This window comes from Macrotis lagotis, chromosome 2 (genome assembly GCF_037893015.1).
Source record: "Macrotis lagotis isolate mMagLag1 chromosome 2, bilby.v1.9.chrom.fasta, whole genome shotgun sequence".
Lineage (NCBI taxonomy): Eukaryota > Metazoa > Chordata > Mammalia > Peramelemorphia > Peramelidae > Macrotis > Macrotis lagotis.
Genome location: NC_133659.1, coordinates 31,126,824 through 31,198,912, shown reverse-complemented (window position 1 = coordinate 31,198,912; position 72,089 = coordinate 31,126,824). Strand labels below are relative to the sequence as shown.

Sequence of the window (72,089 nt, the reverse complement as noted above, 5' to 3'; positions counted from 1 at the left end):
AAAAAGATGCTATTTGCCTAAGTGGGTGAAAAGAACTTTCAGGCATGGAACATTAACTCAATTCACCCTACCTCTTCTCTAAATTACTTAAATTCCCTTTAAATATCACTTCCCTATTTATCTCTTGGTTACTCCATCTTTGTTTTTTTTTCCCTTTTATCAAATAGATCTCATTTTGGAAACAATAAGCAATAATTTTGACAGAATCAACTTCACTAATTAATCTTTGCTTCATAATTTCATTCATCTTTTTTTGCCTTTCTTTTGTTTTGGATGTTTGCTAGTTAAATGTAACAGGGGTCTGGTGCATTCACAGACTATCATTGTTTTGGATGGTGTCTCTACATGTTGGATGATGAAATATAAGAAAATTATCATGGAGAGATGTAGATCAACTCTATAACTGATACTGTAGACTAATCCCATGGTTTTATTGCCTGCTTTTATTGGCTGCATAGCTAGAACTGTGGGCATCTTGAAAAATTTCTATGAGCAAGATGGTGGAGAGAAGCCAGGCCTTGGTTCTCAGGTCTCCTGATTTTCCCTCATAAACAATACGAAACAAACCTCTTAATGGAAGTCCTATGGACAAAACCTAGAAAGAGAAGCTAGGAGAAGAACATCTACCTCAAGGTCTGTCTTTGTGGTTTGGGGGTGTGGTGAGTGCAGAGCACTGAACACCAGTGGGGGTCGGGGGAGAGCCGGACTAATCTAAGATCAGCCCCCAGGTCTTTTGCTGTGGGAACCAACCAGAGAATGGAAGTGTGGCCTTGGGACTGACAGTCTGGGACTTAGAGGAAGGGCTGGAGGGTAGGTCCCAGCCTTTAAAACCCCCTACTGCATGAGAGGAGACATTCGGTGAGGAAAGCCTCCAACACCCCCTACTAGCTACTCAATGAGCAAAGCCTCCAGCACCCCATAATGGCTAGCTGGAGATAGTACACTCAGTGAGTAAAGCCTCTAAGGATCTCAATATCAAACCTTTGTGAACCTGCCCCTCCCCAACACAAGATCTTAGGAAAATGGAGAAAGGCCAGCAGAAGGGGAGGACCATAGAAAAATTCCTAGAAGGAAAAGACCCTAATTCAGAGAGATGTAGAACCCCTGAAGATAATATGATTTGGTCTCCAGTACAGAAAGATTTCCTTGAAGAAATCAGAAAGGAGTTTAAAAATCAATTGGGGCCAATCCCCTCTCGCCTCCCTTCCCGGCAGGTGGCGCATGGGAGCCGCGTGGGCCACCGTATCCGCCGCCTCCGCTTCCGCTTCCGCTTCCTCCTCAGAGTGAGCCACGTGCCATGGAGCCCGGATTCAGGGGGGGGGGGGGGGTTGGAGGCCGCGGAAGAGGTGGTGACCGAGGGGGCCGAGGAGGCTTTGGGGGACGGGCTGTGGCAGCTTCGGAGATCGAGGAGGCTGAGGGGGTGGCTGAGGAGGATTCCATTCACCCGGTGGTCGCTGGCCTGGTAGAGGAGGTTTCCAAGGAGGAAAGAAGGTTACTGTGGAACCTCACCGGCGTGAGGGAGTTTTTATTTGTAGAGGAAAGGAAGATGCTCTGGTCACAAAGAACATGGTACCTGGGGAGTCTGTTTATGGTGAGAAGAGAATCACTGTGGAGGATGGTGAAGTGAAGTTGGAGTACCGTGCTTGGAACCCTTTCCGATCAAAGCTGGCCGCTGCCATCCTGGGTGGAGTGGATCAGATCCGCATCCGACCTGGGGCCAAAGTGCTCTACTTGGGAGCAGCATCAGGAACTACTGCCTCTCGTGTCTCTGACATGGTGGGCCCTGAAGGTCTGGTCTATGCTGTTGACTTCTCGCATCGATCCTGGCCGAGACCTCATCAATGTGGCTAAGAAGAGAACGAATATCATTCCTGTCATTGAGGATGCACGGCACCCCCACAAATACCAGATGCTCATCGGGATGGTAGATGTGATTTTTGCTGATGTGGCCCAGCCAGACCAGTCCCGAATTGTGGCTCTCAATGCCCACAACTTCTTGCGCAATGGTAGACACTGTGTGATCTCCATTAAGGCCAACAGCATAGATTCCACAGCCTCCCCTGAAGCCGTGTTCGCCTCAGAAGTCAAGAAAATGCAGCAGGAAAACATGAAGCCACAGGAACAGCTCACCTTGGAGCCCTATGGGCGAGATCACGCAGTGGTGGTAGGGGTGTACAGCCCGCCCCCCAAGCAGAAAGAAGTAGCTGCCAAATAGCTGTCTGCCTCTCCCGGCCTCGCCCCTTCCCCTTCTTTTTCTACTCTTAGCTGTTTTCTGTCAGATCTTTGTGTTTTCTATTAAAAGGTGTGACCTCAAAAAAAATCAATTGGCCAAGTCTTTACATTGTTTCCATGGTATACATTGATCCAAATTGAATGTGATGACAGAGAAATCATAATCTTAAGGAAGAAGCATAAAGTAAAAGAGATAACAAGGTCAGACAATAAGATATTAGTTTTTTTCCTAAATTAAAAGTAATAGTCCTTGGTCTTTGTTCAAACTCCACAGTTCTTTCTCTAGATACAGATGGTATTCTCCATTGCAGAAAGCCTCAGATCATCCCTGATAGTTGCACTGATGGAATGAGCAAGTCCATCAAGGTTGATCATTACTCCCATGTTGCTGTTAGGGTATACAGTGTTTTTCTGGTTTTGCTCTTACTCAGCATCAGTTCATGCAAATCCCTCCAGGCTTCCCTGAATTCCCACCCCTCCTGGTTTCTAATAGAACAATAGTGTTCCATGACATACATATACCACAGTTTGCTAAGCCATTCCCCAATTGAAGGACATTTACTTGATTTCCAATTCTTTCTCACCACAAACAGGGCTGCTATGAATATTTTTGTACAAGTGATGTTTTTACCTCAAAGGGAAAACTCTTACAAAAATAGAATTGACCAGTTGGAAAAGGAGTTTCAAAGGGTAAATGAAGAAAATTTTTGCCTAAAAAAAGGAGTCTGTGGAAACCAATGACTTCATGAGACAACAAGAATTTGTTAAACAAAACCAAAAATTCAAAAATAATAGAAGAAAATGTTAAATATCTTGTCAGCAAAACCACTGACCTTAAGAACAGATAGAGAAAAGATAACCTGAAATTATTAGTTTTCCTGAAAACACTGAAGGAAAAAAACTGGACTTTATATTACAGAATTTAGTGATGGAAAAATGTCCTGATATCATGGAACCAGAAGGCAAAATAGTTATTGAAAAAATACATCAATCCCTCCAGAAAGGGATCCCAAAATGAAAACACCAAGGAATATTGTAGCCAAATTCCAGAAAAATTCCAGATAAAAGAGAAAATCCTACAAGCATCCAGAAAGAAACAATTTAAATACCAAGGAACCACAGTAAGGATTACACAGGACCTGGCAGCATCAACATTAAGGGATCAAAGGGCCTGGAATGCAATATTCCAAAAAAGTAAGGGAGCTTGGAATGCAGCCAAGAATACAATATCCAGCAAAACTGAGCCTTCTCTTCCAGGGCAGAAGTGGACATTTAATGAAATAGGAGACTTCCAACTTTTCGTGATGAAAAGACCAGAGCTTAAATAGAAAAATTTGGACTTCAAACAGGAGACTCAAGAGACACATGAAAAGGTAAAATTTAAAAAAAGGGAGAAGGGAAAAAACTTATCAAATAAGATGAAACCAGCAATATCCCTACCTGGAAGAAAGACTTTAACAACTCTCTAGAATTGTAACTCTGTTAGAGAGAATTTGATTAGCCAGAAGAGATGGCTATGCATGATATTTCTGTGACTCAGAATAATTTAAATCTCATTACATTAAGAGGAACAAAGGACTTATTGCAATAGAGGGGAAGAAGGGAGGAGGTGAGAACCACCTGAATCTTTCTCTTATCAGATTGTCTTAAAATTAACATACACACACTCAGTTAAGTTAAGAAACTTATCTTACCTTTAAAGAAAAATTTCTATCAGCTTCAGTGAATTTTTCTTTGCCACTCTACCTTTGTCTTCAGCTCGGCTCTGGTGGTGTGTTGGCATTTGGAAAGAGAATATACTGTAAGAATCTAACCATATTTACCTCTCTACAAGACATAGACACCTAATAAATATCGTCTTTTTGAACTTTTCATTGAGCCTGTTCCATTCTAGACCCAGGGAGTAGAGTCTCTGACTTTGGTATATTCTTACTTGGGAGAGTGAGTCATGGGAACCAGGGGTCTTCTCCACATCCTGATCTATATCTTGCCACTGGAGTCAGTTGGTTCTGAAGGAGAGTGTGAGACTGATGACTCTGCACAGCTCTGCCTCACTTAAATCCAATTTACTTATAAGTCAAGTTATCATCTTCCCAGTGTCATTGATATTTTTCAAGAATGAAGAACAAACAGCAATCTGTGAGTAGTAGTAGCTACTCCACTGGGACGTCAACTTGTCATTTCTGATTTGGCAATGCTGCTCCTCACTCCCTTATTTTTTCCCTCTCTCCATTCTTCTTCCCTTTCTCTGTTCACATGGAGGTGGGAATTCTGCCCAAGAGAAGTGGTTTTCTTTTAATAGAGTTCTGGAAAAACCTGATTTTAGTAAGCCCATGGATTCAAATGCAACTATGTTCTTCCTTATGTCATTGGTCCTTTATGAGAACAAAGAACAAGCCACAAGAACAACAACATGGGAAACAAATGTTTGGAATCCAGGCTGGATTTCCATGACAGTATGGAATCAATTGATTGATTGACAAGCAAGGAGCAAGACACAGTGTTTGAGAATGACCTTCAGAACCCCAATCCTACAGAAGGATTTATCTGATGGTGATGTTATCTTTGGACAAAACCTTGGTGAAAAAAAAAGGAAAGGGAAGGGAGGGGAAAGGAAGAAGAGTGAGGGAAGGAAAGGGAAGAAAAGGGAGGGGAAAGGAAGGGAAAATGGAAAAATGAGGGTAAGGAAGTGGAAAAGGAAAGGGAAAGGAAAGTGAAAGGAGGGAAAAAAGAAGGGAAGGGAAAGGAGAAAAGGGAATGACAGGGAAAAGAGAAGGGAAAGGAAGGGAAAAAAGAGGGAGAAGAAAGGGAAAAGAGAAGAGAAGAAAGAAAAATATGACAAAAGACTAAAATAACTTTCAAAATTATTTTTTAAAAATAATATAATTCCAGAGTGAGAATCCTTAATTATGACCCCTTTGTTATTGAATCTGATTCAATCGAAAAGAAAAATAATTCAGTAAAATAAAAGAGATAAGGGAAAAAAGAAATATATATTGTCTAACCACTAACCATGTAAGAACAAACTGGTAGCTGGGGTGTGAGTGTATCTTCCCAGTTATCTGCAATATGTTATACTGGTCACCAGATGGCACTCTGTCTATACTCCTGGATAGAATGTGTTTCTAGGTATATGGCATTGAATAGCCCAACATTACCAAAAAATTGAAAAATCACTCCTTTCTGATCCCAAGGTCCTGTATCTTTCTGTTTTTTTTAAACTTTGTGGAAGGGATAGTGAAGAAAGGTCCCCTCCTCATTCATGACAACTTCCTGGCTAAGGAACACAACACCACACCATCACTGGTGGATTGGTTGGTTAGTAGTTGCTGTCCTTTGTTCCCCAAGAGAACCAAAATGATGCCACTATGTTAGAATCAAGATATAGTGCCTAGAACTGTAGCTTATCAGACTAATACAGGCTTGGAATGCTCTACCACAGGTTGGGCACAAATTGTCCACGTGAACATTTGGGGTGGATTCTCTAAATTTGCACATCTCATGTTTCTTTTGCATAACTTCATTTCAGTTTTGCTCCTAGAAAACAACACCTTATTTGATGAGGGTATGCCATGTTGTGTGGTTCTGGGTCATGGTTCCTATGTCACACAATCAATTCCAAAGTTCTTCAGAGAGACCTTGAGCATATCCGTTCATCTCTTCTTACTACCAGATAAACCCTTGCCTTGTATGAGTTCTTTGCAAAATATTCTTTTAAGCAAGCATATATATGACATTTGAACAATGTGGCCAATTCATAGGAGTTATGCTCTATAGGGATCACCAGTCAGACTTTCAGCAAAAAGCCTCTTTATACTTAGACTAGTTTCTCAGAACTTGGTAGAACTTTTGCTCTGTGGACATAGTCTTTGAGCATCCAGGGTCTCCTTAAAGCCAGAAAAAAATTTTGGAGCTTGTGAAAGCCAACTGCCATCTCCTGTTGAAAACCCCAGTGCTCAGAAGGATGATGATACCCTAAGGTCTCAGACTGTGCATCTTTAAAAATCAATGAAGTGAGTTTCTGCTCCATTGTAGAATTCTCTTTTCTCTGATCTTCTTTTAGACTTGGGTCAGCTGTGAGAAGTAGCCCCAAAGTAAACAGTGAAGTGTACATAGAAGAGATGGCAGCATCTTTTCTGTTCTGCCTTGGGTCTTATAAATAGAAACATGTTATGAGCTTTCTGCTGAGCTGGCTCCTTCACCAAGGGTACTCAGTTGGACCTGACTTAGATAACAGAGAAGGTTGCTCTGAGATTGCCAGTTTCCTTTTGTATCTGCCTATAAGGGCTCTTCCAGAATGTAGGGAGGGCCTACCTATAGGGGCATCAAGAAGAGGAAGTAGGCTGTGGTGAAGGTGAAATGACTGGGATTGTTTGTGTGAATTAAAGTCTCCCCTGGTTATAGGAACTATAATAAATTGATGTCATATCAATATTGGTGAAGGCAGGCACCAGACTCCCTTTCCTTGCTTATTTTCTTTCCTCTCTATTCACTTCAGAAAAGATATCAGCTAAATTTCCAGAAAGGACAGTGGTTATTAGAATGTAGCAAGTGTTGTGTGAATTAGTTCTGTGGGTGGCCAACAAGGAACTGGATGCAGAATACACTGCGAGCCCACCCAGTTGGAGCCTTCTGTGGCTCAGTGGGCTGCTACAAGTGAGATGACATGAAAGAACAATGCAGCATCTCTAGGACTGTCCTCCTGATTGTATCTATGTTTCTCTCTCTGTCCCTATGGTTTTACGAACACCTCCCATCTCCATAACTCTTTTTCAAGTATATAAAGTCATATAAACAAATGTACATATCATCCTTCACCCCTGGTTCCAATAACAGACTCTGCTAACACAAGAAACTCAACTGGGAAATGTAAAGGTGATTAAAAGTTTCCCAGAAGAACAAGACACCATCCTATGTTGTTCCAAGACCATGGCCTAGAAGATATTGTTCTGCCCTACTCCATAGCATAGGTGGGTCCTCTGAAGCCTTGCCTGTTGACCTATTTGTTAGTTCTTTATCTGTTTCTCTGTGTCTCCCTCTCTGGCCTTGCCTCTGTTTCTCTGTCTGTCTCTCTCTCTCTGTGTCTCTCTGGTTCTATGTCTGCCTTTGTCTCTGGTCTGTCTCTGATTCTCTCTCTCTGCAATTGTCTCTTTCTCTCCTCTATTTGCAGATTACCTGTCTCCTGGTGTGATTCCTTCCCCTTCCCCTACACTTTCATTCCCACCTCAGCCACAAAGTCCTTATTTAGAAGATTTAAAAATTAATTGTTAAATGTCTTTTGAAGTGCTATCTGTATTAGAAATGGAAATCATCATAAAAGGCAGTGCAAAGCAGACTGCAATAATGATGGTTTTTCTTTCTTCTTCATCCCAGCCAATAGAAAGGAAAGGAAATGGTATCTAAATATTAGTAGGGATTTCTTCGGTGCCAAGTTCCTAAGAAGCCAGGAAAAAGGATTTGGGGCTGAGACTCCACTTTGTTTCACAAAATGCAGCTGCTACTTTTGCCCTGATCTGGTTTTGTCTGCTTTCCCAGGCTTGGACACCCTCTAACCTCCTCCTGCTGGCTCCAGTCTGTTCCCAGCATGCAATCTCCCTTGGAAAGAGACTTCTTTCCAAACTTGGCATTCCTTCCTTGCAATAGAGAGAAAAGTGTCCCTACCTGATTTGTCCACACTTCGGAGCCCTAAGCTGGCTGCAAAACTCAGGAACTTCTCTGACTTCGCTACAATGCCACAGAAACCTCATTATTGGGACAATTTCAGTCAGTAAGATCTCATTAATCTTGGTACTCCACTTTATCTCTGCCCTCAGCCTCTTAGATTGGAGAATGGGGTCAAAAACTCCAAACCTCCATTTAAGGATGGAGCTCATTTCAGATGTCTTTCAATTCCTCAACTGGTTGCACTAATTTGAGACTTCTCTGATTGACTTTTCTCTAATGTCTCCACATTGTGTAGCTTCTTCCACCTTCCTCCATTCCAATTTCCAGTTTTCTTTTGCCTATTGTCTTTCCCCATTAGATTGTAAGTTTCCTGAGAACAGGGACTGTTTTGTTTTGCTTATTACCAGTGCTTAGACCAGTATCTGTCACATACTAACTTAATAAATATTGATTAATTGATTGACAAGTGTGTAAACATCTCTTTGTTGGCTTTTGCTTTCTAATCAGGCTATTAACCTCCTCTGTTTTATTGGTGGGTTCAACCTATTCATATTAATAGTTATGGGGGCAGCTAGGTGGCGCAGTGGATAGAGCACCGGCCCTGGAGTCAGGAGTACCTGAGTTCAAATCCAGCCTCAGACACTTAATAATTACCTACCTGTGTGGCCTTGGGCAAGCCACTTAACCCCATTTGCCTTGTAAAAACCTAAAAAATAAAATAAAAATAAATAAATAGTTATGTTAGTTGTTTGCTTCCATTCATTCTGTTCTCTTAAACTTTTCCATCTCTATATTCCTCTTTCCCTGCTTATTTCAGGGTTATTATCCTTTCTTTTTTCCTTTTAAGATTTTCTTTACTGTCTTTGATTTTCACTAATACCTCTCTGAATCCAACTTTCCTCTTATATTTCCCTTTACTCTCTTTCTGTGCTATATGTACCCTGATGGAATTGATTGTAATTTGTACATCAAAGTCTGTATATGTGTTCTGCCTTCTTTTGACCGGTTTAAATGAAAGTGAAGTTCAAGTGACACCCATTTCACCACTCCTGCCATCTTTGAAAGTATTTCTAGTTGCACAACCTAACTTGGTGCCTTAACAAGTTCTCTCTCCTACCCCATCCCCATTTTTTCTTAATGTAGTTTCTCCCTCTCACTTTTCTTTTTTTCTTGCAAACATAACAAAACAATTTCTAGGTCTTCTGCCTCAGTTGACTATCTCTATTATCCTTTGTGATATTAAGAGTTAAAGAAGCATCTTTATCATCTTCCCTACTACATTAGTATGCAAACAACTAATCCTCAGAAGATTTTACTAAATGCTCACCTGCTACTTTTATTTATTTTGCTTTTGACTTCCAGATTTGTCTTTCAAAATTCATTCTTAACTCCAGTTTTTTAAAAACAGGAATATTTGGAAAATACCTATTTCATTGAAAGGCCATTTATTATTTTGTTTGTTAGCCACAACCAGAGTTTGTGAAGATTCTACTAAACTAAAGAAATGAGGTTGGAAGGAGTTCAGAATGTGGAAGAGAATGGGGGGGGGGGGGAGGACATGAATAGCCACAGGTGAGCAGGAAGTCCCTGGAAAATGTTCTTTTCAAGTGCTTGTGCAAACTGCCTGAAGGCCTCCAGTGAGGTAAAACTTATCTTCCTTGTTCTCACTGCCCTCTTGGTTTGGGGGGATTTAATTATTTTTTCACCTAGACATATATTTCTCCCCCCCTTTTCACCTCTCCTTCCATTGAGAATTTTTTAAAAAAGCAAATAAAATGAATTTTGCATAATTTTATTGAATATGCATAGTCATGCAACAAATTCTTTCATTGGTCTTTCATGTTCAAAACATGCATATCTCATTTCTCTCTCTGTCTCTCTTTGTCTCTTTGTCTCTCTCTCTCTCTCTCTCTCTCCCTCTCTCTCTTTCTTTTTCTCTCTCAGTAGGTAGCATGCTTCATCATCAGCTGCCTCTCCACTTCGGGAAAGTTTCAAATGTTGGAAAATTTTCCTTCCATTAAATGACTTTATGAACCTCATCACCCCCAGAAAGGGCAAACTACAGTCTTGCTTAAGTCACAAAGAATGTAAGTGAATTTTTAAAAATATGTGGCGCTTTGATATGACTTTAAGGAAAATCAAAGAAGTCTGGATTTGGTCCTGACCTGAGGGAGAGATGGACAGAGGAACAATTACCTTACTTTTTTCCAGGATGGCTTAGGCTTAAAGCATTCTAGATAGGTCACAGGGATAAGCAGGTACATGTGGAAGCTTTGCCTGACTACCCTACCAAGTTAAAGTCCCTAAGAATTTAAAAGGGTTCTGTATATCTTTTCCCTGCTTAACAACTTCCTAGTCAAGACTACCAACTCTCTCTTCCTCTAGAGATAAAAAATGTTTGGGAAAATTCAGGAGTTATTCAGGAAAAGGCTGGTAACACTGGCTTAATTAATAAAGGAGAATTTGTTAATTAACTATGCAAGGATAGTTTTTCAGGATCAAGTTATATACTGAAATGGCTTTTGTTTTTGTTTTTAACCTTGGTCAGAACAGCCAAGTTCCTCTTGGCTTCGGGTCCATTGACAATAAATGAAAGAGTTAGACGAACTGACTTCTGCAGCCTTTACCAGCTCTACAGAACAGAGTCCTGCAGACCCATTGACCTATTAGATTCTCATGTCTTTTCCTGAGAGTACTCCACAAACTTCTTAGCATCAAGATCCATAAAGAGTCAAATATAGCCACTGGAAGACTGCTGGGTGTGCAGAGATGGATTTCTATCATCTGAGTTAGAGGGAGTAATTATTGTATTAACCAGATATGCATAAATGTTTCTCAGAGCATAGGTGTGTGTGTGTGTGTGTGTGTGTGTGTGTGTGTGTGTGTTGGGTGGAGGTGAGTCAGACAAGCTGCCTCCTTTGGCCCTTCCACCTTTGAGGCTTCATGGTCCTTGGCCCTATTGGTAGATTGCTTTGCTTACCTCCACCTGGTGAATACATACCTGGTGTTTCTTTTCAGACACCTCTTCCCTAAATCAGATATGTTATCTGCATGGATTGGTACTTATAATGTACACACTCCCACACACTTTCAGAAATGGTATTACTCTCCAGGCTTGTGGGTTTGTTTTTCAATGATTTCCTGATTACATCATGCATATGGAGGGCATATTGGACTACTAAATCACCAAGGAGGAAGGATCACTTCTGAAAAATTTTTGCCAGGGCATCCTGTAGAGTCCCAGTCTTCCCCAGGTGAGCCTTGGAGGGGAGGGAGATAAGGATTACAAAGGAGACAAGTACTCCATCAAGATCTCCAAGTGCTCCATTTATTTACCAGAATAAAAGTGCTAAAATACCTTTCCAGTCTCTGATCCACTTCCATTCCCATGGTACTTAGTAAAACAACCTTCTGATGCTCAAAGGCATCAGGTGATAATAATTTACAATATTCCCATTGTAAAACAGTTCCCAACAGCATCCAACCCTGTGGATGACCCAGAAACTCTTTGTCACATGGCCTGAAGAGAGGAACCTTCCTGATATCGTTCCTGGGGTTACTTGACTCTCCAGTGCTTTATTTGTCCAGGCTGTATTTGGTCCCATACCATTTTTTCCCTTGATCCTGAAAGGAGCGACTCCTTCTGGAGCATTCCCAACTTCCTACCCTAGTCAGTGCAGGTCTTGTTCTCCATGACTACCTTCATTTTCTCTCCTTTAGAGTTCCCCTCTCTTTCTCAGACTTTTTGAATGATCCACTCTTTATCCCCTTTATCATTAGTTAATCCATAATTTAAATTATATATTATTGTATATTAGTTATTTATTAATATAGTGATGTTGCTTTTTAATTCATATATTAATATTAAATGTATTTAAATATTAACAACTAATTCATTTTTCACTGAGAAGCAGTTGGGTATGGTGTATAGGGAGCCATCCATAAAGTTAGGAAGACCTGAGTTCAAGACCTGCCTCAAACATACTTAGCTAAGTGATCCTAGGCAAATTCCAACTTCTAGGTACCACAGTTGGCTTCTTAAGACTTCATAATACAGAGTGCAGCCAATTTGAGGCAAAGAGGGAAATTTCCTATGTTGGGAGTTTTCCAAACAGATGAAATGAGCAGTCAGTACCTCACCACCAATCCCCTACTCCCAGCAAAAAGAAAACAACCCCAATCTTTACTCCCTCAATTCTGCTAGGACAAAGATCCCAGATCATCCTGGCTTTCTAAATAAATGTCTCTAAAAAACATAAGCTAAGTAAAGTAAAGACATTTGAAGGTATCACATTAAGTTTGAACCTTTCTTGGAATAACTAACTTCTCTTTAAAAGCTTAACAAATTTGGTATTTATTCTTTATATGTCTATGAATTCCTCCTCAGAATGTTGACTTGTGTCCCCACTTCCTAGAACAGTGTCCTTTGAACGGTGACTTCTTTTTTTTTAAATTTTTATTAAAGATATTATTTGAGTTTTACAGTTTTCCCCCAATCTTGCTTCCCTCCCCCCACCTTCACCCCACAGATAGCACTCCGTCAGTCTTTACTTTGTTTCCATGTTGCACCTCAATCCTAATTGGGTGTGATGAGAGAGAAATCATATCCTTAAAGAGAACAGAATTCTCAGAGGTAACCAGATAAAACCATAAGACATCTGGGTTTTTTTTTACGAATTAAAGGGAATAGTCCTTGTACTTTGTTCAAACTCCACAGCTCCTTATCTGGATACAGATGGTACTCTCCTTTGCAGACAGCCAAAAATTGTTCCCAATTCTTGTGCTGATGGAATGAGCAAGTCCTTCAAGGTTGAACATCACTCCCATGTTGCTGTTAGGGTATACATTGTTTTTCTGGTTCTGCTCATCTCACTCATCATCAATTCATGCAAATCCCTCCAGGTTTCCCTGAAATCCCATCCCTCCTGATTTCTAATAGAACAATAGTATTCCATGACATACATATACCACAGTTTGCTAAACCATTCCCCAATTGAAGGACATTTACTGGATTTCCAATTCTTTGCCACCACAAACAGGGCTGCAATAAATATTTTTGTACAAGTAATGTTTTTACCCTTTTTCCTCATCTCTTCAGGGTATAGACCCAGTAGTGGTATTGCTGGGTCAAAGGGTATGTACATTTTTGTTGCCCTTTTGGCATAGTTCCAAATAGCTCTCCAGAAGGGTTGGATGAGTTCACAGCTCCACCAACAGTATAATAGTGTCCCAGATTTCTCACAACCCTTCCAACAATGATCATTATCCTTCCTGGTCATACTGGCCAATCTGAGAGGTGTGAGGTGGTACTTGAATGAAGCTTTACTTTGCATTTCTCTAATAATTAATGATTTAGAGCATTTTTTCATATGGCTATGGATTGCTTTGATCTCCTCATCTGTAAATTGCCTTTGCATATTGTTTGACCATTTGTCAATTGGGGAATGGCTTTTTTTTAAAAATATGACTCAGTTCTCTGTATATTTTAGAAATGAGTCCTTTGTCAGAATCATTAGTTGTAAAGATTGTTTCCCAATTTACTACTTTTCTTTTGATTTTGATTACATTGGTTTTACCTGTGCAAAACCTTTTTAATTTAATGTAATTGAAATGATCTAATTGGTTTTTAGTGATGTTCTCCAACTCTTCCTTAGTCATAAACTGTTCCCCTTTCCATAGATCTGACAGGTAGACTAGTCCTTGATCTTCTAATTTGCTTATAGTATTGTTTTTTATGTCTAAGTCCTGTAACCATTTGGATCTTATCTTGGTAAAGGGTGTGAGGTGTTGGTCTAATCTAAGTTTCTTCCATACTAACTTCCAATTATCCCAGCAGTTTTTATCAAAGAGGGAGTTTTTATCCCGGTGGCCTGACTCTTTGGGTTTATCAAACAACAGATTACTATAATCCTCTCCTGCTTTTACACCTAGGCTATTCCACTGGTCCACCACTCTATTTCTTAGCCAATACCAAACAGTTTTGATGACTGATGCTTTATAATATAATTTTAGATCTGGTAGTGCTAAGCCACCTTCATTTGCATTTTTTTTTCATTAAGCTCCTGGCAATTCTTGACTTTTCATTTCTCCATATGAATTTACTTACAATTTTTTCTAGCTCATTAAAGTAATTTTTTGGAATTTTGATTGGTAGGGCACTAAACAGTTTAGTTTTGGTAGAATTGTCATTTTTATTATATTAGCTCTACCTATCCATGAGCAGTTGGTATTTGCCCAGTTATTTAAATCTGATTTAATTTGTGTGAGAAGTGTTTTATAATTGTTCTCAAAAAGATTCTGAGTCTGTCTTGGCAAATAGACTCCCAAGTATTTTACACCGTCTGAGGTTACTTTGAATGGAATTTCTCTTTCTAGCTCTTCCTGCTGTTTCTTGCTAGTCATATATAGGAAAGTTGAGGATTTATGGGAGTTTATTTTATAACCTGCAACTTTGCTAAAATTGCTAATTGTTTCCAGTAGTTTTTTAGATGATTTCTTGGGATTCTCTAGGTAGACCATCATGTCATCTGCGAAGAGTGAGAGTTTTGTCTCTTCCTTCCCAATTCTAATTCCTTTAATTTCTTTTTCTTCTCTAATTGCTGATGCTAACATTTCTAATACAATATTGAATAGTAGTGGTGATAATGGGTACCCTTGTTTAACCCCTGATCTTATTGGAAATGCCTCTAGCCTCTCCCCATTGAGTATAGTGCTTGTTGATGGTTTCAGATAGATACTGCTCATTATTTTAAGAAACAGTCCAGACAGAAGATGAGAGAGATACAAGAAGTATCTTGGCCATAAAATGACATTTAATTAGGTAGTCATTCGGCCAATGAACATTAAACATTTATTATGTGACAGGCATTGTGCTAACCCCTAGAGATACAAAGAAAACCAAAAACCAATCCCTGCTCTCCAGTTGCTCATGATTTAATGGAGCAATAACTAGTTATAAAGAAGATACCTTCAGGATAAATGGGGAACTAAGATGAAGTAAAACAGGGAAAGACTTCCTGAAGAAGGTGGGACTTCATCTGAGACTTAGAAGAAGCCAGGGAAACCAGGAAGCAGACATGAGGAAGGAGGGCATGCCAGGCAGGGGACACAGTCAGAGAGAATGCCTAGAGGCAGGAGAAGGAATGCCATGCGTAAGAAATAGCAAGGAAGCCAGTATCGCAGATTGTCGAGTACATGGAGGGAATAAAGGTACAAGAAGACTGGGAGTTAGGAAGGGATTGGGTTAGGAAGGTTTTTGAATGCCAGCAGGATTTTCTGTTGATTCTGAATGTGATAGGGAGTCACTGGAATTTACTAAATAAAATTACAGTGCTTTCCTCCTATTAATTAATTCCTATTTATCCTATAAGTAGCTTGCTTTGTATGTATTTATGTGTATATCATATCCTCCTCCCCATTAGATTGTAAGCTCCTTGAGGGCAAGGACTGTCTTTTATCTCTTTTTGTATCTCCAGCAAATGGTTCAGTGTCTGATATAGCCAAACATTACATAGTCCATATGTAAAGAATGCTCATTGAAATTCCAGGAAATTCTAAAAGACTTATGAAGAAAAAATGTTAATCATTTCCAGAGAAAGAACAGATTGTCTGAAAGCATTTTCCAGAAGCATACTTTTTCTTTACTTTGTTTTTCTTGGGTTTTTTTGTATATTCTTTCACAGAGTTAACATAAAAATACATTTTTGCATGACTGCCTATATCAAATTTTTCACCTTTGGCAACGGGGGAGAGGGGAAAAAAACTGGGACACCTTGTAGGTCTCCCTTAATAACTTTGGAATTGATTATGCAGCATGAGAAATACTAGCACAGAACTATCCAGAATGCCCCCATCAGTAAGGGTGCTGCACTCCACGAGAAAGGCAGAATTGAAGCAACTCAAAGGAAACATGACTTAAGTAAGTTTAGAGGACCCACCTCAGGTGTTAACATGGACTATTGTGCCTGACCTGTGGTAGCTCTTATTGGTCTGATCAGTCACAGTTGGACAGTGTAATTTGTCTCCAACATAGTGATGTCATTTGGATCTTCTTCAGTAATGAAGGACAGGAACCAACCAACCATCTAAGTATTTCCCCAGAGAAGTCCTCTTTGAAGGTATGTGAGTTTATACAGATTTTTAAATTTTCTTATAGTTTGACTTCATCCTATGCTTTGACTATTTTATGGCCATCTCTATTTCCAACAGAAGCCCAACCATGATAAATTCAAATCCATGAAAGTTTGCTGGGGGATGCCCAGCTGCTGGGAGTCCCTTTCACTACCTAACAACAGCAGAAATCATCCCTCTTCATTCTATCACTGGGAGACAAGCTGGGTGGAGAATCTGAGAGAGTAACAGTTGAGCTCAAGGAAATGATTCCCCTGGGACAGCTGGGAGTGGGAAGAGATTTCTATGAGTGTTAGGCCAGTGGGTAACAGGTAAGCATTTAGGGCATGAGACTCATGGCCAGCTGGGTACCCCACTAGAACTCTGTTCACTCCAATGTGACCAATATAGCTCCGAAGTGAATATTATTTTAGAATATATTGGGGGGAAATATGGGGTTTAGGATGAAGGAGATGAAAGTTCTGCTGTTTTCTGTCCCCCCAAATTCAGACCACAGTATCAGTACTGGAGTCAGTTCTAAGTGCTGTCATTTTAAGAAGGCTATTTATCACTGGATACCTATATTCCAAGTGAATGGATGTTCTTCAGACTTTTTCCCCCATTTTTTAATACAATATATACTCAACACATGATATTTTTCCTGGTACACAATAGATGTCAAATGCTTGTTGAATTGTTCAGTTGAAGAAGTTCAGAGAAGGGCACCCAAGATAGGAAGGCATTCTGGAGTGTTAGAGTCAGAAAGAACTGAGTTAAAGTTCTGTCTCGTGTGCTTTCTCCCTATGTCTTCCTGAGTAAGTCCCTTAACTTCTCAATCTTCTTTTCCACATTTACAAAAATAGTAGCTGATAAGTGTGCATACATCCTAGAATGGTTCTGGAGATCAAATGAGATGATACAATTAAAGTGATTTGAAAATCTTAAATTGCTATGTAAAGTTGAGATATTATTATGATTGGTTATAATAACTTAGGGATGTTTAGCCTTAAAAAAAGATTTAGGGTAGCCATGATAACTACTTTAAATTTTTTGCCTCATTATTACTTGGTAGAGGAATAAATTTCTTCTCTTTGGCCCCAGGCACAAAAAATAATTGGGAGTTACAAATAGATTGATGTCAGGAAGAATAATCTAATTAGGGTGTGAGCTCCTCATACAGCAAGCAAGTGGTGGAGCCTGGACTCAAAACTATGCTTTCTGAAGTCATGTTCAGTACTCCTTCCATGAACCTAACTATGGCTCTATGTGAAGAAATAAGAATGGTGGGGACAGTTAGGTAGGGCAGTGGACAGAACACCAGCCCTGGAGTCAGGTGGACCCGGGTTTAAATCTGGTTTCAGACATTTAATACTCACTTAGCTATGTGATCTTGGTCATGTCACAACCCTATTGGCTTGCAAAAAAAACTAAAAAAGAAATAATAATAGCTAACATTTATGAGCAGCCAAACTGTGCACATCCCCTGATTCAGCAATTATACTATTAGGTCTGTATCCCAAATTGATCCAAAAAAAGGATATAAAACTCATATACATCAAAATATTTTAATAGCTCTTTTTGTAGTAGCAAAGACTTGGAAATTGAGGGGATTCCCATCAACTGGGGAATGACTAAACAAATTGTGGTATATGAATGTGATTGAACACTATTGTTCTGTAAGAAACCATGAAGGATGGGATTTCCTAAAAGGCCTACAATAATTTGCATGAAATGACGCAAAGTAAAATGAGCAGAACCAGAAGAATCTTATACATTGAGTGATGATCAACTTTGATGGACTTGTTCATTTTAGTAGTGCAATAATCAAATTCTAAAATACTTGTCTAATTGTGAAAAGAGAATTCTAAGACTTGTGATGAAAAATACCATCCATATCCAGAGAACAAATGTGGAGTTTAAATGCAAACCAGAGTTTACTGTCTTCAATTTTTAAAAGTTGTCTTAAGTATTTTTCTCTCTAACTTTTTTATGGTTTTGATTTGATTCTTCTTCCACAACATAAATATAGATTTATGTTTAACAGTTATATTTGTATAATCTATATTAGATTGCTTTCTGTCAGGGAGAAAAACATGAAACTCAAAACCTTGCAAGAAAATGATTGTTAAAACATTTATGTAGGTGATGCAGTGAATGGAGTGCCAGGACTGAAGTCAGGAAGACGTCTTCAAAGTACAAATACTGCCTCAGGCACTTACCTACTGTGTGACCCTGGGCAAATCACTTAAATCCTGATTGCTTCAGTTCCCTCCTCAGTAAAATGAGCTGGAGAAGGAAATGGCAAACTATCCTCGTACCCTTGCCAAGAAAATGCCAAATGAGGTAAGGGAGAGTCCAATATGACTGAACATTTGTGGAGAGCTTTGATATTTGAAAAGCAATGTCTATGCTGGCTCATTGTATCCTCACAAAAATTCTGTACTATTATCATTAACATTTTGCAAAGAGGAAACAGACTGAGAACATATATGACTTATATAAGGTGTCAGAACTGCAACTTGATGGAGATGACATTTAAATTTAGGTCTTTATGACTTCATTACTGCTCTCTAACCATTATGCCAAGTAAGTTCTCTAACACTGGGGTGAAGAAGGAACTTGTGAACCAGTGATTTTATTTATGAGCAATTATGGACCCTGCCAGGAAGAAACTTGGGATCAGAAAATAAGAGATAACAAATTTATATATTGTGTTGGGAGATATGATTGTATGGTGTTCATATCAAAGGAGAAACTTTTGTTGAGTGATGATCAAAAGAGATTTTGGAAGTGTCAGTAGAGATCAAGGAGTATTATGACTATCCCAACAAGATCAGTGGGTCTGGAAGTAAGAAAGTGCATCCTGGAAAAGATGGCCAGGGATCATCCAAATGGAATCAGATCTGAGTGAATACCCAAAGAAGAAAAAAGTTAGAACTGAAGAGTGAAAATTACAAGAGTTTTGTTCATCATGTGACAGGAGTTTCAGAGGGCACACCTGAAGAGGAAATCATAAAACACCACAAAATAATCATTTTCTAAAAAACAACTCTCACTTTTATAGCATTGATCAGAGCATTTTCCTCTCACCAACCTGTCTGAAACATGTATAAATCCTATCATTCCCCTTTAAATATTGTTAAAAAACAGAAGAGATTCAGCATGATTAATCAATCATGTCAAAGCCAGGAATTAAGAGCAAGAGAACTCTTTCCTACTCCCCATCTCACCTCAAAAAAAGATATTGATAAATATTCTTAAAACACATGATAAACAGATTTTTTAAAAAAAAATCTACAAAAATAATTTTGCAGAAAAAAAATCAATGGTATTTGAATTAGAAAAGAAAATGGTTTATTGTGAAAAAATCTTTCCAACAGATTTTATTCATAAAAGTCTGATGTACAAAATATATATAGAATTGATCCAAATATATGAGAACAATTCCTCAAAAGAGAAAATGCTAAAGTATAAACACCTCTATTTTTGATAGGAAAAAATGGAAAGATATTAACATTTTAAAATATTTTGTAAAAGTTATGAGGGGCGGCTAGGTGGTGTAGTGGGGGGCAACTAGGTGGCGTAGTGGATAAAGCACCGGCCTTGGAGTCAGAAGTACCTGGGTTCAAATCCGGTCTCAGACACTTAATAATTACCTAGCTGTGTGGCCTTGGGCAAGCCACTTAACCCCATTTGCCTTGCAAAAACCTAAAAAAAAAGTTATGAATAATTAATAAGCAACTCTGAGGTCCCACCTCCTTCCCATTAAATGGGCAAAGGTGCCAAAAAATAAAAGTTCTTTAAGGGCCTCTGGTTAGAGGTAAGAACTTTTGTGCTGGTGATGGAGCTGTGAATGGGTCTAAACATTCTGGAAAATAATTTGTAACTGTACTCATAAAAATTTATAACTCTGGATTAAAAGATACTAATACTAACATCTCCACTAAAAAGGTTGAAAAAGAAAAAAGAACCTCTATGTACAAAATTTATCCAGCAGCCCTTTGAAAAAGTTGTACTAAAGATCAGAAAATGAAGTAGGTCATTGCCTATCTGGTGGGGAGGCAACAACCCTTTAATGAGAGTTTACCTTGTGCCATACACTGTGCTAAAGTCTGGGGAGACAAATATAAACAAAAAGAGGATAATTCTAACCCTCAAGAAGCCTTATATGCACTGAGGCTGAATCACATTTCTTGGAATTCTTGGTTTCCCTTTCTGGATGCATTAGTAAGCTTATTAATGAAACATTATTTACATTATAATAAGAGTAATAAAATGGAGAATCATTTTTTTTAAAAAAAAACTACTGAATTTCCAATGTGTTCTTTTATTTGTTCTTAATAATAACTCCCAAATACCATGGTACTTTAGAATTTTAGCTTGTTAACAATCTTTTGCAAAAGTCTCTTGTCACTCAGTGCTCATAAATAGAATGCAAGAACTTCGATTCTAAATTGAATTATTTCCAGCTCAGTCACAGGGTATCTTCAACATTCTGAAAACTGAGAAACATGGATACCAAATAAGAAGATCCTATAGTAAAGATATAGCAGGAGTTAGGAAACTAATCAATTTTCCCATGTAGCCCTCTCTCCCTCTTTCCTAATTAAGAATGTGGTTTTTCTGAGCTGCTTCTCATCGACTTGTCTAATTGAGTCTATGAGGAAGAAGCTGAGTACTCAGTCTTCTCAATTTTCCCCATCTCTCCTGGGGAGAGATTATTCAAAGTGAGTAAATAAGGAAATGACATGTGTGCCTTGCAGAGGGAATTCTGTAGCCAAGTGTCTGCTAATAGGAGGAAAGAGAAAGTTAGATTTTCCATAGCCCAACATATATTCTTTTTCAGCTGAAGAGCTGTCTAGATATACTTTTTTTTGCAAGGCAGTGGGGTTAAGTGGCTTGCCCAAGACCACACAACTAGGTAATTATTAAGTGTCTGAGGCTGGATTTGAACTCAGGTCCTCCTGACTCCACTGCACTGCCTAGCTGCCCCTAGATACACTCTTAATCCCTTGTAATGCTGAGACTCTAGAAGTCTGTGTGTGGCATTCTAACATTCTAGCAGACCTTATTGACAAAGAACACTGGTCAGTTCCATTTCTTTCCTCCTTTTTTCCTATTTGTGCTTTCTCACTGGGATCACTCAGGCTAAATGTCTTACAGGATCATGTGCTGGCACAGTACTAAGTCTACCTTAGGTACTAGATAAAACATTCATTTTATAAAGACATGATATCAATTTATAAAAAAGAAAAAGGGGTGAAGGGATATGCTTTCTGCCCTCAAGTATTTTCAAGGCTTGTCTTGTAGAAGAGAAATTATGTAATTCATGAAATTACCCATTGTCAGATTTTTAAGAGATTAGAGTTGTCATCAAGTACAATCTGGATTTGAACAAGATTTGTTTCTAGAACATTTCTAGTAATTGGTCATTGAGCATTCACTTGAAATTGTTCAACAAGGAGGAATCAGCTACCTCCTGAAAAAAGCTCATTCCATTTTTAAGAAGTTTTTATTTTATTTTGTTCCTTCTTTGGAATTTCCACTCATTCTGCCCTATGAGACCAAAGAGAACAATGTTGATCCCACCCCCCCCCATGATGACCCTCAAATATTTGACAGTTCTGTCTTTCTCGATATCTCTCTCTACCTCTGTCTCTGTTTTTCTTTTATTTATTATGTGAAAGCAATTCTATTATAATCAAAGGCAAGAAATTAAGTCAGCAAGCCAGTTATAACCCAACATTCAAATCCGGTACTTCGGGGGTAGAACAGTTCCTGTGACAGGATTAGTTGGCAGGAAAGAGAAAGAAGAATCTCATCTCCTCATAGGTCAGAGAATGACCCTGTAGATTTAGAAAATTTCAAATCTCATTGACATCCTGGCATTGTCTCAAGAATATTAGTATTGGTGTCAATGTCTGCAATTAGAGCCAAGAACAAATTAGACTCATTGAAGAAAGGCAGATTGTAGACCCAGTAAGTAATCCAGGAAAATGTCATTTCAACTGAAGAAAAACTTCACGAGGGCTCCAGAAATGGGAGAAAAAAGATTTCCTATAAAAGGATTTTTCAGAGAAAGAGCAAAGACGCAAAGTAAAGACAAGGACTCACCTGAGCTCTCTTCAATTCCTCCAAATATTTTTAAAATAATGATTCTAAACAAATTCTAGAGTGGTAGACTCCACAACAAGAGGAAATGAAACAATATTTTAGTCTAAGATAATTTTGGAAATCAGCAGGAAAAGTCTATTGCACCAGGGTGAGAGAGAGGAGCAAAGTTCAGCATAGGCCATAGCAACACAGATACAGCCCAAGCAAACCAGAAACAGGCCTAGGAAGTCACTGAGTCAACAAGCTGTTGCTTCCAGGCTTCTCAGTCCATAGATAGTGAGGGGGTTGAGAAACAGGGTCTCACTGCTAACACTGAGGAAGTACTCTGTTTCTTTGTCCAACTTTTTTTCTGAGTTGCACTCTTGAGTGGTAGTTTAAGGTCTAGGAGGAATGGTAGGACACTAGATCTGGAGGCTGTTGCAGACTGTGGAAACTTCCTCCTAATTTCCTGGCAGAAAAGAGTGATTGTGATCATGTACAGACCAGGGAACAGACCAATTTTTCCAAGGTTTTAATGATCTAAGAAGTTTAGATCATACAACCTTGGAAGAACTGAAAACTTACAGGTCCCTAGAAATATCTCTGAAAAAAATTTGCACAATGAAGTTTGGGACAATGCACCTTCCACCCTGAAAGCAGAATCCTACTTTAGCAAGGAGTTAAAAGTCAAGGAATAGGTTCAGAAAATGAGTAAACAAGAGAAAAATCTGACCCTAGATTGTTACTATGGTGAGAAAGGAAGATCAAAACACACTCAGAAGATAGAATCAGTTCCTACCTACAAAGCTTCAAAGAAAAATACAAATTGTTCTCAGGTCATGGTTGGGCTCGAAAAGGATTTTGAAAGTCAAGTAAGAGAGGTAGGAGGACAAATTGTCCTCTCCTTCCCATTTCTCCCAGTACATTCCATTAACTCTATCTTTTAATATATTATGCCTTTATATTCAGCTCCCTCCTATGCCTTGCCTGTATATTCTCCTTCTTACTCCTCAGTATCATCTCCCCATGCAGGAACATAAATCCCTCATAATTTAACCTTCCTGTCCACCATCTCTATGCTTCACCTGGGTCTTGTATTTGAAGATCAAACTTTCTGTTCAGCTCTGGTCACTTCAACAGGAAAGAATGAAAATCCCCTGTTTCATTGAAAGTTCATCTTTTCCTCTGAAAGAATATGTTCAGTGTTTCTAAATAGTTCATTCTTGGTTGTAATTCAAGCTCTTTTGGCTTCTGGAATTTCATATTCTGAGCCCTATGAGCCCCTATAGGAAAGAAATGTAAATAATTAGATATAAATCAAGGAAATAGATGGCAATCTCAGAAGGAAAACACCGAGGAGGAAGGGAATGGTATTTAGGGAACCAGAAAAAACTTCCTAGGATAAAAACCTGTATTTTGGAGGCTGTCTTGAAAAAGGCCAGGAAAACTAAGAGGCAGATTGGGGAGGGCAAGTATTTCAGGTTTGGATATCATTAATGACAAAGGTAAGGAGTGAGGTGTGTCTCCTGTGTTAAAGAACATAGAAAACAGGGACAGCTAGTTGGCACAGTGGAGTTAGGAAGACCTGAGTTCAAATTCGACCTGAGACACTTTAAATAATTACCTAGCTGTGTGATCTTGGGCAAAACACTGAACCCCAATGCCTTGCCAAAAAGAATATAGAAATCATGAGTGCTGGGACATAAGAAGTGGGAGGGGGAATCATCTTAGAACAGACAGAACAGGAAATCGAAAAGTAAGGAAAAATCTGGGAACTGTGTGTATGGTGAAAGTGGGTGTGGGAGGAAGGCAGTGGACTCAATCTTGTCCCTGTCTTTCATCTGACAGAGAAAGAAACTAGATCCTATACCAAAGATTACATTGCACCCAGAGGCGATTTTGTTGCAATTGAATAAACTTCTTAATTTGTTGTTCTTTTTAGGTCCCCTGCAGCTTGCCAAGATTCTGAACCGAATCAAGGTGATGAGCTCAGAGAAATCCGGTAGTGTTGCAAGCTTCTTGCCCCTCTTGCTTCGGGGCTTGGCTTACTGTTAGGTCTGCTCTGGAGGGGAAAGGGGAAGTCACGTGAAGCCTGAGGCTGCCTCAGCTTCTCCATGAGAAGTTAGTTCCAGCTTCCCCATAAGAAGCGACTGCCACCACTACCTGGACTTCGAAGTCCAAGCCGCGCAACATGGGCTCCTACTACGTGGTTCCCAGGCTGGATCTGTCCTTGGTCCTGACGCTCCTTCTCGCACCACTCTTGTTCCTGGTCATCAAACTCTACCTCCAGCGCAAGAAACTGCTGCGAGTCCTGCGCCCCTTCCCGGGACCCCCGGCGCACTGGCTCTACGGGAACCATAAGGAGGTAAAGGGCTGGGTGTTGGGGGAGGCTCTGGCGGGATTCGGGGCGGGCAGCCAGGATAGAGAGAGGGAGAGGCTGCTGCCCATGATCTGACTCCCCGAGAGTCCTGAGGGAGAGGTCAGGGGCTCGACCAGAGGAGGGGTAGGCGGGAGAGTAGAGAAGGGCCTTAGGAGCGACGCAGATTCATTCTGTGGAAATTCATTAGGTGTGCCTCCCAGCCATCTTCTGATCTTCTCCCTCCTGCTCTACGAACATTTGGACAACTTTTTCCTCCTCCCCTCATTGTCTCCTCTCAGCTTCTCGATGCATCCGGGAGGGGACCTGAGAGCTAAGCAGGGGTCCTGGTTTCAGGGGAACCTTGAGTCCCTCGTGTCACCCCCAGGTGAAGCTGTGGCATTATCTCGGATTTACACTTCTTCCTTCTTGCTGCTCATAGTTGTTTGCATGAGATCTTTCCCATAATATTGTCACTTCCTTGAAGGCCGGATATGTATGTCTTTCTCCGTATACCCAGAACAATGTTTGCCTCTTAGTAAGGATGCTGAACAGGTAGCCAGCAAGTCCTGAGTCTGAAGCCTCACTCACAAGTTTACTAGCTGCAGGACCTGGCCAGTTACTTGAGGACTCTTGGCCTCTGTAAAATGAGAATAAGAAGAGTGTCTATGACAAAAGATTGTTGTTAGAACAAAAATGAGATAATGTCTAAAGTGCTACATAACGGCTATTATGGTTTATGCTATTAACTGCTATATAAGAGCTATTATCAATGATCATAATATTAATAATGCTTCTTGACTTTGGCTAAGACATTGAACTACATTTTCAGACTCAAGTACAAGGCTTGTTCTTTTTTGATTCAGTTCTGTCAGCTTGAAGCAACTACTCTGGACCAGGCATTGTGGGAAACTCAACATCTAGCTCCTATCCAGGCCCTACCCTCATGAGGGTTATCTTAGAAATGGAATATCTTCATCAGCTTCTGTGTCTTTGTCTTTTTCTGTATTTGTCCCTGTTTTTTCTCTCTCTCTTTGTCTCTCTCTCATACACATACAGACAATACATACAGATCCTTTCACATATACTCACACATTCTCACACACATATAGACAGACAATACACACTCTCTCCTATCCACTCATCCATGTACACACACAGGCTTTCTCTCATGCAAATTCATATATGTGGATAATACAGACACATGTACGCTCTCATGCACATACTCATACACCAAGGCTCTCACTCTCACATACATTCATATATGCAGACAACAGATACCAATTCTCTCTCTTTCTCTCTCATTTCTCTGTTTCTCTCTCTCCATACACACACACACACACACACACACACACAGACTCTTGCTCTCTCTCACACATACTGACATACCCACAGATTCTTTCACAAACACTCATACATACATACTTACACACACAGGCTCCCTCACACACATGCATACATATAGACAATACACACAGATGGTTTCTCACATACATACAAACTTAGACGTATTCACATACATATATGGACTCTTTCTCACATACACAGAGAGATACAAAGACATACAATGCATACAGGGTTAATTCTCTCTCTCACACACACACACTTATACATTCATACAATACATACAAAGGTGCTCTCTCTCATACACAGGAACTGTAATGTCTGATAGAACACAACCAATACATGCTATAAGAACAAACACAAGCTCTGCAGGACCCCATGAGGGCATCAGAGAAAGTTTCAGCAAGGAGGTGCTGATGTTCTGGGATTGAGTTTGAAATTTGTGAAGAAAATGCAAGCTGTCACAGGAGGGTAGACTGATGAAGCTGTGCATGTATAGCTGCACTAGAGAAGATTTCCTGCTTAAATAATCAATTCATGTATCTGAGTGTCTGTCATATACAAGATTGATTTCATTCAACTTGTTCTGTTAGACTGCAGGGGGCAGAACCAGGAGCGAGATTGCAAAATGGGTATGGGACCAAGCTGTCAAGAGGTGGATTTCAAGGAGCAGTTAGGTGGCACAATGAATAGAGCACCAGCCTTGGAGTCAGGAGGACCTGAGTTCAAATCCAGCCTCAGACACTTAATAATTGCCTAGTGACCTTGGGGAAGTCACTTCACCCCATTGCCTTAAATTAATAAAATTTTGAAAGAAGAGGTGGATTTCAGCTGGATCTGGGAGAACTTCCAGTGACCCCAGAATGAGAGGGGTTGCCATGAGAGGCAGGAGGTTCTACCTTTTTTGAGGATGATCAAGAAATCTGGAGCTCTCTTATTGAGTTGGTTATTGTTGGGAATCCTTTGGTTTATGGTTTGAATGAAATGCTCATTGTGGTCCTTTCTAATGCTCAGAATACAACAATTCTCTAATTGTGCATAAATGGGAGTGGGAAGAGAATTACCATTTATTAAATACCTACTATGTATCAAACATCATGCTAAGTGCTTTACTAATGTCATATCTGATCCTTAAAACAACCATCCAGAACAACATATGATAATATTATTATTCTCATTTTACAGTTGAGTCAAAGAAAGGTTAAATAAATTGCCCAGGGTCACACAACTAGTGTTTGAGATCAAATGTTATTCCAGTCTTTCAAACTCCAGGTCAATTATTCTATCAGCTAGAACACCGCCTAGTTACCTCATCATGAAGAAAAATCATTTTATAATCTTGGGACAACAGGAGGAACCATAATGTAGTTATCCTTCAATACCAGGGAGCAGAGTTTTTATTTTATCCTTGAAGCATTAGGGAACAAATTAAATTTTTTGAGCTGGATCAGGAACAAGGATCAGAAAGATTGTTTAGACAGCTGATGAGAAGACAGATTGAAGATAGAAAATATTCTCCCATTAATGAAGGCCAATTGGGAAGTCTCTTCTAAGAAACAAGTACCTTACCAAGAACTCATAACCGTCATTACTGAAGCAAAGAGGTTCCTTTATTGAAACATTCTTAAGAATGGATATCCCAAACAGAAATGGCACACCTGGAGCACAAAATCATAGCCTCTAATCTTCTATTTAGAAACACAAGTCCCTCCCATGTCCCCAATTGACTGGGTATTGCAGAGATTGAAGGCCTATCCAAAGTACCCAAATTACTTCCCTGTGGGTCCCAATTCCTTATCAAACCTCTCCTTCCCCACAATTTGGTAATCAGATCCTTGAAATGTACAACATAGATATGTGAATCTGACACTTAATCTGGCACTAGTTTATTCACTAATTAACCCAACATTTTACTCTATGGTCTCTTGCTTTCCTGTTCCAAGTCTATCTACTTCTTCTCTATAGAGAGGGATTCCTTTTGTTCACAGTGAGATATAAGTTAACTTGATTTACTTCTTATAAAACTACCTTCCTTACCAATCCATTTTGAAGGCTTTTCCTCACCCTCCCCAATTGTTTCCCCATAAGACATAAACTTCTTTCCTTGTTTTCCCATAACCAGTGTAGAAATGAAAACTAATTACTTATGACATTCAGTAGTGTATGTAAAACATGATGAGAGAGAAGCTAGACTGATTCCTGTGTGTGTATACATATATGTATGTGTGTGTGTATACATGCACATATTCTGTGTCAGACACTTGACACTTACTAGCTGTGTGATCTCGGGCAAGTCACTTAACCCTGATTGCCTTGCATCCAGGGCAATCTATGGTTGTCCTGATTCACATCTGACCACTGGACCTAGATGGTTCTGGAGTAGAAAGTGAGGCTGATGATTTAGCACAGCCCTCCTCCTCCTCACTTAAATCCAATTCCTGTGCTTGACATGTTATTACTTCCATGATATCATGGTCATTTTTGAGAACAAAGGATAAATATCATCATCCCATTTTGGAAATACAAGTGCAAATAAGAAAGGTCTCTGCCCTTTAGGAGTTTACATTCTAATGCATCCAAAAAGGAGCTGAAAGTAGGAGTAGAGATGAAGTGGTGCAAATGGGGTCTGGGGGGGAGATTTGAAAGAGGTTATTCCAGATTGAGGAGACCACCACAAGAGTGGTTGGATGTTTCTGTATAAGGAGGTCAAAGGATGTCAAGGAAACTCCAATATGAGATAGTGGTGGAAGCATGATTCTGCAGTCCACAAGTTAGGAACAACTCCACAAGGAAATAAAACATTTGGCTGAAATGTGATTCATGCTCTCAGAGTCCACAGTATAGTAGGAGGAAAAAATACAAAAACAGAGAAAAATACAGTACATAGGTCGGAATGATTAATATAAAGAATGGAGTTGGGGAAACAGTGCAATTTGAAACCAGATGGAAGAATTGTTACTCATAGAGCCATCCAGGAAGACATCCTGGAAGAGATGGCATTTTAATTGGACTTTTAAGGATGCACAAAAATTCAAAAGGAAAAGTGAGGCAGGACAATTCAGGCAAAGAGCACAACTTGGGCAGAATCATCAAGGTGGGAGTACATGGATAATATTTGGTAGGTACAAAAATAGATCAGTTTGGTTGAAATGGTGATATAAAACGAGGCACCAAAAGTTGGCTGGCAGGAGAATAGGGAGCACCTTAAGAGTCATTCTAAAGAACTAAACTTTGTTTAGGAAGCAATACAGAATCAACAAAAAATTTTATACAAGAGTTATATGTTCCCACCCTTATGCCTTACCAATGTCAAGGTCTCCTCTTATCCTAAATTCAAATAAATAAAGATAAAAATCTTGTATTGACCTGGGACCATCCCTTACTATTATCCCATTTCTTCTTTTTCAAAAATTATTTTTATTTAATTAATTAAATTATTAGATTATTAATTAATTTAATTAGTTAAATTAATAGGTGTTTTTCACATTAAAATAATTTCTCTGGTATCCCTACCCTTCCAAGAGAGTTATCCCAAATGACAAATAATATTTTGTTTGGGATTTTGTTTTTTTTTGCAAGGCTATGGGGTTAAATGACTTGCTCAAGGTCATTCAGCTAAGTAAGCATTAAGCATCTGAGGCAGGATTTGAATTCAGTTCTTCCTGACTCCAGGACCAGTGCTCTATCCACTGTGTCACCTTGCTGCTCCACTTTTTTTTGCTTGTTCGTTTTGGTTTTGGGGGCAAATAGTATTTTAAGGGGAAAAAAAGAAAAAAAAAAAACATCATGACCAATCAATAGATTTTAAAAGTTTGAAAATATGTGCAATACAAACTCCTATGGATCTCTTGCTTCTGCCAATTATTTTCATGTCTTATTGTTTTGGTGTTTGCAAGGCAATGGAGTTAAGCAACATGTCCAAGGTCATACAGCTAGGTAATTTTTAAGTGTCTGAGGTCAAATTTGAACTCAGGTCCTATTGATTCCAGGGTCAGTGCTCTATCCACTGAACCACTTCACTGCCCCTCATGTCTTCTTTCAAATCTTGTGTATTTTTTATGATTTTTCAACATTTACTTTTGCTTAATTTTTTTTGTGTGTGGTTTATCCCATTCAGGATTTAACAAAAGAGAGGCAAATCTTTGAGCACAATAACATTTATTAGCAGGGCTCAGTATATGAATCAATCACTTGCCTCCATTTAAGGCATAGATTATGAGCAAAAGAACTGTTCCCCTTTTATAGGTTTGGGGAAGCACAGAGGATAGATAGCATCCTGGCATAGAGTAGAAACCAATTGGCAACAAAGCTGAACAACCTAAATGGTTGCAAATTTGGTAACTGGGGACAGCAACAGTCCCCCTTTTTCTCTCATGAGACAAAGAAATGCTGATTGTTTGAGTCCAGGTGGGAGATAGCACCAAGACTTTTGGACTACAATATAGACTTCCTTGAAGGATAGATTGGTGGAATAAAGACATCAATACCAATTTCCTTTCTTTCACACACATTCTCCAATAATAGAAAAATTCATTGAGGCAAGAAAATCTCACTGATTAGCAGGAGAGCTGACCATCTAGAATGAACTCATTAGAGGTCAAGTGAATTATGAACGAAGTTCAGAAATAAAGAATAATAATTTAAGTAGTTCTAGAAGAAATTTAATTAGTTGTACATAAGGTCAATAACAAAATGATACAGAATCAATGTGAATCGTCTCAGGTTCTTTTCATTTATGATGTTTGTTATTTTCTTGGCTCTGCTTCCTTCACTCTACATTAATTCATATCAATCATTCTATGCTTCTCATCAGTCATCATTTTGTATAGCATAATATGATTCTATTACATTAATATAGTATTATTTAACCAATTACCAATTTCCAAATCTTTACTGTCCCAAAAAGTGCTGATACACACACACACACACACACACACACACACACAATGTTAAATATGAAGTCCTTCTCATAAATAGTTTTCTTAAGGTAAAAGCCTAGTAATAAATTGTCTGTGTCAAAGGATGTAGACATTTTAGTCACTTTATGTTCATAATTCCAAATTGTTTTCCAAAATGGTTGCAATGATTCACATTTTCACCAACAATGCACTAGTAAGCCTGTCTTCCCAACATTGACTCTTCCTATCTTTGTCATTTTTTGTTTTTTTTATAGTGTGAGGTAAAATTCTGAGGTTTTGTTAATGTTCATTTTTCTTATTATTAATGATTTTGAACCTTTTTCATGCTGTTCATAATTTGCAATTCTTTGATATAGAGCGTATTTAGAAAAGACTCATACCTCTGGTTTGAGGTCTGCTAAAACAAAGATTTTTCAGGATTATATTCTACCTTTGGTGTCCACCTGATTCACCCAAGAAGTTATAGCAAGTGCAGTGGCCACATCCCAATATTTCCCATTTCAATCAGTGAGTTAGAGGGATGTCTACTCCAAGCACATGAAGACTTTCCCCATTAGAATGGATGGATGAGAACAATTTGTTGCAATAGCCATAAAAGTGTCTGAAGTAGGTGCTATGAAGAGTTTGGTTAGAAATCAAAGATGCCAAGGTCATTCCCTGCGTCCCAAGCCATTTGTTTTGCCAGTGAACTCCATTGATTATTGAAGAGAGAGTAGAGGCTGGCAATTTCAGGTAATTCTGTCTTACTTCAATCCAATTCAGGCTCAACTCAAAAAACATCGATCATAGTAATTTATCATTTTTACCTACCACAAAGTCCTGAGGCAATGGGCAAGTGATGAAGCAGCAGGTGTATATACTAGGAGTTGTACTCACAAACTTGCACATTTGTGGCCCTGGTCATAAGTTCATCTTTTCACTGAAGCAGCAGTGGATTTAGCAGCTCTGTAGCTGTCTGATCATACCTTTTTATAGACCACACTGTTCATATCATGGCATAAGGAACAGGTTAGAAAATGTGCTCTAGGGGCAGCTAAGTGACACAGTGAATAGAGCACCAGCCCTGGAGGCAGGAGGACCTGAGTTCAAATGCGGCCTCAAACACTTAATAATGACCTAGCTGGGTGGCCTTGGGCAAGCCACTTGACCTCATTGCCTCGCAAAAATCTAAAAAAGTATGCCCTAAAACTTGTCTGTCATTCAACCCTGGCCTGCTTACCATGGCAGGCTTACCATGGGGGAGATATTACCTTGTAATCAAAACATCCACACAAGAATGTACAAAAATTTTTGCCAAGATGATTTCACTCACCATTGGTCCATGGAATGTGTTATTGCTTATGGACAACATGAAATTCAGTAGATCTGTAGGATAAATTGATCTATTTTGAGATGAATCAACAGCTATCCCACCCAAATAGCAGCCCTGAATGAAACAAGGCTGGTAAATAGAGGTCAGTTTGCCAAAGTCAGAGCTGTATGCACAGTTTTTTAGAGTGACTACAGGCAAGGGCGAATACTGTGGAGCTGGAAGAAAAATATTTTATTTACTTGTTTTTCCAACTACATGAAATGGTAGTTTTTACCAATCATTTTTTTTGCAAAGTTTTGAGTTTTGCAATTTTTCTCCTTGCCTCCCTTCCCTCCCCCTCCCCCAACAGAATGCAATCTGATATAAGTTCTGTATTTATAACCATGCTAAACATAGATTGATACTGAATATGTTGTGAAAGAAAAATCAGATCCATACAGAAGAAAGCAAACATTAGGGAGAAAAAAATGACATAATACATAAGACAACTTTTAAAAATTGAAGATAATAAGCTCTGGTCTTCATTTAAACGCCACAGTTCCTTCTCTGGATATGGATGGTATCTCCATCATAAGTCTTTTAAAATTATCTTTGACTGTTATTATGATGAAATGAACAAATCCATCATGGCTGAGCATCACCCCATGTTATTGTTATTATATATAATGTTCTTCTGATTCTGCTCATTTCATTCAGCATCAATTCATTCAAGTCTTTCCAGGTTTTTCTGAAACCCCATCCCTCATGATTTCTTATGGAACAATAGAGTTCCATCACGTACCTATACTATAATTTGTTTAACCATTTCCCAATTGATGGGCATCCTTTCAATTTCCATTTCTTTTTTTAAAGATTTTATTTATTTTGAATTTTATGATTTTCCCCCAATCTTGCTTCCCTCCCCCCATGCCCCACCCCCACAGAAGACATTCTGTTAGTTTTTACATTGTTTCCATGGTATAAATTGATCTCAATTGAATGTGATGGGAGAGAAATCATATCCTTAAGGAAGAAAAATGAAGTATAAGAGATAGCAAAATTACATAAGATAATTTTTTAAAAAGAAATTAAAGGTAATAGTCTTTGGTCTTTGTTCAAAATCCACAATGCTTTCTCTGGATACAGATGGTATCCTCCTTTGCAGATAGCTCAAAATTATTCCTGGTTGTTGCACTATAGGGATGAGCAAGTCCATCAGGGTTGATCATCACCCCCATGTTGCTGTTAGGGTGTATAATGTTTGTCTGGTTCTGCTCATCTCATTCAGCATCAGTTCATGCAAATCCCTCCAGGCTTCCCTGAATTCCCATCCCTCCTGGTTTCTAATAGAACAATAGTGTTCCATCACATGCATATGCCACATTTTGTTAAGCCATTCCACAATTGAAGAACATTCACTTTCAATTTCCATTTCTTTGCCAATCCAAAAAGAGTTGTGTTGAATAATTTTGAACATGTGGTATTTTTACACTTTTCTCATGATCTCTTCAGAATACAGATATAGTAGTGAAATTGCTGGATCAAAGGGTATGTCTATTTTTATTGCCCTTGGACATAATTCCAAATTGTTCTCCAGAAAGCTTAGATCAATTTGCAACTCTACCAACAATTCATTAGTGTCTCAGTTTTTCCATATCCCCTCCATCGTTGATCATTGGCCTGTATGAGATGGTACCTCTTGATATTTTAATTTGCATTTCTATAATCAATAATGATTTAGAGGAATTTTTCAAATGACTAGATAGCTTTGATTTCTTTGAGTGTTAGTTGTCATAGTTTTTCTAAATCAAAATTAATCTAGTCATCAAAATTGTCTGCCTCTCAAAAGGAATCAAAGATAGACTCATGACAATGTGATTTAATTTTCAGCAAAGCCCCATGCCACTATCATCAATGCTTTTTCTCCTATATCAGTGCATATATTCCTGATGAATCTTGAGGAGATCAAAGAAAAATTTTATGTAGACCTGACAACCCTTATCATTTGTGTGCCAAAAGAGGACAAGTTTATAATTCTGGGTAACTTTATAAGAGTAAGCATAGAGTATCAGACATGGCAGGGAATCCTTGGGAGGAATGGAGTCAGAAACAGAAAGAGCAAGATTTACTTTCAACTAAAAATATATGCATCTTTTCATCACCAAGACTGTGCTCTGTTTACCTAATGATAATACAACTTTATGGTTACATCCTCTCAGGAAGCATTGATGTTTAACAGTCTATGTCATTATAAGAAGAAGTGAAGCATGAGTGTGAAAAACTTATGTGTACTGCAGAGTACTGTACTGATTCTACAGACAATCGCAATCTAAATATTCCCATCCAAAAATGTAGTGACACTGATATAAGATAACTACCAAGAAGGTTAATATAAAGAAAGAGGGAACAGTTCCTTGAGAACTTTTTGGGAAAGCTGAATCAACACAGGGCTGGCATTAGTGGAGCAAAAAAAGGAGTGAGCAATTTTCAGAGTTTTTGCTAAAAAACACTCACCATGAGAGTGCAAGTTTAGAGGCAACTCCACTCCAAATACTCAGGTGGACAATTTGTCCTGAACTTCTGGTAGAGTCTTTTGAGCTCCTATTGGTCTGCTAGGCCATACACATTGTACCTTTACTCCATGAGAGTGATGTCATTTTGGTCCTCTTCAAGAACAAAGCACAACCACCAAATTTGTAATTGTTCTTTTGAGACATGATTCAAATTCCTTCATCTATAAAGAAATGCCTTTTGGTATTATATTCTTCCCTACACTTCTGAACAACTATTGCCATACAAAGGCAAATTCATTCTGGGGGAGGGGAGCGATCTGTTCAGATCACAATTTTGAGGAAAATTATCTAGCAACTTTGACTTCTAGACTGAATTGTGAGATATAGGAGATACTGGTAAAAAAAACTGCTTAGCATAATGTACCCATATCAAAGAAGATGCTCTGCTCTATGAGTGAAGCAGAATTGCAGTATCTCAAAAAAAAGTAAGATGAACAAATTAGAGATATCCTCACTCCAAATGTCCGGGCAGATTATTTGTGCCCAATTTATGCTAAAGCTTTCCAGGCTCATACTAGTTTGATCAGCTATAGTCATACACACTATACCTTGACTCCCATATAGTAGATTTATTTTGGTCCTCTTAAGAACAAAGGATAATAACTAACCAACCATCTAACAATTCTTTATTTTTGTTTTTGTTTTTGAAGGGTAATGGGGTTAAGTGACTTGCCCAAGGTCATATAGCTAAATAAATATTAAGTTTCTGAGGTCATATTTGAACTCAGTTCCTTTGGACTCGAGGGTTGGTGTTCTATGTACTGTATATATATAGAACACCCTAGCTGCCAATATATAGTTGCAGTTCCATATGAGATGTATTAAAGACAAGAGAAACTCAAAATTGATTAATACCCTCCTCATGAAGATTAGAGTCTTCATTCAGAACTAATTGAATTAGTCTGGTCAAGAGATGATTGATGATGGCATCATCTAGGGTAAAGGAAAGTTGTATGATGGGAGTGAGGGGGTTGGTAAGAGAAATGTTATAGAGAGTGAACTGACAAGTGGGAATGGGTTCTAGAAAGGGAAGAATAATGAGTAACTGCAAAAATGCAGGAATGAAGACATTTGGGAGGAGAGGGTAGGTTTGGAAAAAACTGTTTTGTACCTCTTGAGTTGGACATGTTCATGAAACATGGAGATGAAGTTTGGAGAGAGACATCTAGTAGGCAGTGGCTGGAATTGCAATCTCTCACCACTCTGAATCCCCAAGGAGAGAGTTGGATACTCACATATAAAAAAAAGGGATTCTTGCCCAGATGAGAGTTTCTCAGGGTGCTTCCTTTTCCTTTGGAAGTTCTGTCTTCCCAGGATTCTTTTCTCCTTTCAAAGATCCCCAAAATCATCATGTAGTTCCCAGGCCTGCATTCTGGGACTCAGGAAAAGGAGAAGTTGGGGTTCATTGCCCCAACTCATTTTTTCTTTTTTATTACAGTTTGATTCAGAAAAGCAACTAGAGGCATTGAAGGAGTTGTCAAAAAAATACCCCAGTGCTTTTCCTCTCTGGGTTGGACCCTTTCAGGCATTTTTATACATCTGTGACCCAGAATATGCCAAGATCTTCCTGAATCGAAAAGGTAAGGATGAGTCATCACATATCACAGAATACTGGAAGATATATTGGAAGGTTAGAAGACTGGAAAAATAAGGGACTGAGAAGGCATGTAATCATATCCTATATGAATGGGAATTTTCTAGGGCAGCAAAATAGTAGTGGGTAGGATGCTGGACCTGGAATCAGGAAAACCTGGGCTGACATCCAGCCTCAAATACTTACTAGTCATCCAATCTGGGAAAGTCAGTTAATCTCTGCTTGCCTCATTGTCTTCAACTATAAAGTAGAAATAATCCTAGCACCTACTTGCAGGGTTGTTGTGAGGACCAAATGAGATAATATTTGCATTTGTGTATATTTACATATTTAGTGCCTATTTAATAAGCACTGAATGAATGCTTATTCTCTCCCTCCCTCCATGAATATATCAGACAAAGAGACATCTATAACTGCTTACCAACCTGCCAAGGCCTCTCTAGGCTAATACCAAGAGTCAGGAAGTTTTTCTTTACCTTGAATAACTCCATAGACCTCATCATCTCCTGGAAGGTTTGGACCTGTCTCAGATGGGGTCACAAAAGATACAGATCAAAGAAAAAAAAGAGAAATCCTTTATAGGCCTTTAAGGGAAGTTACAATAGTCTGAGTATGAACCTGACTCATGAGAGATGACTGAAAACAGCCTAGTTTCCCTCCCTTGGGCTCACCTGTGTCTCCTGCCAAAAGACTGATAAGCATGAATCAGTTTCTTTTGCATTTTTCTCCAGGCATCCTCTAGGCATTCAAAAGGCATTGGGGGTCTGTTGCCTCTGCTTAGACACTTCTCTTTCATCATTTCTCCAATTTTCCAGAGATCATGAGATTCCCTGAAGTTTCAGTGGTCACAAAGACATGTCCTGATGAATAAAACAAGATGATAATTTTTTAATAGACAGGGCAGCTTTAGTTTGTCAGTGATATATCTCTTATGGTTGTATGTCCTTGAATAAGTCACCTAAACTTTCTACGGCTTATTCCTTTATCTTAAAACTAAGGTAATTGAATAAGACAATCTCTGGAATTGTTGAGCTCCACAATTCATGGTCCTACATTGCTATCATGTTTTTCATTCAGGCCATCTCCATCTTGGTATCATTGAACCTGATAAGCCCGAGTTAGGCATCCCCATCCTTAGAGGTCCCTAAAGAGAAACGAGAGGACAGCTAATCAAGCATATTCTTGTGTGGAGGGGTTTTTTGGCATATGGGTTGTATTAGATGTCACTGAACTATCAATTCTCAGCTATTCTGAACTCCATGAAACATATGAGATCAGAGGTCTAAATCCTCCCATCTGATTCTTGCCTCCCCCATAATAACTCCAAGTCCCATGTTCCTGTCCCATGAGGAAACAGGTCCTACACAATCCTTGGGTCACATGTCCCTTGTCAATATCAAAGCCACAACTAAAGCACGGAGCTAAGGGAGCTCATTCCTGGCTCCCTAAGGAGCTTTCTCACAGACATGTTGAGAAGACCAGTGAATGAGTGTCCTGCAAGCTGAAAATCTATCTAAATGTCAGAGGTTGCTATTTATATCCTGCCCACCTACTTCACCTCCTACATGTTCATGTAAGTTGGTCTACCTCCAAATGCTCCAAGAATGGGACTATAACCTCACAGTCCTGGGTGGAGAAGCAAGAAACCTAGTCTATACTTCTCTGGGAAACCTGGAGTCTTCATTTCTCAACATGTCAGGAGAATCTCTTTCTAGAAAGTACTGCAGGCTGAGACTCACGCTATAAGTTATAGGGAGGAATAAACAAAGACTCAAGGATTTGTTACACTCTGATTTTAACCAGTACAGTTTCCACCTAATGTGAGCCTTTTTCTGCTCCTTTGCAGACCCCAAAACCAAGATGATGTACAGCCCCATTATCCCCATAATTGGTAAGTATCTGTGGTAAGTTGATTGTTGTCCAAGCAATCAGCATCACACTATAATGGCTAAAAAAGGAAACCGATTTAAGTGGTATTCAACGAATGTCACAGAGCAAATTTTAGTTTTATGCCCACATTTCGGCAGGGATGTTGCTATGTGCTGGAGATCCAAAGGAAAAAAGAAAAAACGAAAACCCAGTCCCTTCTTACTCTTACAATAAATAACACTAAGTAAGTTTTGAAATTATCCATATAAGAAAATATAAGGTAAATTCGAATTAATTTCTGGAGTGGTGAGATGGAGCATCTGGGAAAAGGATCATCTAGGTGATGCAGTTAGATGGTGCCATCCTCCAGAGTGCTGGCATCAGGAGGACTTATCTTCATGAATTTAAATCTGGTCTCAGATATCTACTAGCTAATTGAACCTAGGTAAGTCTATAAAACATGTTGACCTCAGTTCAATCAGTTGGAGATGAAAATGGCAAACTAATCCAGTATTTTTGACAAAGAAATCCTCAAAAAGATCACAAAGAGTTGGATATCACTGAAACAACTAAACAAAAACAACAAATGTGGAAGATGTTGAAGAAGAGGGGGGAGGAGAAGCAGGAGAAGGGAAAGCAAAAGAAAATAATAAAAAGAGCAAGAAGAAGAAGAAGAAGAAGAAGAAGAAGAAGAAGAAGAAGAAGAAGAAGAAGAAAGAACTAGTTTCTGCTGTTGTGACACCAATAGTCCAACTGAGAAGACAAACATATACAGAAGTTATAAGGGGAATGGGAGAAGAGAAAGAAAATTGGAGATGTCAGAGAATTTTCAAAGTATTCAATTAGGTGAGAAATGAGGAGAGATCTGAACTGAGTTGTTTCTTTAAATAGAGATGTAATGTTCATGACCCCACCCACCAATCAGAGAGACAGAGGGTAGCACTGAAATACAGTATCAAAGCTTATGAAGGAAAGTTGGTAGGAAGTATGAGAGTAAGGTGAAAATCAATGAGATTTTGGATATGCTTGTTTGAGATGTTTCCAGGACATAACTGAAGTTCAGAGAGGAAACAGAATCTTTACATAAATCTATGAATGAGCCATCTACAAAGAAAGGAAAATTAAATCCATGGAACTGAAGAACTTACTGAAAGAAAGAATGTCAAGAGATAAAAATAAAGGACCAAAAACAGAATCTTGAAAACAGTAATAGTCAGTGATAAGAGGGATATAATATAATATAATATAATATAATATAATATAATATAATATAATATAATATGATATAATATAATATGATATAATATAATATAATATAATATAATAGTCCAGGAAGAGAAATTGATGAGTAGTTAGAAAGGTAGAAAGATGTCATGTTATCATGGAAACCCAGAAAGAAGATAGTTATCAATGTCAAATGCAGTGGAATGAGAAGGATTAGAACCTGATTTGGCAAATAAGAGAAGATTGGTAACTTTGGAGAGAACAAGTTCATTTAATTGATAAGTTTAGAAACCAGATTGCAAAAGGGTCAAGGAATGAATGAGAGGAGAGGAAATGGAAGAAGTTAATGTGGAAAGTTTTTTTCTGGGTATTTGAGAAAAGGAGGAGAAATTATGGATGATAGCTTGAATGGATGACAAAATCTTGGAAAGTTTTCTGTTTATTTTTTTAAGGATAGAGGAGAGGGAAATATGTGAAGTATGAAAGCAGTAGAAATGGGATGGAACATGACTGAGGATGAGCATGATGAATAAGATATAAGGACATGGGTTCAAAGGCAAATATGGAGGTTTCTCATTGTAAGAGTGGACAGCTGATATCAAAGTTTTTGACATGTGTTCAATGAATGGCTTTAATTTTCTCTGTAATGTAAGGGCAAAGTGCTCAAGCTGGTGGGGGAGAAGGGGATTGCAGGGTGCTTGAGGAGAGGTTTGCAATAGTTTTTTGAATAATTTTGATAGGGAATAAATTAGGGCAGAATAAAAGTACTGATTTGCAGCAGTGAGGGTTCCAATTGAGACAGAATAACATGAATATATAATATTCACAGACAGCATGATTGGGTAACTTTCTACAACTCCAGTTATGAATAGGATTAGATGCAGTGGATGTTTCAAGCATTCCAGGATTGGATTTGGCAAGAAATGAGTGTTAAAAAAAAGTTTAGAGAGGGGCGGCTAGGCGGCACAGTGGATAGAGCAGTGGCCTTGGAGTCGGGAGTACCTGAGTTCAAATCCAGCCTCAGATACCTAATAATTACCTAGCTGTGTGGCCTTGAGCAAGCCACTTAACCCCATTGCCTCGCAAAAACCTTTAAAAAAGAGTTTAGAGAGCAGAGGAGAACAAAGAGTAGAATTTACTAAAAATGAAAGGGTCAAATTTTGTAAAGGAAGAAAAGGAAATCAGAATACTTTTAACCTTAGAAAGTATTGGGGGATGAAGGGATTAGATGTTTCAGAGAGAGAGAGAGAGAGAGAGAGAGAGAGAGAGAGAATAAGTTTGCCAAAGGTAAGGTTTAAGGAATGATTGAATGGAAGATTATAAATGCATAGAAAAGGGTCAGATTTTTAATTATGCAGAACATATGTGTCTAATGGTGAATTTTGGTGTCTGAATGGAGTAGCAATAAGAGTCAGAGTAATGAATAATGAGTGAACCAATGAGCAGATCATAGAAACAAATTCCTTGGATACTGCTATGTCTCAAAACATGTGTTATCAAAATGGAAAAGTTCAAGATTAATAAGCTGAAGATACAATATTAACCATTACCAGTAAAAATAAAACCAGAAAAATTTATAAGATATAGAAAAAAAGATAATTTGGAAGCCCAAAAGGATAGTAAACTAATCAAATTTTAATTTGATTTGAGCTGATTGTAACAAAATCAATTAACCATTTGAGAAAGAGATTAAAAAGAAGTTTAGGAAAAAATCAAATTTCTGGGTTTTTTTAAATAATGAGAAAGTCACAACAGACTTTAAAATGTGGGAGAAAATTATTGAACCATCACAAACTATAGAAGATCAATGAACATGAGAATTGAAAAGAAAAGAAAGAATATTCACAACATATATCAAATAGTCTATTAACAGGAGAGAAACATTAAATAATCCAATTGTAGGAAATCAATTGAACCAGTTATAAGGAACTACCAAATTTGAGAAGGGAGACTCCTGGTCCAAATGATAAAAATGTGGACTCCATTATACAATTAAAGAACAATTTGATCTTTTACTATTCAAGTTATTCTAAAATAATTCAGAAAGGAAACATCTTATCATGTTCATTTCATGAAATGCAAATAATCCTAAGACTTAGCAGGGAAGGACAAGAGAAAAAAAGAGAAATGTCAACCAACAGCAATAATGAATTGATTCAAAACATTTTTAATGAAATCTTGGCAAAATATCAACAGCAAGATGAAAAAAGACAGCCATCATAATTCTCAGATTTATGCCTAAGACACAAAAATGCTTCAACCCCAAAGAAAAAACAAGTTATATAAAAATTAAAACTAGCCTGTACTATGTTGTTTCTTTAAAATACAGAAAAGAGTATTTGACAAAGCATACACCAATTTATGCTCAAAAACCAAAACAGGCATAGGAGCCATTTAAAATATTACTTAAATTATACACATAAAACTAAAAGATAGCATTCTATGCATTAGGGTAATACTAGAAGTTTGCCAAAAAATATGAGTAAAGCAATAACATCCTCTTTCCCCACTGTTTCTTGATATAGTTTTAGAATTGTTGTGGTTTGGTTCTCAAAGACGACCAATGACATGATAAGGGTGATGTCTTGACTTCCATATGAATTGGATTTAAATGAGACAAATTTGGGTCAGCTTCTTCTGCAGAGTTATTGAAGTCTAGTTGCAAGATTATAAGTGGTAAGAGCATTAAGGAACAGAAATGAAAAATAAAAAATAAAGTGATCAACATATTAAAAAAGGAAAAAAAGTTGTCCCTGTTTTTTATATTGCAAGTTGGACAGAAAACTCTAGAAAATCATCAGAAAAGGCAAGATAATACTTTCAACAAAACATTGGGATACCAAAAAAATGAACAAACCTTAGCAATTTATATAGCAGTAACAAAAATCATTAAAGACAGAATATATATTCATATGTATGTATAGTTTTTATTTATAGGTTTTACAAATAGATATAAATATAGATGACAAAGGTATGTCAGTAGATTAGATTGATGCTAAATGAATAGTTAAAACATTTATTAAGAGCTTAGTAAACAGGAAATCATTCTTCTAAAAGGGCAAGAAAAAATTTAAGGGGATAATGAAGGAGTAGAGAGAATATCTTCATGGAGGCAACCCTCCCCCAAAATGACATTTTTGCTTAATTGAGGTGATTATGACCTTGGACTAACCCAAATTAGAATTGCTTTGTTTCTTAAGGAAATGGCCTGTTGGTTCTGAATGATGAGAAGTGGCATTACCATCGGCGTCTGCTGACCCCAGCCTTTCATTTCAACATCTTGAAGGACTATATAGAATTAATGAAGGACTCAATCTCCATGATGCTGGTGAGGGAACAGATTTCCTAAGGTTCCCACATGGTGTTCAACAACCATTAAGAAATGGAGCCTTTTTCAATATGACCAGAAAGGACAATAATCAATATTGGAAGGGATGTGGGAAATCTAGGACACTAATACATTGTTGGTGGAACTGTGAACTCATCCAAACTTTCTGGAGAGCAATTTGGAATTTCACCCAAAGGGCAATAAAAAATGTGCATACCCTTTGATCCAGCAATACCACTACTGGGTCTATACCCTAAAGAGATGATGAAAAAGGGCAAAAACATCATTTATACAAAAAATATTCATAGCAGCCCTATTTGTGATAGCAAAGAATGGGAAATTGAGTGAATGTCTATCAGTTGGGGAATGGCTGAACAAATTGTGCTTTATGTATGCTATGGAACACTATTGTTCTATTAGAAACCAGGAAGGATAGGAATTCAGAGAATTTGCATGAACTGATGCTGAATGGGATAAGCAGAACCAAAAGAATGTTGTATACCCTAACAGCAACATGGGGTGATGTCAACCCTAATAGACTTGCTCATTTCATCAGTGCAATGATCAGGGACAGTTTTAGGGTATTTGTGATGGAAAATCTGTAGCCAAAGAAAGAATTGCGGAGTTTAAAAAAAGGCCAAAGACTATATTACCTTTAATTTTTAAAAAAGAGGTATCTTATTATGTAATTTTGCTGTCTCTTATATTTTATTTTTTCATTAAGGATAAGATTTCTCAACACATTCCATTTAGATCAATGTACAGCATGGAAACAATGTAAAGATTATCAGACTGCCTTCTGTGGGGGATGGGGGAGGGAAGCAAGATTGGGGGGGGGAATTGTAAAATTAAAAAATTAAAAATTCTTTATAAAAAAAGAGATGGAACCTTTTGAGGTTTTAACTATCTGCTTCTGTGTCCAGCAATGTGTGAGGACATTTAAGGGAGAAAAGTTAGGGGTTCCAGCAAAGACAATACTAATGAACCTTACAGATTATTACCTTCAAATCATGAGTTTCTGAGATACCTATAGAGCTTTGTCTCACTAGAGTCACACAACTATTTTGTAAAGAAGATACTGCAGGTATTATTACCCCTATTTTACAGATAGGGATAACAATACATCTGGAATCTTCCTTACAGAGTTGATAATAAGGAGCTAATAAATAAGTAATCTGAGACTCAGAATATATAGTTTTAATTAGGATAAAATATTTATATATTTAATATTAATATATTAATATAGAATGAATTTGTTAAAGTTATGTAATTTTCCATATATCATAAAAATTTAAAATAGTACTAATTTTTTATTATATAATATTTTATTTGTTTTCCTATTATATACAATAGTAGTTTCTACCTATCTTTTTTTGGTAAGGTTTTGAATTTTACACATTTCACCACCACCCCTTCCCTCCCCTTTCCCCCCTCCAGAAGGCAGTATGATATCTTTTTTTATAAAGATTCTATTTATTTTGAGTTTTACAATTTTCCCCCTAATCTTACTTCTCATCCCCTCCACCCCCCACAGAAGGCAATTTGCCAGTCTTTACATTGTTTCCATGGTATACATTGATCCAAATTGAATGTGATGAGAGAGAAATAATATCCTTAAGGAAGAAACGTTAAAGTATAAGAGATAGCAAGATCAGGCAATAAGATATCAGTCTTTTTTCTAAATTAAAGGCAATAGTCCTTGGTCTTTGTTCAAATTCCACAGTTCTTTCTCTGTCTTGCAGACAGCCCCACAATGTCCCTGATTCTTGCACTAATGGAATGAGCAAGTCCATCAGGGTTGATCATCACCCCCATGTTGCTGTTAGGGTGTACAATGTTTTTCTGGTTCTACTCATCTCACTCAGCATCAGTTCATGCAAATCCCTCCAGGCTTCCCTGAATTCCCATCCCTCCTGGTTTCTAATAGAACAATAGTGTTCCATGACATACATATACCACAGTTTGCTATTGAAGGACATTTACTTGATTTCCAATTCTTTGCCACCACAAACAGGACTGCTATGAATATTTTTGTACAAGTGATATTTTTACCCTTTTTCATCATCTCTTCAGGGTATAGACCTAATAGTGGTATTGCTGGATCAAAGAGTATGCCCATTTTTATTGCCCTTTAGGCATAATTCCAAATTGCTCTCCAGAAAGGTTAGATCAGTTCATAACTCCACCATCAGTGTATTAGATTCCCAGATTTCCCACATCCCTCCCAGCATTGATCATTGTGGTCATATTGGCCAGTCTGAGAGGTGTGAGGTGGTACCTCAGAGATGCTTTAATTTGCATTTCTTTAATCAGTAATGATTTAGAACAATTTTTCATATGACCATGGATAGCTTTGATTTCCTCATCTGTGAATTGCTTTTGCATATCCTTTGACAATTTGCCAATTGGGGAATGGCTTTTTTTCTATATAAATTTGACTTAAATCTTTATGTAAAAATAGTATGAATATTAAGGCAAAATAATTTGTCCAAGATCCCATAACTAAGTCACATTTCAATCAAATCCAGAGGGAAGGAGGAGGAGGAGGAGGAGGAGGAGGAGGAGGAGGAGGAGGAGGAGGAGAGAGAGAGAGAGAGAGAGAGAGAGAGAGAGAGAGAGAGAGAAACAATATCATCTGCAAATATATAGCAAGTAGGGGTTCTTGAATAACAATGATGATGTAGATCTTTCTCTCCTAGGATGAATGGGAAAAACTCAGGACAGAGGATAGTTCCATGGACATCTATGAGCCTATCTCTTTCATGACTTTGAACAGCGTCCTGAAATGTACCTTCAGTGTCCATGATTACTACCCAGACAAAAGGTCAGTGACTGCGGGCACCTAGGATGAAGATCAAGTACTGACTATCATACTATCCCTGGTAAAACATGATGTCTTCTCTTGCAGCTTCTTGAAGCTCTACTTACAGAAACTGAACAAAATCTCTCATTTCATCTATGATCGTATGCATAACTTCCTCCATCACAGTGACTTCATTTACAAACTAACCTCTGATTTCCAGGAGTTCCAAGCTCTCTGCCAAGAAGTAAAGAAGCAACCAGGTATTTCCTGGGATGTGCACTAGCCTTAGATCCCACTACTGTCTGATGTGATGTAGTGCTCCTGAAGTCACAGAATCTGGGTTCAGTTCCTGTTTCTGACTAATTATTTATGTGTCCTCTGACAAGACAAGGAAGGAGAGGCACAGACTAGGAAGCCACTATGATGCTTCTAATTCTAGATCTATGGCCTTATGATTGACTGGGATACTCAATGCAATTCAATACAACAAGAATAATATTAAATATCTTTTATAACCCAGACTCTATGAATTAAAAGAAAGGAAGGATAATACATAGTAAAGAGCTTATTAGGGAAGAGAGGCAGGGGGATGTGATGTATTCACTGGCTTAAAAAATACAGATAAATTCATTAGATATTCATTCATATGAAAAATACTATCAGGTGGGAAGAATTAGGAAGGGGATCAGTAACGATCTGAATCCTGAGAAGAGATGTGATAAAATCTATGAATTCCAAGAGACAGTGTCTTACAGAATGAAGAGTTTCTAGGGATTCAAAAATCCAGGAGAGTAGCTAAGGGGAATTATGAGGTCAGTGTTCTTAGAGTGCTCTTAACATGAAGGATTCCACCAGCCTATCTTCTCCAACCAAGTGAAGGAAGAGACCCTGGAACTTGGTCATGCCTGAGACCATCTGAGTGATCATACCCTACTAGGGTATTGCCCAGAAACATTTCCAAATAGACAGTGAAAGGTGGGGGGACATAACAAGATAGAGTGGCTAAGCAACATAGTATCCTTGCTGTGTTACAGCAAAGTAAAACCTCTTTTGCTAAATGTTGAGTGACTTGGAAAAGACTCTTTTCATCCTAACTATGAATCTGGACTAATTGTGCTGCCATTACAACCATACCCACGCTTAGGGGCGGCTAGGTGGTGCAGTGGATAGAGCACTGGCCCTGGAGTCAGGAGTACCTGGGTTCAAATCCGGTCTCAGACACAGCAATTACCTAGCTGTGTGGCCTTGGGCAAGCCACTTAACCCCATTTGCCTTACAAAAAAACCTTTAAAAAATATACCCACAACATGCTTACATTCTAACTTCAAAGTCTGCTTTTCTTCCCAGCATTCTTAGTTCAAACACTATAATTTTCCTAGATCTCAGTCACTCATGCTCAAAACCAATGGGAAAGGACCTTCAAAGTATTTAGTCCCATCTATGCCTAATTGAGAATCCCCTCTTATAATGAGTAATAATAAAACAATAAGAAACACTAAACAGAACATAAATAAAGTGTCTTTCAAGGGGCAGGTATAAGCTTGAAAGGTTATATGTTCACTGAAAGACTGATACTACCAAATACCAAGATCAGAAAGTCACTTGCATCTCAAAGCTGGTTCACAGATGTCTCTCAGAGTCTTTGTTGGTGGCAGGATCCATGGTTCCCAGGTAATAGAAACATGTTTTCCCCCCTCTCCCTTAAACAGCTAAAGTCCTCCAGGACAGAAAGGCATCCCTCAAGAATCCAGGACAACAGGGCAAGACTGAAAAGAAAAAGCACCTGGATTTCCTGGACATTCTCTTCCAAGCCAGAGTAAGTGCAAAACTGAAAAATTAAACACCTACCTAGTGAGGCCAGCCACTTGGAGATAGACATAAAAATGAAAATTTCAAGCATCAATAAACTTCTATCAGAAAAACTACGCTTTTTAGAAAATCAATCAAATAGTCTGGCAGTCTGAAATGCTAAATACTGGTAAATCGAGGGAAGATTTCTAACTCTAGTTGGGTGAAAGTCTGATCCAATTTTATCAATTTCTGTATGGAATTCATTCACTTATTCATTTTAAAGCATTCATTAAGAGCTTGCTGTATGCAATATATACTATGCTAGTCATTTTGGGAGGTACAATGCTAATGAAGATACCTCTTCATGCTCAGAGTCTATTAAGGGGAAGAATTCAGGGAACTGTGATATGTGAGATTACAGAAGACATTAAGTTTGTCAAGACAATGCTCTAGGAAGTGCAATAGAGGGGAGGTGGAGTCTTCACCAACAAACTGTTCTATGCTGGTGCCACTTAGTCCAAGAGACCTAAATTTGAGTCTCCAAGCAGAGATAATGCCAAGATGTATTGGTCAGAGGAGGCATTGGGCTCCAAGTCAGGTGAGATGGGGATAGGAACGTATTGACGATAGAGAGGGAAAGAGCCCAAGGAACCAATATGTATTTTGTAGACTAGCTGAAATGTTAGAAGCAAAATCAAAAGAGTACTGAAATCAGTCTCTTGTGACTTGAGGGTTTTTCCCTTTACAAATGTGATTTTTCTTAGAGAAATTTTTATGATTAGCAGACAGAACAAATCCCTAACACTAGTCTTGCATCAAGGAAGACTCTTGATTTTTTTAGGATACAAATGGAAATGGTTTGACAGAAGAGGAAATAGTGGATGAAGTGAATACATTCATGTTTGCTGGCCATGACACTGTATCTTCTGGACTCTCCTGGAGCTTATACTGCTTGGCCATGAACACAGAATACCAGAAGAAATGTAGAGAAGAGATCCAAGGTATCCTGGCAGATGGAAACTCCATAGCTTGGTGAGAATTCTGAAAAGTCAATCTTGACTCCAACTTGGCCATTTATTTTTTTCCTACCTTTTAGACCAAGGGTGCCAACACTCATCCTTAATTCCTCAGATCCCCTTGGTATATTCCAGATCTATTGAAAATGATCATTCTCCCCCCAAATAGGAGAAACCCAAGACCCTCCTCCTACCTCCACCAAATATAGGCATTTCATTTCCCAGGGGAAAATAAAGTCTCAGTTAAGCAATGAGATTAATTCAACTTCAGTTTGGAAAATATTCATTAATCTTCTATGTGTTAGATCCTTTGCTAGGGACAGATCTAAAGATAGCTGTAATATAGTCCCTACAACCAAATAACTTACAGGAGCATTAAAAGGACAAATACACAAAGAATTATGGTAACTGCATTGGCTATGCCATTGTTATATCAAAATCAACATGTCCAAAAGTCAACTTCTTATGCCCTCCCCCTGAGACTTTTCCTTTCTTTAGACTTCCTTCTAACCTCACTCTCATTCTAACAGTCACTCAAGATCATTAACACCAGCTTCATTATCCTTGGCTCCTTCTGGACTAATCAGTTGGGAAGTCTTGTTAATTCTACCTGCATAACATCTCTTCCCTCCATTCCCATGGACTCTACTTGCTTAGATTATTTTAACAGTCTCCTTCCTAATAGGTTTCCCTGCATCCAGACCCTTCACTCCAAAATCTATCCTGTAGAGGTGCCAAAATGATATTCCTAACCCCTAGTTCTGATCATGTCATTCCTCCTTCATAAGCTGTCACTGATTCCCTATTGCCTCTAGATGAACATGTAAATTTTTAATTCTGACATTTAATACTTTTCTCCATCACATTCCTACATATATTTCCAGAATAATTTTGCATTACTCTCTTGTGTGTACTCTTTATAAATATTCAATCACCCTGTTCTGCTATCTTTCCCCCTCCAATTTCAATAGGCTATCTCCTCTCTCTGTGCATTTTCACAGGTTATTCTCAATTCATAATAACTGAGCATAGCAACAAGAAATAGCATTTTGCATTGCGTTAAGGTTCACAATGTGCTTTACAAAGATGATCTCATTTGATCTCCACAATGATCTGTGGGATCAAGATTTGTCTTGGTATTCCCATAGCCTAGCACAATGTCTGGCAGAGAATACAATGGTTGAGCTTAATCAATATTTGTCAGTTAAGAAGAAAACCAAAAGAGGTTTGAAGAGATGATCGATTAGAGGGTTTCTTCAAGAAGGAAAGATGAACAAGTCTGACTTCCAATGTTTGACCAATAATAGGTCCCAACCCAAGCCTTGGTATGTTCCAGTTCTGTTGGAAATGAGGATGAAAATGAACTAGTTAAAAAAATTTTTTTCAGGACAGTTGAAACATGGATTATAAAGTATGAGTCACTGAACAGAGTGGAATTGAAAATAAGCAATAAAGATGAAAAATGATGGCTTGTTTATAAAAAAGTTCCTATTTTTTATTAATAATGTATTTATATTATTTATATAATTATATGTTAGATTATATAGTTGTTTACTAATTCATATTTTATATTATTATATTTATTGTTTAGATTTGATTGTTTTCAATTTTGTTTAACTTTTATTTTCAAGTTTTCTATTTTGGTATATCATTGAGTTTTCCTACTTTTAAAGGGCTTTTTTTTAAAATAAAAGTTGTGTGCCCACTTCTTTTTTCTTTTTTTTAATTTTTATTAAAGATATTATTTGAGTTTTACAGTTTTCCCTCAATCTTGCTTCCATCCCCCCACCCCCACCCCACAGATAGCACTCCGTCACTCTTCACTTTGTTTTCATGTTGCACCTGTATCCAAATTGGGTGTGATGAGAGAGAAATCATATCCTTAAAGAGAACAGAATTCTCAGAGGTAAACAGATCAAACCATAAGACATCTGGGTTTTTTTCCAAATTAAAGGGAATAGTCCTTGTACTTTCTTCAAACTCCACAGCTCCTTCTCTGGATACAGATGGCACTCTCCTTTGCAGACAGCCAAAAATTGTACCCAATTGTTGCGCTGATGGAATGAGCAAGTCCTTCAAGGTTGAACATCACTCCCATGTTGCTGTGAGGGTGTACAGTGTTTTTCTGGTTCTGCTCATCTCACTCAGCATCAGTTCATGCAAATCCCTCCAGGTTTCCCTGAAATCCCATTCCTCCTGATTTCTAATAAAACAATAGTATTCCATGACATACATATACCACAGTTTGCTAAACCATTCCCCAATTGAAGGACATTTACTGGATTTCCAATTCTTTGCCACCACAAATAGGGCTGCTATAAATATTTTTATACAAGTAATGTTTTTACCCTTTTTCCTCATCTGTTCAGGGTATATACCCAGTAGTGGTATTGCTGGGTCAAAGGGTATGCACATTTTTGTTGCCCTTTGGGCATAGTTCCAAATAGCTCTCCAGAAGGGTTGGATGAGTTCACAGCTCCACCAACAGTGTATGTAATAGTGTCCCAGATTTCCCACATCCCTTCCAACAATGATCATTATCCTTCCTGGTCATACTGGCCAATCTGAGAGGTGTGAGGTGGTACCTGAACGAAGCTTTAATTTGCATTTCTCTAATAATTAATGATTTAGAGCATTTTTTCATATGGCTATGGATTGCTTTGATCTCCTCATCTGTAAATTGCCTTTGCAAACAAAAAGTCATTCCCCAATTGACAAATGGTCAAAGCATATCCTTTGACCATTTGTCAATTGGGGAATGACTTTTTGTTTTAAAAATATGACTCAGTTCTCTGTATATTTTAGAAATGAGTCCTTTGTCAGAATCATTAGTTGTAGAGATTGTTTCCCAATTTACTACTTTTCTTTTGATTTTGATTACATTGGTTTTACCTGTGCAAAAACTTTTTAATTTAATGTAATTGAAATCATCTAATTGGTTTTTAGTGATGTTCTCCAACTCTTCCTTAGTCATAAACTGTTCCCCTTTCCATAGATCTCACAGGTAGACTAGTCCTTGATCTTCTAATTTGCTTATAGTATTGTTTTTTGTGTCTAAATCCTGTAACCATTTGTATCTTATCTTAGTAAATGGTGTTATGTGTTTGTCTAATCTAAGTTTCTTCCAAATATCCAAGCAGTTTTTATCAAAGAGGGAGTTTTTATCCCAGTGGCTGGACTCTTTGGGTTTATCAAACAGTAGATTACTCATCTCCTGCTTTTACACCTAGTCTATTCCACTGGTCCACCACTCTATTTCTTAGCCAATACCAAACAGTTTTGATGACTGATGCTTTATAGTATAATTTTAGATCTGATAGTGCTAAGCCACCTTCGATTGCATTTTTTTTCATTAAGCTCCTGGCAATTCTTGACTTTTTATTTCTCCATATGAATTTACTTACAATTTTTCTAGCTCATTAAAGTAATTTTTTGGAATTTTGGTTGGTAGGGCACTAAACAGATAGTTTAGTTTTGGTAGAATTGTCATTTTTATTATATTAGCTCTACCTATGCATGAGCTGTTGATATTTGCCCAGTTATTTAAATCTGATTTAATTTGTGTGAGAAGTATTTTATAATTGTTTTCAAAAAGATTCTGAGTCTGTCTTGGCAAATAGACTCCCAAGTATTTTACACTGTCTGAGGTTACTTTGAATGGAATTTCTCTTTCTAGCTCTTCCTGCTGTTTCTTGCTAGTCATATATAGGAAAGTTGAGGATTTATGGGGGTTTATTTTATAACCTGTAACTTTGTGAAAATTGCTAATTGTTTCCAGTAGTTTTTTAGATGATTTCTTGGGATTCTCTAGGTAGACCATCATGTCATCTGCGAAGAGTGAGAGTTTTGTCTCTTCCTTCCCAATTCTAATTCCTTTAATTTCTTTTTCTTCTCTAATTGCTGATGCTAACATTTCTAATACAATATTGAATAGTAGTGGTGATAATGGGCACCCTTGTTTAACCCCTGATCTTATTGGGAATGCCTCTAGCATCTCCCCATTGAGTATAATGCTTGTTGATGGTTTCAGATAGATACTGCTCATTATTTTAAGGAACAATTCATTTATTCCTACATTCTCCAGTGTTTTTAATAGGAATGGATGCTGTATTTTGTCAAAAGCTTTTTCAGCATCTATTGATATGATCATATGGTTTCTGATAGGTTTGTTATTGATATAATTGAGTATACTAACACTTTTCCTAATATTGACCCAACGCTGCATTCCTGGAATAAATCCTACTTGATCATAATGGACTATCCTTGTGATGACTTGTTGTAGTTGTTTTGCTAAGATTTTATTTAGGATTTTTGCATCTATATTCATGAGGTAAATAGGTCTATAATTTTCTTTCTCTGTTTTAACTCTTCCTGGTTTAGGTAGCAGTACCATATTGGTTTCATAGAAAGAGTTAGGCAGAGTTCCATCTTTCCCTATTTTTCCAAAGAGTTTATATAGGATTGGAACCAATTGTTCCTTAAATGTTTGGTAGAATTCACTTGTGAATCCATCAGGCCCTGGAGAATGTTTTTAGGGAGTTCACTAATGGCTTGTTGAATTTCTTTTTCTGAGATAGGGTTGTTCAGGTATTTAATCTCTTCTTCATTTAACCTGGGCAACCTATATTTTTGTAAATATTCATCCATTTCACTTAGATTATCAAATTTATTGGCATAAAGTTGGGCAAAATAATTTCGAATTATTACTTTAATTTCCTCCTCATTGGTGGTGAGTTCACCTTTTTCATTTAGGATACTAGCAATTTGGTTTTCTTCTTTCTTTTTTTTAATCAAATTGACCAGAGGTTTATCAATTTTATTGGTTTTTTCATAATACCCACTTTTGGTTTTATTTATTAATTCAATAGTTTTTTTGCTTTCAATTTTATTAATTTCTCCTTTGATTTTTTAAATTTCTAATTTGGTATTTGATTGGGGATTTTTGATTTGTTCTTTCTCTAATTTTTTTAGTTGCATGTTTACTTCATTGATTTCCTCTTTCTCCAATTTATTCATATAAGCATTTAGAGCTATAATATATCCCCTGAGAGTTGCTTTGACTGAATCCCATAGGTTTTGGTATGTTGTTTCATTATTATCGTTATCTAAGATAAAATGGTTAATTCTTTCTATAATTTGTTTTTTGGTCCACTCATTTTTTAAGATGTGGTTATTCAGTTTCCAATTTGCTCTGGGTCTATGTCTCCTTGGCCCAGTATTGCATATGACTTTTATTGCATTGTGATCTGAGAAAGATGTATTCAAGATTTATGCCTTTCTGCAGTTGATCATTAGGTTTTTATGTCCTAGTACATGGTCAATTTTTGTATAAGTTCCATGTACTGCAGAGAAAAAGGTATATTCCTTCCTATCCCCATTCAGTTTCCTCCATAAGTCTACCATATCTAATTTTTCTAACAATCTATTTACCTCCCTAATTTCTTTCTTGTTTGTTTTATGATTTGATTTATCTAGATTTGATAGCGGGCGGTTGAGGTCTCCTACTAGTAGAGTTTTGCTGTCTATGTCTTCCTGTAATTCTTTCAGCTTCTCCTCTAAGAATTTGGGTGCTGTCCCACTGGGTGCATATATATTCAATATTGAAATGACTTTATTGTCTATGGTACCTTTTAGGAGGATAAAGTTTCCTTCCTTATCTCTTTTAACGCTATCTATTTTTGCTGCTGTTTTGTCTGAGATAAGGATTGCTACCCCTGCTTTTTTTTAATTCAGCTGAAGAAAAATATATTTTGCTCCAACCTTTTACCTTTAGTCTATATGTATCTCTCTGCTTCAGATGAGTTTCTTGTAAGCAGCATATTGTAGGATTCTGGTTTTTAATCCACTCTGCTATTTGCTTACGTTTTAAGGGAGAGTTCATCCCATTCACATTTAAGGTTATGATGACTAATTCTTTATTGCCCTCTGTGCTATCTTCCCTCTGTTTGTATTTTCCCCCTTTCCCCCCCTTTTATCCATATTCCCCAGTATTTTGTTTTTGAATACCACCCCTTCAGTGTTTGCCCTCCTATATCACTCCCACCCCTTTCTTTCCCCTTTCCCTGTTCCCTTCCCTTCCTTTTGTTATTTCCCCTTATTTCCTCCACTCCCCTTCCCTTTCTCTGTCCCCCCTCCCCTTTTCCCCTTTTACTTCTTGAAAGGTTAGATGTTTTATAAGTTAACTGAGTATGTGTAGGTTGACTTTAAGCCAAGTCTGATGAGAAGAAGATTCAGGTGTTTCTCCTCTACTCCCTTCTTCCCCTCTATTACCATAGGTTTTTTGTACCTCTTAGTGTAATGAGATTTGTCCCATTCAATCCCCTCCCTCCTCCCATCTCTTTCCTGTCCCCCTTTTTAGGGAGGTAGTGTATTTTTTTAGATCATTCTATCTAAGTCATAGAAAATTCTGAGTGTCTGACCCTTCTAGTTCAGTATATTCTGTTGAATAGAGTCCAAATTCCTGAGAGTTATTAGAGTCTTTCTCCCCAGTGGAGTTAAAACCAGTTACATCCCATTAGATATCAGTCTCATGGATAGGTCATGGATGTCCAGCATTTCTGGCTTGGTATATTCTCTCTGTTAGAGTTACATTTCTCAGGATTCTCAGGATTTATGAGAGTCTCTTCACCACCCCCATGCGGGATATAGCCAGTTTCAACTTGCTGGATTGCATTTTTTTCCTTTTACCACCACCCCCCCTTTTTTTTAAAGTTTTCATGTGTCTCTTGAACCTCCTGTTTGATATCCAAATTTTCTGTTTAGCTCTGGTCTTTTCATCAGAAATTTTTGGAATTCTTCCATTTCGTTAAATGTCCATCTTTTTCCCTGGAAGAGAAGGCTCAACTTTGCAGGAAAGTAGATTCTTGGCTGCATTCCAAGCTCTTGTGCTCTTCGAAATATCTCGTTCCAGGCCCTTCGATCCCTTAAAGTTGATGCAGCTAGGTCCTGCATGATCCTTACTGTGGCTCCTTGATATTTAAATTGTTTCTTTCTGGCTGCTTGCAGGATTTTCTCTTTTATCTGATAGTTCTGGAGTTTGGCCACAACATTCCTTGGTGTTTTCCTTTTAGGATCTTTTTGTGGTGGGGATTGATGTACTCTTTCAATAACTACTTTGCCCTCTGATTCCATGATGTCAAGGCAGCTTTCCATCAGTAGATCCTGTAATATTAAGTCCAGGCTTTTTTTCTCATCAATGTTTTCAGGAAGTCCTATAATTTTCAGGTTGCCCCTCCTCAATCTATTCTCGAGGTCAGTAGTTTTGTTGATGAGGTATTTCACATTTGCTTCTATTTTTTCTACTTTTTGATTTTGTTTAATTGACTCTTGCTGTCTCGTGGAGTCATTAGTTTCTGTAGACTCCATTATTTTTTGGGGGGAGGAGTTTTCTTCATTAACCTTTTCCAATTGGTCGATTCTACTTTTGAAAGAGCTTTCCATTTGACCAATTGAGGTTTTGAGAGAATTAATTTCTTTTTGCATTTGCTCATTTGAGGATCTGAAAGAATTATTCTCATTTTTGAAGGTATTAGTTGTCTCCCCCAAATTTTCCAGTTGATTTTTAAACTCCTTCCTTATTTCTTCAAGGAAGTCTTCCTGTGCTGGAGACCAGATTGTATTCTCCTCAGAGGTTCCAGGTCTCTCTGGGTTGGGGTCTTTCCCTTCCAGGAATTTTTCTATGGATCCACCTTTCCACTGACCCTTCTTCATTATGCTAAGACCTTGAGTTGGGTGGGGCTGGTTCACCTGGGCTTGGGATCTCTAAAGGCTTTACTGAGTGCAGTTTCTCTGGCTGGCCAGTAGGAGGAGCTGATTGCCCTCTCTGGGGTGTCTGTGAACTTGGTTGTGAGGCCTTCTCCCTTTGCTTGAGGGAGGAAATTGGAGCTATTGAATTCTTTTGCCTTCAATCAATGGTGGGCTTTACCCTGGCCTGAGGTGATTCCTCAGCTGGGCTGGTTCTTTTGCTCACACACCTGGGCCTGCCGGTACTCAGCCAAGGCTGCTGGGGGAGACAAATCCTGAGGTAGATTTTCCTCTCCTGTCTTTTCTTTCTGGGTTTCCTGGTTCGGATTTCTTTTAAGAGGTTTGTTTCATGTGATAGATGGGGAAGAGATCAGGAGACTTTAGAACTGTGCCTGTCTTCTCTCTGCCATCTTGGCCCCGCCCAATGCTCTTATGCCCACTTCTTGATGTAGTATTTCTTTTATTAGTGGAAGATATTTAGAAATTTCAAATTTCACTTAAGTATTGCTTTTTGTTGCATTCCAATTTTGGTATATTGTCTCACTGCTGTCACAGATACCATTTATCTTTTTTTTCTATAATTTATTCTATGATAGATCCATCCTTTAGAACTAAATTAGTTTCTAATTCATTTCTTAAAATGTTTATTCATTTTAAACTTAAGTATAAAACAAGAAAAGAAAATAGAACATTTCCATATACACAGCAGAACATGAGATGATTTAATATAAAACAACAAATTTCCTTTTCATGTAAACCTATGTAATAAATTCCACATATAGTTTTTGAAGTAATAGCTTTTCTATGCTTCCTTCTATATTTTCTTTTGTTTTCTGCTGTGTACTTCCCATTTATTTTAATATTAGCTTCAAAGACTTTAAAATAAATTTTATAGCATTAAGATTTTAAAAAGTGCATGTAATATTTCTGATCTTCAGCATTTGCTTATAAGGCATGTTATGTATTTATAAATGTTTTATTTTGTGAAGGGATCATGCCCAATTGAAAAATAGGTATAATCTTTTTTATTATTATTCAATATTCTGCAAAGATCTATCAAGTCTAATTTTAAAATTCTGTTGAGGTCTTTTTTGTTTTTACATTTTTTTGTTTTTGTTGTTACATATATAAATTTTAGCCCACAACACATTGCTATACTGTCTATTTGTCCATGTAACTTATTTAACATTTATTTTAAGAATTTAGATATCATTTGTTAAGTATATATTTAAATTTGCAATTATTTCATTGTTTATGGCACCTTTCTGTGAAATATAGTTACCTTGCTTTCTCTTTTTAGTTCATACATTTTTCCTCTTGTTTTCTCTAAGATTATGGTTGCTACTATTCCCCAACTCGGAATGAGGAAGCAGATAACAGAGTTGCCAAATGGCACCCATTCTTGTACAGTGAGCATATTCAGGTATCTCCTGGATCTCTTCCTGTTCCAGTACTTACTGACCTAGAGCCCAGTCCAAGTTCCCAGACTCTGCATTTTTCATCCAATATGATTTTGGCCAAATCTCATTCTTAAGTGTATATAGAGGTCTCTATATGTATGTATCCTCATGACAACTTGTGCTGAATTCACTCTGAATTTTCCGACTCAAATTTTATCAGGTGTTTTCTAGATCTTTGTGCAGAAGACTTGATGGGGGAATTAGATTCTGCTCTTCTGGTTGCTTTTACATCTTGATTCTGCCTCCAAAACAGTAGATTTTTCTTTTGTAACATTTCGTATTATGTTTAAAATTCTTTCCCTCCTCCCCTCTGCCATCCCATCTATTGAGAAGATAAGCAACATGATACCATTTACACATGTGAAATCATGCAAAAATACTCTCTAGAAGACTGTTTGCCCTTATTTTCAGAGAGATAATTCAACAGAGACCCAGAAAGAGACCTACATTTATAGATGTGAATAATGTATAAATTTGTTTTGCTTGATTATTCTCATTTGTTAACCAAAGAGTGATTATTTGAAGGGAAAGAACACTAGAACACTGAGGAGAGAATAGTGATAGCAATATTTTAAAAAAAGAAAGAAAATAAAGCACTTTTAATGAAATACTAAATTATATATGTATATATATATATATATATATATATAAATAGGGCAGAAAAAAGTTCAGGATTGTGTACACCTAGAACCTGAGAAGTGTGGGTATTATTGTGTTAAATTTAATATATAATGAAATACATTGATAATAGAGTAAGAGTTTTATATGGAATATCTTACTATTTACGGAAAAATTTGTGTTTGCTGATATTTCTGAAGTATATAAATTTTTTAAATTTCAAAAATTCTTTGAGGAACTAGCAAGTGTTCCTTGTCAACAAAAATAAGAATAAGTCAGATCAGTGGGAGTAAATACAAGAAACTGTGTTATGCTGGAAGTCAAGCAAAGAGAGAATACCAAGGAAGAAATTTGGTCACAATTATTAGATGCTTCAAAGAACGTAAGAAGATACCTCCATAGATACCAATTGGATGAAGAATAAAGACTATCATGGTAGATTTTTCAGGAATGGAAGAGAGCTATTGCATAGAAAGAGCATTTTTTTCCTAAAAGTTGACTGCAGAGAGGAAAAAAATGAGAAGACATTTGATAGATATGAAAGGATACGTGATTTAGAGACCTGAGAGTGTTTATAGGAAGATGGGACAGGACTAGTGAAGAGGGGGATGTTGTAGAGATGAAAGAAATAGAGAATGATCACAGCTGGTGAAAAAAAGTTCAACATCCCTTCCACTAGTCTACCTTTGCTTTTTATGCTCAATGCTTTTTTCCCCAAACATTCATTCTAATAATATTAATTCTAATTTTAAACATTAACTTTGAAGCATCCCTTTAATAGTACATTATGTTATTTATGTTATTAGTAATGAAATCAGTGAATTATGGAGAATATTCAAAAATCTATATTTTGATTTGACTTTGAAATGTGTTCTTGGTTTCCTTTTTAAGGTAATAACTCTCATTTCTGTAGTACTTTATGGTTTACAAAGTATTTTTCTCAGGACAATCTAGTGAGGGAAAGAGAGTAAAAATAATTTTTTCCAGTTTCCTGCTGAGGCAAAAATGAGAAATGATTTGACACTTTGCGGCACAAACCAAAATGGAACCCGGTACTTTGGCTCTAATTTTGATACTCTGAGAACTGAGAACATACAAACCAAGAAAGAAAGACCTTCCACAATGATTTGGTTTGGAAGAAGCTAGGAAATGGATTGATTTTTCCTCTCATGCCTGATCCTACTTGATCCCAACCAGGACATCACCTTTCAAGGTCAAGACTATCATAGTCTTTGCTAAGCTATTGCCTATTTAGTTCAAACTTATTGATTGTCTTGTTTTCCCCTCTCTTCTCTGCTCAGCTGGACAAAAGCATCATTCAAAACAGTTAAATAATAATATATATATATATATATATATATGGGTACATGTGTATATATATATGTGTGTGTGTGTGTGTGTGTGTGTGTATCTATGAGTGTAAATATTCATACATACACACACATATGACAAAATTGAGAGACTGAGTGAATGCCAGAAAGAGGAGTGCCTGAAGCCAAGTTGCTATCAGGGAGAACTAGAAAGATAACCAGAATCACACTTTAGATAATTTTTCATTTTTTTAGATTTTTGCAAGGCAAATGGGGTAAAGTGACTTGCCCAAGGCCACACAACTAGGTAATTATTAAGTGTCTGAGGTTGGATTTGAACTCAGGTCCTCCTGACTCCAGGACCAGGGCTCCATCCACTGCACCACCTAGCTGCCCCTAGATTCTTTTTCAGATGGAGGATGGATTAAATATTCTCTGAAATCCCTTGCAATACTTAGATTAGGGGAATCTATCAATGGAATACTAGTACTGGGCCAGTTCTCATAGCACTAAAGGAAACCCAAGTAATTACTTTCTTTCTCTTTCTTATCTGTGATTCCTTACAGGCACCATCTGAATCAGATGCCCTACTGTACCATGTGCATCAAGGAGGCCCTCCGCCTCTACCCACCTGCCCTCAGAACAGGCAGGCAGCTCAGGGAGCCCATCACCTTCCCAGATGGACGCTCACTCCCTGCAGGTATGTCTCTGCTCGTACACCAAATTCATTTTCCTTGGGGACCATATGAAACTAAGCCAGTGAGTCACAGGGTTTGTTGCTGAACCAGATAAGAACAGTGAGAACACCTGGCTCAGACTTGAGTCCATGTTGAGGGCTCAATCAATGACTGAGTTTTCAATAGCACCATGTAGACCTGGAGCAAAGTAACAAAAGCATGATGGACAGTTTCTAGCAATATAGGGGGAAAGAATAGGAATTTTCCAGAAGTAGAAGCATCTTAGAGGCTAACTGGTGCAACCTGGACCTGGACAAAAATTCTCTGCAGTGACTCCATCAATTGTTTTTTTTCTTGGACTATTAATTGACAGCTTCCAGGGAGAAGAGCCTACCCTCTCCAGAGCTAGACCCTTGGGCCCTAGCTTAGGTCTGGTCATGATCTAACTTTATGCCATATCCAGGCTACATTTGCCTCTGTTTGACAACCCCAACCTCTCTCTTCCTCTTTGTCTTCTCTCCTCCCTCCAACACCCCATAAACCTCAATTCTTCACTCTGGGGCCAAACAGGAAAAGTTGAATTTGTCTTCTACATTACAGTAGACCTTCAGGTGCTTGAGGTCAGTGATCCTATTCACCCTAAGTCCTCTCTTCTCCAGGCTTACACAGGGTTTCCTTGGAATCAAACCTGATTTATTCAGTACCTCTGAAAAGCCTGTACCTGTCCTGGTCATCATGGTACTCAAAGTGTAGGAGGAGAAGACACCAGCATTGACAGAATCTATATTTAGTAGGACCAGTAAGGATGTCTGAGGAACACACACACACACACACACACACACACACACACACACACACACACACACACACACAAACACACACACAGAACATTTGTGACAATACAAGGGAAGAAAACAATCCCATGTAAAGAGGTTCCTACATGGCCTAGATGTAGAATGGGATTGGGGGAGAGAAGGAGAAGGGAAGAAGAAAAACACATCTAATGTCCTTCTGTCATACCTATCTGTTTGTAAAGACTGACCTCAGATCTTGAATTAAATCCCTCCTTTTTCTCACCTCTAAGGAATCCTAGGCTCCATTAAGATTCAACTTTAACACCACTTTCTATGAAAAATCTATCTTGGTCCTTGAAATGGTTTGACCTAGCCCCTGAGTCATTTATAATATGGAATTTATGACATATTTCTATCCAGGAATTTTATCTATTATATCCATATATTTAAATATATAAATATATCCATATATTTATGAATATGATCATGATATATATTAAATATATCTATAAATTATATTATAAATATGAATACATAATTTATTTATAGATAAAGATAACATTTTTATATCGTGCATATATGACATTTATATCAAAATATTTTGTAGATTATATATTCATCTATATCTACACATCTATACACTCATGTGTATAAGTATATTATTTCATCCAGTAAGATTATAATTCCATGGTATCAAGAGCTGTTTGTCTTTTTTTCTGTGTATACTGAGATAGAAAGTTTCCATGGTACCAAAAAATGTTAATTTTCCTTTTCCTCTTTCTCCCTCTCTTCTTTCCCTTTTTTCCTCCCCCTGCCCCCCTCCTTCTATGCCACCACCCATTCTTTCATTCTAGGAATGAGAGTGACCCTAAGTTTCTGGACTCTTCACCATAACCCTGCTATCTGGGAAAATCCTGAGGTATGATTATCATTCAATGACTTATTGGCTTGGAGACCTTCTTTTAGACAGCATGACATTGCTCTGAAGCTAGACATTACTCTAAAGATATGGATTTAAATCCTACTTTGGTTATTGACTACCCCAGGAATTTAGAGAAGTCCCAGCTATAATCTCTCTGAACCTCATTTCCGCTTCCATAAAATGAAGGAGGTAGACTTAATAACCTCTAAGGTATCTTGTATTTACAAATCTATAGTAATATTTATAATCTAAGTCTTAGAATAGTGGCTAGTATATAGCAGATACTTAAAAATTGCCAATTGACCAAGAATTCTAGGAATTATTTTAAAGAATGTAGTAATTTTCATCAACATGGGCTATCTCTCCACAAACACTAATAACAATACGTTTACTCAAATGATTATCCACTCTATTAAGTACTGACTCCAATATCCTGTGCTTCCTGCATGTCATAGGTATAAATTATGATGAGCCCTAACAGTTGATCTTCCAGGGGCTGAAAAAAATTCCCACATCAAGTCAAATCCCTCATGATAAACTTCCTCTCTCTGACTCATGGTGATCATTAGATCACCTGTATGGCTTAGGAGAAAGAACAACACTCTACTGGCAAAGCCTTGAAGTACCAAGGAAGACCTGCACATCACTATCAAGTTTCAAAGAATATTGTCAGGAGAATAGAGTACAAAAGGGAAACCCACTTCTATCTCTGTGATATTCCCACGGACTCAATCACTTAATTCATACCATCACTGGTAGTTTGGGTCCCCAGAAGGATATATGTCACTACTCCTAGGTTGCTAGAGATAACCTTGTGGATGGCTATTCTCTTTAAGAGAGAATCTAATAGCTTTAATAGCTCCCACTAGTGGACTTTCTCTTCACAATGAACCTGATCTTGAGTATAGGCATTCCTAACAAAGTATGGCAAGATAAGCAATAGGAGAATGCCCACATATATGCTCATAATACAATATGGGAGAAGAATAGGCACAAACTTAAGGTAGAATGGTAGTGAAGTACTCTGGCTTCAATCAGGAGAAGAGAGAAGAGTAAATGTGACCCAAAATATTCGTTTCAAAAACACTCTATTATTTAGCTGAGATGAGTCCCCACAGAGCCCAATGTCTCCATTTGACTAAGTGGTTCATGTAGATTTGTTCCTCCTTAACTGTATGGTCAAGTTTGGAGGTTCCAATCGGCTGCTGCTCTGGGCAGGGCAGGTCATTCTGTGTCTAGGCTGAATCCTCACTAATCTCTGCTGCTGAAAGACTGTCACTTGTAGGTTTTAGACAGGTCTAGGTCACCCAGAAATTGGGCACTACCGCCAGACTTGTTGAGTGTTGGTGCAGTGTCTCTGCTGAACAAGCCGAGTTGATGGTCTCATCTTATTGTTCAATAAACAGCTGCAGTCGATGACTTGATCAGGTGCTACTGTGCCCTTCATCTGGAATATCACAAAGCTCTTTCAGCTAGGGGGACAATACTTAGCTTAAGATCAGCAGAAGCAGTTTCCCTTTATCACTTCTAGGAAGGAGATGGGAGAAGCCTTGCCTCTCGCATCAAGAGTTTCTTCTTGGAATTTATTTTTCGGGGGTTTGTTCTTGCTTTATTTTGATTTGCTCAATAAGAAGAGAGAAGAAGTGGGAGGGAGAAATTAATACATTAAAAACAATATTTGAAAGAGGTGGAGAAGAGTTTCTTCCTGACTGTAAAGGTCTTTGCTTCAATAAGTCACTCCATGATGTCCTTTGATTCAGTCATAGGGTATTCTTGGCAATGATACTAGAATGGATTTGCCATTTCCTTCTTAAAATCATTTTTAAAATGAGAAAACTGAGGCAAACAGGATTAAGTTACTTGCCCAGGGTTACATAGGTAGTAAGTGTCTAAGGTCATATTTGGATTCAGGAAGAGGAGTCTTCTGGACTGTAGGCCAAGAACTCTATGCATAATGCTTTAGAATGGTTAACCTGAGTTCAGGTGACTTCATTTCCAATGTTCATTTGGAATCTAATATTTTATAAGTGGCTAAGGATAAAAGGATGAATGATGTCTATGTCATGAAGAAAAGTTCATCTTGCTGGCTTTCTTGGAATCAATTGAGAAGCTTTCTAGGATTGGGAAAGTTTATTTTTGATCAACAGTATTTCCCCTTTGTATTTCATTGTCTTTGTCTTTTAACCTCTACAGAACTTCATATTTTGTTGAAATCTCATTGAGGCACATCTCTTCCATATCCATTACATGAAATTACTTGGATTGCTTATATGAGAAAAAGGAGGAAGCTATTTAATTGACTAAAGTCCTCCAAAGTTCAGGTTGGGGTGATTTGCCTGGGTTCTGAAACTCCGTCAAGGAGAAGACCTCTAACACATCCATTCCATCAGGGAAGCCTCTAAGTACCAGTCTGAGAATGGATGGTATCACATGGACCTTAGTCAGGGAAAGTCAGCAAAAGGATGTCTGTTAGGTGATGAGTGTTTCTCAGCAAGTGAATCTCCAAAGTAATGGAGGAACTTTGATGGACTTAGGGGACAGAGAACTTCCACTGAGGAAACACACTCTTTGAAGTATTAATATTGCTCATTTCCAAAGAAAACTAATAGAGAAGCAACTGGTAGTGATTGTCCAGGAACATCTGTGCCCAACATGACACTTCCTGAATAGCCTAAGTCAGAAAATATGTCTGGAAAAGTACTCTTCCATATAAATTGTCTCCTTCATCTAAACCTTTACCAAGTAAATATTTTCTCCTTCTTTTCATGGAGGCTCAACTATAGTCTATCATGATTAAAGATTCAGTATCTGTTATAATGGGAACAAAACTCTCAGACCTGTTCTTCTTAATATGAGGTCCTCCTTCCCAGGAAATTCTGCACAGGTGAAAAATAACATGGTTAGTTCTGAAAATTCTAACTGTTCCCAAATTACTTCCCCAAAATTTGTTCCTAAATTACTGCTAAAAAATTTTGGATAAGGCTTAAAATTTGTAAGCAATATGTTTTTTTTTTTGCAAGGCAAATGGAGTTAAGTGGCTTGCCCAAGGCCACACAGCTAGGTAATAATTAAGTGTCTGAGACCAGATTTGAACCCAGGTACTCCTGACTCCAGGGCCGGTGCTTTATCCACTGCGCCACCTAGCTGCCCCAATATGTTTTTTTTTTAATCAATGAAATCCATTAATTGTTATGGGGGGGGTCTGTGGGGTCTCATCGCAGGTCTTTGACCCTGAAAGGTTCTCCCCAGAGAATTATAAGAAGAGACATTCTTATGCTTACTTACCATTTTCTGCTGGACCCAGGTAAGGATACAACTCTGGATTATATGGGGCACTGGGTTGAAAATATCAAGAAGTTTTATATGGGAGGTACTCTTTCCCTCAGCTCCCTTTACTTCTTCCTCCTTACTAAATTTCTGTTCCCTTGAATTAATTTAATGTTGACTCTTTGCTTCAATTGTTATAATATGTATGATGATATGATAATATACATAGATACTTGGACCAGTTATTCATTCATCAAACATTTATTAAGTGCCTGCTGTGCCAGGTACAACTCACAGGTGTCTCCACATCTTGGAGTAAAGAGACAAAAATAAATCTGTCCTCACCATAAATTATTCTCCTGGGGGGGGGGGGGGGAACAGGGTAATAAGTGGAAAGAAGACAGTAGGAGACTGGCTCAAATCCCATATCTAACATGAATTACATGTGCAGCCATGGATAGAGTCAATTAACATTTCTTGGTCTGTTTTCTCATTTGTAATTTATATTCAGTGGCATTTGAGGAACCTTTAAGCTCTAGAGTGATGATTCTATGTTTCTATCCCACTCCACTAGCTGGGAAAACAAAAATAAAAGTAAAATTATCTCTTCCCCTAATGAGTTTACTTTCTACTGAAGGTGGGAATTAGCATATGAAAAGAGACAGGAGGAAATCACAACCAGAGAACCTTGTTTCAAATGCTTTTCCCAGGACTCAGTTTTTAATCATCTGTAAAATGTGGAGATTATATTCATTTCCAAGGTCCCTTCTAGCTCTTAATCTATGCATCTATGAGTCTAATGAGAGTACAAGGCTGGGAAAAGTTGAAGAAAGTTGGAGAAGGAAGACAAAACATGAATTTCCACTGATGGGTCATGGAGGAAGTAATATTACAGCTGAACTTGGTTAGAAGGACAGGGAGAGCCAGGAAGAGACCCAATATGTAGAATGTCACATTCATGAAAGATCAATTCATCTTATTTAGGGATGTGAAGGCATGAGTAGGGGACCTAATGTAAGGGAAAGGCTGGAAAGTTTGGCACTAGATTATGGAGGGCCTTGAAGGCCAGGTTGAGGAATCTGAATTACTTCAGCTGGCTATCACTCAGAGAGTTGTGTTAGCCAGTTAGGCAATAAAAATTAAATAAATACCCATTACGTGCCATACACAAAGAGGCGAGAGAGACTCCTTACCCTCAATGAACTTATGATCTAATGGGAGAAACAGCATATAAACAAGATATATTCAAGATAAATTGGAGATAATTGACAGAAAATAGGCACTAGAATTATGGAGGATCAGAAAAAGTTTGCTGTAGTCAGAAAAAGATTTCTGTAAAAAGTGGGATTTTAGTTAAGACCTGAAGGAGGCCAGGGAAGTCAGGCAACAGAGATGAGGAGAGAGAGAGAATTCTAGGGATGGGCCAACTCAGTGAAAATGCCCATAGTTCAGAAACAGAGTATTGGTTTACAGGAACAACAGAGAAGCCAATGTCCATAGAGGGAATTAGTTACAAGAATATTTATAAGACTTAAAATGGTGGAAGCGGTAACCTGTTATAAAGGGCATTAAATAGTAACAACAAATTTTTCATAAAAATGGCAAAAGGGAAAACCCACTTCTACCTCTGTGATATTCCCCTGGACTCAGGGTAGCTAGGTGGTGCAGTGGATAGAACACCGGTCTGGAGTCAGGAGTACCTGAGTTCAAATCTGCCCTCAGACACTTAATAATCACCTAGCTGTGTGGCCTTGGGCAAGCCACTTAACCCAATTTGCCTTGCAAAAACCCCCAAAATAATAATAAAGATATTCCCCTGGACTCAATTACTTAATTCATACCATTATTGGTAGTTTGGGTCCCCAGAAAGATATATGTCATTACTCCTAGGTTGCTAGAGAAAATCTTGTGGATGGCTATTCTTTTAAACACTAGCTCCCACTAGGGACTTTCTCTTCACAACCAACCTGATCTTGAGTATAGGCATTCCTAACAAAGTATAGCAAGATAAGTAACAGGAGAATGCCCACATTTATGCTTCTCTGGTGGACTTATGACAAAGAAAGCAACTCATCCCAGAGACAGAGCCATTGGAATCTGAACACAGACTGAATTCGTTTCTCAAGTCCAAGGAAGAAGAGACATGACTGGAGCAGTGCATTTGAAAATGACCTGCGGATTAAGCGTCCTGCAAACTCAGACTGATGAAACTATGTGGTATCATTAATAGGCAAAAAGGTATATACAAAATTAGGCCACATTCCAGTCAATTAAAGGATGAAACAATTAAAGCAGGAACTCCATTGCCAACAGCCAGAATGCTGTGTTGTTGCTATATAAACGTGAAGGAATAGTCCCTACTTTCAATGAGCTAGCTTTGTCAAGGGCTGATGGACTATTGACTGTTCACAAGCTAATTTCCAGAGAGGGAGAACACTATCACCAAGCATCAATAAAAAACACAAAGAGCAATGGGCACCTATCTTAAAGAATTCATGGCTGCAAAGAAAGTACATATAAAAGATGCTATTCTGCCTAGGCAGAATTTTGTAGACTGGAGGCACTTTGTTCAGTGTGGGAGCAGCAAGAAGGCCAGTTTGGCTGACTAGAAGAGAGTATGGAAAGCAGAGTAGTGTGAAGTATTTGGAGATGGAGCTGGCTTAGGAGAGAAAGAGTGCCCTGAATTAGATGGAGAATAGTCTCATTATTTTGCCAGGTCAACTCACATGTGGAATACTATCTGGACACTGCAATTTAAGATTGATGAGTTATAAGTGCATGGGGTGATTTAGTTGTCTTTCAAGTATTGGAAGCAATTTCGTCTGGAAGATGTTGTTAAGCATTTCCAGTCATGTCTGATCTGACCTTTGTGACCCCATGTGAGGTTTTCTTGGCAAAGATACTAAAGTGATTTGCCACTTCCTTCTCCAGCTCAGGAGGAAATAGAAACAAACAGGATGAAGTAACTTGCCCAAAATAACACAACCAGTTAATGTATGAGGCAGGATTTGAACTCATGAATATGAGACTTCCTGATTTCAGGTCTAATGCTCTATCCTTATGCCATATAGCTGCTGTGCTGTGGAAGATGCATTGGACTTATTCAACTTGATCCTAGACACAAGAAATAGGAGGGTTTTGGGGGAGGCAGGGGGCTGAGGAGGAGTTACAAAGAGGCAAGTTTGATCTTGCAGTAAGAAAAAAAGAAAAACTCCCTAAGGAGCAGAGCTGTCTTAAAGTGAGAGAGTCATAGGTCCATGTGGCTGTAAAGCCATGTGTTGGGAAATTCTGTAGATATGGGCATTCTGCCTCCTGAACACTTTCCAAATCCTAAGTTATAGGGTTCTCTTTCCCAGTTTCCTGTCCTTTCCCAAGTTCCTATGAATATTTGGCATCTTCTTGTCCTTAGTTTACTTTGCTGTAATATAAGAGAGTTGGACTAGGTGTTTCTTTCCCAAATCTTTTGCTTTAAAACCCTTGTCCTAAATCCTAAACCTTTTGAACCTGAAGTCTTTCTGCTCAAGGACTTAAGATTTCAAAAGCAATGTGATTGAAGAGCATGAAGAAACAAAAGAAATTATAATCGTGTTTTCTCTCCCTTTATTCCCAGGAACTGCATTGGACAGCAATTTGCCATGATTCTAATAAAAGTGGGCTTGGCCCTGACACTGCTCCGCTTTGAACTACTTCCAGATCTTGAGAAGCTTCCCATTCCCACCCCCCAAATAATTGTCAGGCCCAAGAATGGAATTCATCTGTATTTAAAACCACTCCACTAACCCATCTGTCCTGTCATGGTGGATATACTGGTCTTATGGATATAAGGGTGGTGGATTGTCAGCTATAATCAATGATGCAAACAGTTATGGAAACATGGAGGTTGGAGTGGGCTGAAGGCTTCTTCTTTGTGGAATTGGAGAGAATTATAATCTTAGAGTTGAGCAATCATTGAGGGACTTGAGGGTTTCTGGGGCCATGCCTTCCTAATTTTTTCTTGCTCAAACTAATATTAATAATAATGATGAACCTGGGTTCCCAGAATGCTCACAGCAATAGAACAGGGCTAGGGGATCTTCCAGTTCTGGAAGAAACTCTCTACTCAGGCAGTGAGAATTTCACTGCCAATAACCCACAAAAAAATTCTCAGATAAGATTCTATTGCCATGACCAAAAGAAAGTGTGATTTTAGATGGCAAGTCCAGGCAAGATTTTTTAAAACAGTAAATTCCTAGAACTGATGGTGTCTCTCAGAGATGCATGGTGAGAAGTAGAGTTGCCTGAAGATATGAATCTACTGGATTGCCATTGCAAAGAAGAGTACCAATACACCAGGGTAAGAATAGACTAGGTTGGATTCATTTCTGTCCTGCCAAACTGTGAACAAGAACCAAAAATGTTTAGTTCAGAAGCTGAGCAAGTTCTGTGTGGTGTATTAGTCCATTCTGGGACTGAGGATGGAAATCTATAAATTTTTGAACAGGAGTAAGGAGGCTCCTTTTGATCAGGAGTAATGAAGACTATGGATTTGAAGCTGAATGGGTGGCTAGCATTTCAACCATAGTCTTTGCTGCATTAAAACCTTCTGCACTTCCAAGGAGGTATGTGACAAATTGGACTTAGCTTTGTGGAATTATTCTTTTTGTGGGATCAGATAAAAATTACAAAGTGCCTTAATTCCCCTAACCTCATGCCCTCCACCCTGCCAAGACAAGAGAATGTCACTCCAAAGGTTTTTCTGCTCTTTATGTTTGGTAATAAGTTCTGATTTAATTATATCATAAAACTGGCTTATTATATATATATAGATATATGTATATATCTATATATCTATATATATATATATAAAACAATCAAGTCAGGAATCCAGAAATCAAGATGACAGACTGAGGATGAGGTTCTGTGAGCTCACAGACCCGAAGCTCCCTACTGTTGCAACAAAGGAGTGTTGAACTTACCCCACAGGGCTCCTGTCTTCAGAGCAGACAAATACTTTCCAGAGATAATGACCCCAGTTCAGATCTCATGGCAATGAATGCAAACCCAATCCCTACATGCTTCTTATCTTTCACAAAAAGAAAAATTACACTCTCATGGAAAATCTCCCTTTTTGCTGGCTTGGCATACAGAGACTTGCCTTGAGGGGTGTGATGGGTTTTTGTAAGAAAGAATATTAACCTGGGAGCTGAGTCAATCAGTCTCATTCTGATGGACTTCTTTTCTGTGGAGATGAGCCATAAGAGTATTAGAACTTGTTATCTTGGTATCCACAGACATCAGATACTCTATGGATAGATTTCAGAGGGGTTCTTGTCCCTTTTAATATTTGGACTTGAAACTTTTATAACTATATTTTGACATAAATGGTTTCATTTGCAATCTTATGCAATTTATTTTATTCTAAATATAGGGTTCATGGGTTTCACAGGATGCCAAAGGGGTCCAAGATGAAGAAAAAGGTTGTGAAGTCCTGCATTAAGGAACATCTCAAGGCTATAAAAAAAGGAATGTATAGCCATCTTTACCAGAAGCTATGAGACTTAGAAAGTGTTTCTGCAAGGAAACATACACACCAAGAATGCAAAGAATACATAGGTCTTTTAATATGATCAATATTGAACTCATTTTTTACTAACCCTAATTTCATTTGATCTTTTATTTACAAACATGGAAATGCTATACATCATAAGAATAGAAATCTACTTGGAAATATTTTGTGTGTTACTCTGGAGAAAAGAAAGGAAAGGGACTTCTGGTCAAACCTCCTGGGTTTCCTATGAACCAATAGTAGTCAAGTCTTTTAACAGACTTTAGAATGACAGAACACAGCAAAGAACAGAGTGGGCCATCTCCCAGCAAGGTCTGCCTTGGGGAAGCCCCTGATGTTCCTGCACAAATAGGTCAGCAAGGTTGCTGACTTCCCCACCCTGAGAGAGCCTCCAGTCCTTCCAGCCCATTGACCTAGCCCAGTGTCTGAGCTGCCTGTGGACAACCCAGAGATAGCCCCAGGGAGTGGGAGAGTGGGAGATTGACATCCCCAGCACAGACAACATAGAGAGAGAGAGAGAGAGAGAGAGAGAGAGAGAGAGAGAGAGAGAGAGAGCTCCTCAGACCTCCCTTACCAGTCAGTCCATTGAGTGGTCTCTAGTAGTTCATAACATTAACAGCGCACAGTAATTAGCAAGCCTCTAGGACTCTCAACACCAAAGTTTTGCAATCAGACTTCTCCACCAACACAAGAACCTTGGGATAGGAAACAAAACTCAAAATGAAGAAAAGCCAGAGAAAACAAGAAGCCATTGAAAGTTACCTTGAATGGTCAAAGGATAGTCAAAACACAAGCTCAGAAATGGAGAGCAGAAGAGGTGCTACTTGTGAAGCCATGGAGGTGAATATGAATTGTCTTCAACCCAGAAAAACTTCTTAGAAGAACTCAGAAAGGATTTTAAAAATCAAATGGAAAAACTGAGAAAAGAAATGAAAGGGAAAATTAATATCTTGCAACAAAGAGTGACAGAAGAAAACAAATCCTTTAAAAATGCAATTGGGCAATTGGAAAAAGATAACAGCTCTTTTAAAAATAGACTTAACCAAATGGAAAAGGAGATGCAAAAGTTAAATGAGAAAAATACCTCTCTGGGAAATAGAATAGAATTAATGAAAGCTAATAATTTTATGAGAAACCAAGAATCTGTTAAATAAAATACAAAAAAATGAAAAAATGGAACAAAATGTTAAAAAAAAACCTCATTGGTAAAACAACCAACCTAGAAAATAGGTCAGTAGACATATTTTTTTTAGGTTTTTGCAAGGCAATGGGTTAAGTGGCTTGCCCAAGGCCACACAGCTAGGTATATTAAGTGTCTGAGGCTGGATTTGAACTCAGGAACTCCTGACTTCAGAGCCAGTACTCTATCCACTGTGCCACCTAGCCACCCTAGGAGACATAATTTAAGAATAATTGGGGAGAGGTGTGGGTCCACTGCCATGGATCCAGTTGCCCATGGGAGAAGCTAGTCAGATACAGTAATCTTCTGAGCAGGGACAGGGTGAAAGGAAAGAGAGACTAGAATAATTGAGAGTGAGGAGGAATAG

General features: G+C 38.0%; 1 protein-coding gene and 1 pseudogene across 1 annotated transcript; both read left to right on the top strand.

Moving 5' to 3' along the window:
- The first annotated feature begins 1,297 nt into the window (after positions 1-1,297).
- Positions 1,298-2,268, top strand: LOC141510956 (rRNA 2'-O-methyltransferase fibrillarin-like; annotated as a pseudogene).
- A 21,261-nt stretch (positions 2,269-23,529) lies between these two features.
- On the top strand, positions 23,530-71,108 carry LOC141512510 (taurochenodeoxycholic 6 alpha-hydroxylase-like). The gene is made up of 13 exons (XM_074221506.1): positions 23,530-23,603; positions 24,041-24,463; positions 36,020-36,161; positions 38,022-38,066; positions 42,469-42,596; positions 45,296-45,420; positions 45,505-45,659; positions 47,109-47,215; positions 48,032-48,222; positions 59,904-60,037; positions 61,663-61,727; positions 64,952-65,034; positions 68,608-71,108. The coding sequence occupies exons 2-13, from the start codon at positions 24,290-24,292 to the stop codon at positions 68,774-68,776; spliced, it is 1,518 nt and encodes a 505-aa protein (XP_074077607.1). The 5' UTR covers positions 23,530-23,603; positions 24,041-24,289; the 3' UTR covers positions 68,777-71,108.
- The last annotated feature ends 981 nt before the right edge of the window (positions 71,109-72,089 follow it).

What these genes read in the sequence shown, in the direction of transcription:
- LOC141512510 (XM_074221506.1), top strand. Translation starts at nt 24,290, where the DNA reads ATGGGCTCCTACTACGTGGTTCCCAGGCTGGATCTGTCCTTGGTCCTG. An exon ending in GATTACTACCCAGACAAAAG is followed by an intron (nt 45,421 to 45,504) that starts GTCAGTGACTGC and finishes CTTCTCTTGCAG; the next exon opens with CTTCTTGAAGCTCTACTTAC. An exon ending in TGGACGCTCACTCCCTGCAG is followed by an intron (nt 60,038 to 61,662) that starts GTATGTCTCTGC and finishes CTTTCATTCTAG; the next exon opens with GAATGAGAGTGACCCTAAGT.